At 40.1% G+C, this 72,089-nt stretch overlaps 1 protein-coding gene across 2 annotated transcripts; it reads right to left on the bottom strand.

Moving 5' to 3' along the window:
• Positions 1 to 31,443: 31,443 nt before the first annotated feature.
• Positions 31,444 to 71,114, bottom strand: cn (Kynurenine 3-monooxygenase cn). 2 transcript variants are annotated; one of them, XM_071582591.1, is made up of 11 exons: positions 70,852 to 71,114; positions 53,489 to 53,558; positions 45,392 to 45,582; positions 42,648 to 42,696; positions 41,876 to 41,963; positions 39,292 to 39,463; positions 35,306 to 35,557; positions 34,941 to 35,030; positions 34,373 to 34,513; positions 33,926 to 34,087; positions 31,444 to 32,419 (listed from the first exon to the last, which is right to left on the bottom strand). In XM_071582591.1, exons 1-11 carry the CDS (start codon positions 70,900 to 70,902, stop codon positions 32,288 to 32,290), a joined length of 1,398 nt encoding a protein of 465 aa, XP_071438692.1. In that variant the 5' UTR covers positions 70,903 to 71,114; the 3' UTR covers positions 31,444 to 32,287. The 2 variants fall into 2 exon arrangements, with proteins under 2 accessions (XP_071438692.1, XP_071438691.1); XM_071582590.1 differs by having other exon boundaries at positions 39,292 to 39,472; positions 70,852 to 71,092.
• Positions 71,115 to 72,089: the final 975 nt, after the last annotated feature.

The following is a 72,089-nucleotide window of genomic DNA, read 5'->3' as shown; positions in this document are numbered from 1 at the left end:
TTCACCAAGACGTCACAATTCAATACGACCATATATTACGGCATCTCAAAATTCGTTGACTGAGTTGACAGGCGTGCTTTCTTTGGATGAAAAAGGAAATTTATACGCACTAATCTCGGAAATGGCTCTGAGAAGAGTAGATTGTGACTAAGAAACGATTATATTAATAACATTACTCGAGTTGGCCTGATAATGTGTCAGAGTTTCCTTCGAAGGAGACGAGAGATTCAACGCTGCCGAGGTTTGAGAATTCAAGGCAAAATGATTGGTAAAATGTGATCATTTCGTTTTAATTTTAATTTATTTTTTAATGAATTTGTAATTATTATAATGGAGTATACATCTTACAATTTTTTTCTGATTTTTAATACTCAGATCTAAAAAGCAAATGCAGTTCGTTCTTCGGCATGACAGTTTAATAAAAGATGAAAGACCATGCCTTCCAACAATGGCAGATCGGGTGGGCAAAATCATGCTTAGAGATCGGAAGTTGGGTGGAATGGCGAGGAATCATTATCAAGCCAAGGATGATTCGTGCTGGCGTCCTCCACCTGGGCACCAGCACGGATATATCCTCTCAGTCATATGTGCAAGCAGATCGTCACCGTATACAGCAAATTACCTCCATAGGAAGACAAACAAAATAGCTGAATGTTATAAAAACGCTGAATGCAATTAAAAAGAAAGCTGGCTTATTAAAAAATGTCATCTGATCAGACCCACCGAAATCAAAATAAATATGGCCCACATCCCTTGGTGTGATCCTGCAACTTCCCTAGAAGTGAAGACGTTCTTTAAAAAAATACGCAAACCAAATCACCACGAAAGCAATCGGTAAAAAATGCTAAATTAGCGCCGATCTTTCCACATAAATGAAAACGCTAAAAAGTCTATTTACACAGCATGTATCCGACTGAATTTAAGGCATGTATATCTAACTTGATCGGTGCCCGCAACAAGTGACGGCCGATACACAATACAAGTATTCGAAAAGAATAGATTGCGTACAGTGCTGAGGCTTTAGTAGTAGTTTTTATGGGAGGCGACCGACAGCCGAGGTCATTTGCGCCATTAGGGATGGACAGGAAAGGATGAAGGGTGGAGAGAAACCTGGCATCGGCATTAGCCCACTTTTAAAGAAAGGCGCCGTAAGGTCTGCAGCTTAACGTCCCATCCGACGGACGGCGTACTCACTACAGTAGGGAACTCACTCAAAGCACCTCAAGTAGGGATCGGGATACCACTGAACAATATCTGCCACCTCAGGGATTCGAACCCAGGCCTTCTGCGTGGAGAGCCAGTACGTTTGCCACCGCCCCATCCCAATCCCCCAGCCGAGGCTAAAGCCTTAGCACGAAAAGACATTCTGTCAACAAATACAATGAAAGAGGCTTTGGGGATATTAATATAGGTAATCTACCGATTAAAGTAGGTTTTGAATGGAAAAAACTATCAAATAATTATATTGCCTTATCTCTCCTAAAAAACACAATCCAACATCCTGCTCTACAACATTATCCTCTTCCTCTCCGTATACCTCCTTCCTCACTTATTCGCGTCCAACATCCCTATCCTGTCGCTGCCCCTTCCTCGCTTGTCTAACATCCTCCCCTCTATCACAATCTTTTGCTTTTCATCAATTTTTCCTGCCTCCTCAGAATTTATCCCAACAATCTCCTATCCTCGCTATGAATAATACCTAGTACTTCCTCATTATTTTCCTTTCTGCCCACTTCACCTTCTCCATCGTCCACACTCATTTTTCAAAAGCCTCCTATCTACGTCTATAATCCTGCTTCAGCGATCATGTTTCCGCGTCGTACATAGCTACGCTCCATATCAAAGTTTTGAGGAGTCTTTTCATAACTTCCTTGCTCAACGTCCCCGTCATCAACTCCCTCTTCCTAGTGAAAGCCTCTTTGCCTAGTTCATTTCTTCTCCTTACGTCCCCACTACTTTGACCATTTTGGTCCAAAACACCCCCGAGATACCTCTACCCTTCCACCTGCTCTATTTTCTGCCCTCCTATTTTGATGCTAACCTTGGCCTTGCTCTTCTTGGGAAATTGTATAACCTTTGTTTCATTCATATTGGTTTTCATTCCATATATATTGCTCTGAATTTCCCATTCACTCAGCAATGCTTGCAGCCGCATGACTGACTGACAAACTAGAGCTTGGTCATCAGGTAACTTAACTGATTTTACGAATTTCCCCCTACTTTTTTTTCCTACCTCCAATTCTGCCCATGCCTCTTTAATCATTTCCTCCACATGTACGTTGAACAGCATCGGTGATAACGGACAACCCTGCCTTACACCTCTTCCTAACACTACCCATCCGGACTCTCCGTTCCCCACTCGCACCTGAGCAGTCTGAGACATGTACAGGTTGCGGATTAGCCTCATGTCTCTCCAATCTATCCCTATTTTCTGCAATATACTCATTAGTTTTTCCCAATTCACTCTATCAAACGCCTTTCCGAAATCAACGAAACAGGCAAATACGCCCCCATTGTATTCTATATTCATATCGATTAGTGATCTCATTACCTCAATGCCATCAGGCGTACCTCTCCCCTTCCTTAACCCAAACAGATCATCCCCTAAGTAATCAGTTACCCTACTCTCAATCCTTTTGTTGACGATCCTGAGAACAACTTTATCTGCGTGGGACATATTTATGTACATAAAAAAAACCATAAACACAGTAATCAAGCCGAAGGTCGGTTTAGTTGGTGATGGTAGAGTTCACCCAGTTCAGCCCGACGGCGTGTGAAATTCACACATCAGGGTAGGGGGGCCAGTTCCTTTCCCTGTGCCAGTTATGGTTTCCCAGGAAGATCTGGTACCCGAAAAATCACATAGCTTGGGTGGAGCTGCAGGTGCCCATAGTGCCTTGCCTGGGAATCGAACCCGGGACCCTCCGGTCAGCAGTCCAACGCTCTACCCACTGGACTAACGCGACCCTGTATGCAAGCTACCGCAAGGACGTGTGGCGGGGGGTGTTAGGTCACCACCCGTAAAAAGGAACAATGTCACATGCAAAATCAACACCTGCATGATTAACTACACCCACAGCGGCGTACACACTCATGCAATAAATCCTTCATCCAACACTTACGCAAAAACACATACAATAAACCCACAAAAAATTGCACCCCAGGATGCAGCATGAAATCCATTCATTAACGAACTAGTCAGAATAGAAGGTAAGGCTAACCTAAGTAATAAGGCGAAATTGCACTACCACATGGACATGCAACATAAAACGCTCTCCTCCACAAGGAGGAAGGTAGGGTATGTGACCCAACGCCGTAGGTAGCGGGAGGGTCTCCCCGCGGAGAGGGACAAGATTTGAAAGGGGAAACTTAAACACGGACAAAGAAGATCAAGCAATACTTTTAAGAGCATTGCACCATTCAATGACATTCTAATGTGGTCATGCGGAAAGAAAGGGTTGTGACACCAACGCACACGAGGTTGGTGAAAGGGCATGCAATTGAGTAGACCTAATTATTCCCTTGACGCTGAGGGTGACAAGTGGAATTTTTGCTATCTATAACCCTGCAGTTGCTATCCCGAATTGTCCGTTGGAAGAAGTCCTTGAGTCGGCTAGTTCTGGCATCTATTTCCCGAATTTTATATGCATGATCCAAGCGACCAATGTATGTTGGAGTGCGTATAATTTGCGAGACCTCGGTGCTGAAACATGCGGATCTGAATTTATTTATTAAAATCAACCTGGCATTTAATCGTTTTTCTTCTAATGATTCCCACCCTAACTCCATTAGCATTTCAGTGACGTTTTTCGTTTTAACGTAAGAGTTTTTCATAAAACGGGTTGCCCGGCTTTGAACCTTCCCAATATCCCGAATGAGGCCTTTTTCACTCGGATCCCATACGCCATATGCATATTCTAAATGAGGCCTTACAAGAGGGTAGTAACAGTGTTCCTTGACCTTGGAGTCACTTTTGCTGACATTGCGGCAAATAAATCCCAATTTTTTTAATTGGGATTTATTTGCCGCCCGCAGACTTGACGAATGTGGGTCCCCCAAGTTAAGTCTTTAATGAATGTAACATCTAGGTATTTTACCGTCTCAACTATTTCTTGGTCAACTTCAGCTAATTTGCAAACAAATCCCGTTGATATTTTAAAGATATTTACCGCCGAACATTTATTACGATTTAATGATAATCCTCACTTATAACACCACTAAGTTAAGCAATCTAGATCATGCGCTAGCGTTAAACGATCCTCATACCCACATATCTCCCGATAAAGCACCGTATCATCCGCGAACATCCTACTATTACTTTTCACTGCTCGGTTCAAATCGTTTACAAAAATCAAGAATAGCAACGGCCCGATTTCGCTTCCCTGAGGTACCCCCGAGGTGACTCGTACGATGTCGAAACAAGCCCCGTCAAGGACTAACATCTGTTCCCGCTCTGAAAGAGAGTCTTCAACCCAATTAATTGCGCTCTTGTTTATACCTGCGACCTTTAGCTTATGAATAAGTTTACCATGGGGCACCTTATCAAATTCCTTCTGAAAATCTAAAAAGATCGCATCCGCTTGCCTACCTATTTCACCTAATAAATAAATAAATAAATAAAAGATATATATATATATATATATGAGTATATATATATATATATATATATATATATATATATATATATATATATGTATATACATACATATATATGAGTTAAATAATACATTGTGACTAGTAACAAAGCAAAACAAGCATGGTTGAAGACGTAGTGCGAGGATGTGGAACGTTTGCACAGGAGGGTGAAATTTGTGCGCTAAAAAAGAAGGTTAAAATACTATTTGGAAGTTAAAAGGAAAGATCTATGTTTTTAGTTAGAGATAACTCAGGTAAAATAATAGTTGAACAGAAAAGATCCAAGTGAAATGGTGGGAATAGTATATAGAAGAACTGTATGGCTAAAAACTTAGGCCATCAAGCTTAGGCATAGAAATAGAGCATGATGTAGATGAGGATAGCTTAGACCCAGGCATCCTGGACGATGAGATATAAAGGGCTTTTAGGGAGATTGAATCAAATAAGGCCGCGGGGAAAGACAACAATCCTGCGGAACTACTAAAAGAAAGGTGGGAGGAGCAGTCAATATGGACTGATTTGTAGCATCTATGGGGAATGAATCTGGCGGGAGGACTTTGTGAGATCAGTGTCAGTTTCTATTGCGAAAAAGTTGAAGCCTACATCATGTGAGGACTACAGAACAATACGTTTGATATCCCACGCAGCCAAAGTTCTTGTCAGGTTCATCAACAACAGGATAGGGAGCAGGCCAAATGACTCCTTAGGGGATGATTAGTTTAGGTAAGGGGAGAGGTACGCGTGATGCCATTGAGGTAATGAGATCACTAATCGAGATGAATATAGAATACAATGGGGGCGTATTTGCCAGTTTCGTTGATTTCGGAAAGGCGTTTGATAGAGTGAATTGGGAAAAACTAATGAGTATATTGCAGAAAATAGGGATAGATTGGAGAGACATGAGGCTAATCCGCAACCTGTACATGTCTCAGACTGCTCAGGTGCGAGTGGGGAAAAGGCAGGGTTGTCCGTTATCACCGATGCTGTTCAACGTACATGTGGAGGAAATGATTAAAGAGGCATGGGCAGAATTGGAGGTAGGAAAAAAAGTAGGGGGAAATTCGTAAAATCAGTTAAGTTACCTGATGACCAAGCTCTAGTTACAGTCAGCCAAGGGTTACAAGAATTGCTGAGTGAATTGGAAACTCAGCGCGAAGGATATGCGATGAGAATTAATATTAGTAAAACAAAGGTTATGCTATTTTCCAGAAAGAAAAAGGCTAAGCTAAACATTGAAATATGAGGGCAAACACTAGAGCAGGTAGAACAGTTTACGTGCCTCGGAAGTGTTTTGGACCAAAATGGTAAAAGAAGTAGAGACGTAATGAGAAGAAATACACTGGGCAAAGAGGCTTTCACAAGGAGGAGGGTGTTGATGACAGGAACATTGATGAAGGATGCTAGGAAAAGACTCGTTAAAACGTTGACATGGAGCGCAATGTTGTGTGGCGCGGAAATGTGGTCACTGAAGCAGGATGAAAGAAGTAGATTGGAGGCTTTTGAAATGTGGGCGAGGAGGAGATTAGAGAAGGTGAAATGAACCGAAAGGAAAACAAACCGGGTATGGTGGGCGAGGCGAGGGGATTTTGGGAGAAATCCCAGGGAGGCAGAAAAAATGAATTAAGGGCGTATTGATGGGCAGTGGGATGTTGAAGACAGCAATACAGGGAAGAAGGATAGGCAAACGAATAAATTTCAGGAACAGAATAGGGATGTTGGACGGGATGAAGGAATTACATAGAGATGAAGAGGAACTTGTTGTAGAGTAGGATGTTGTATTGTGTTTTGTTAGGACATATTTATTTGGTAGTAGTGACCATCTAAAACTTACCTAGACCGGTAGATTACCTAATAAATATAAATATTATATTTTATGTACACATACTTATACCTGTATATGTATTGTATATATATATGTATACATCTACATCTACATCTACATAATACCCCGCAAGCCGCCGCAAAGGCGTGTGGCGAGGGGTGTTAGGTCACCAACCGTAAAAAGGAACAATACCACATGCAAAACAACAACGTGGAAAATTACACCCACAGCAGCGCACACACTCATGCAAAAATCCCTTCATCCAACACTCATGAAAACACATATACCGCAAAACAACAAAAAACTGCACCCCAGCATGCAGCACGAAAGCCATCCTACAACACGCAAGCCAGGACACAATAAGCAAGAATGTGAAACACCACTACCACATGAACATGCACCACAAAACACTCTACCCCCCGAGGAGACTGTAAAAGGCAGGCTAAATGCACTGCTTCCATTTCAGACTCCGTCATCACCTTTTTTGATACAGACATTTCACAGACACTTCACAACAACAAATTCACTACCTCATTACATATCAAAGCCACTAACCATCAGCAATACCTACATTTTACCACCTTTCACTCTACTCACACCAAACGCTGGATTCCCAATTCTCACTCTATCCGCGGATACCGGATTCACAATATCATAGCCTCCCTCAACAAATACGTGAATGATCTACACGATGTACTTCACAAACGCGGTTACCCTGAAGAGCACGTACAAGATAAAATCCGTCCGCCCTTGCACACCACAGAACAACCAACCTTTTCAACCATTTCAACCTTTGAACCACCTTTTTCTCAGAATTCCACAGACTAAAAATCTTTCTTAGAGAACTATGTACTATTTTAAACGATAATCATGCTACCTGATCTCTTCTGTCCCAACGACCCTCTCCCACATACAGATGACCCGCTAATCTCAGAACATTCTGAGAGTATATATATGTATTGTATATATATATATGTATATATATATATGTATTGTATATATATATATATATATATATATATATATAGATATATATTTATATATATATATTTATATATATATATTTATATATATATAGATGATTTCGCCGAAGTAACTCGGCGGTATGGAATAAAAACTTGGACGGCGACAAAGTAGTTTGTTGTTTGTTACTGTCCAAGTTATATAAATTTACATATATATATACTACCTTGATCAAAAAGTTCCCGGAATAACCACCGTGTGGCGCTCCCATCGTTCCGATTTGAGTTCTGTTTTTTTTGTTAAATTGGTACATCTGTTGTTGATATTCCCTTTAAATCTTAGTGTCATAACTTGACATTTGCAAAAGTTATGTAGCCAAGAGTACATCTATCTCTGTGTGTGTTGGCGATTTTTTACAATTTCAGAAATGGATTTAAATTTGCAACAACGAACTTGTATTAAATTTTGCGTAAAAAACGGATTTAGTGGCGCACGGACGTTGGAAATGTTGGAAAAGTGTTTCGGCAACGATTCTCTAAAAAAAACGGTCGTTTACCAGTGGCACGAGCGGTTCAGAAGTGGTCGTGAGTCAATCGAAGATGATGAACGCAGTGGCAGACCATCGACATCGAAAGTCGGTGAAAAAATTGATAAAGTAAAAGAAATGTTGGTCAATAACCGCAAATTAACCATCAGAGAAATAGCGGAGGACTTGAACATTGCCTATGGATCCGCCCAAGACATTGTGGTTAATGATTTGGGTTTCCGTCGTGTAGCAGCAAAGTTGGTGCCAAAAGACCTCAATTTCATGCAAAAAAGAGACCGTGTTGACGTCGCAAAAGACATGATTTGCGAGGCTGAATCCGATCCCTCATTCATCAAAAGGATCATTACTGGAGACGAGACGTGGGTTTATGAGTACGACACGCAATCCAGACATCAGGCAAGTGAATGGCGTTCACCAAATGAGCCGAGACCAAAAAAACCACGTCGTTTTCAGTCAAAAAAGAAGGCAATGCTGACGGTTTTCATGGATTACAACGGTGTAGTGCATCATGAATTTTTGCCAGAAGGCCAGACAGTAAACAAAGAGTATTATTTGGGCGTTATGAGACGTTTGCGTGAAGCAATTCGCCGAAAGAGACCAGAAATGTGGGCAGAAAACTCGTGGATTTTGCACCATGATAACGCACCGTCGCACAGTGCTATCATTATTCGTAATTTTTTGACGAAAAATGCAACAAATACCATCCAACAGCCACCGAATTCACCTGATTTGGCTCCCTGTGACTTCTTTCTGTTCAATCGAGTTAAAAAACCATTACGGGGAACGCGTTTTAGCAGCCGAGAGGAAGTAATGGAAAAATCGCAGGAAGCACTGATGGACATACCGAAAACCGAATATAAAAAATGTTTCGAGGATTGGATCAAGCGCTGGCATAAGTGTGTTGCAGTCGATGGGGATTACTTTGAAGGGGACAATATAGATTTAGATGAATAAACTTGTATTTTTAATTTTCTGAATAAATTCCGGGAAATTTTTGATCAAGGTAGTATATATATATATATATATATATATATATATATATATATATATATATATATATATATATATATATATTTTCTCATACAAATTTATGCATGATTATGCACATAAAAGTGGGTACACGAACAGGTATTCTCGTCGTATTATAATTAGGAGAGTATCAATCGAAATAGACATGGGCAATTAAGTTTAACCGCAGGATAAACTCAAAAATGAGTTTTTTTAATAGATGCGTGTGGTATATTTTATCCGGAATGGAAGTTCTTCTAGCGTATAAATGAGATATTCAGGATTATTCATGGAACAATCAATTATTAGGCGCAGAAAACGTGAAACCTGGGTTAAACACCCAAGTCATATCTTATGGGCATGCCGTCCGCCGCCAACAGTGGGGTGTCTCATTCTCTCTGTGAATTTAGGGTCAGAGGCCATGCTTGCAGTTGCATGTCCATGAATTATTAGCACTTACCCCTTCTTACTTCCTAGTTCTTCGTGATCTCTCTTGGCATGGTGGAGGTCTATCATACGTTACTTATGGTAGCGGTTCATGTTTATTCCCCCGCTTCGAATGTCAAAGGATTATTTTACGAGATGAACTTAACACTTGTTTCGAGTCAACTATTCTACCATCATGCACATGTTTGTATTTTTTAGGTTTGGAAATATGTTTCCCTTCTTCTCACTTATCCCATGCCTACCCCGCCTGGTGCTTGGACCCCTGCCACACACATTTTTGGTGGAGCGCGGGGTATTCATGTAGATGCAGGCGAGGGAGGCGTATAAATGCCGGGATGACCATTTTTACGCGAAGCCGCTCTCGAAGCTGTAGTCATTCAAAAGGCGCATCGAACGCCTCTTCCAAGGACGCTGGTCCGATCGCCAGATTGATCTTGACGCCTTCTTCCTCTGATGACTTCGGCAGCATGGATTGGCAGCGTACGATTCACGTCACTAAGAATGGATGTATTACACATTCACGGACGGAAGGTGAAATTCCAAACGATTTATCTTATCTTCACGTAAAAAGCCTTTTTATGTTACACTTTCCGCGCTTATCGTGCAGGTAACACGGCAACTGAGTCAACATGATGGAGCGCACGGCTTGCTCCCCTACCTCTTTGGTCGGGAAGAAAAGCAAAGAATGGCACCGGGAAAACCAAAGGCCGTGGTATTTGCGAAGTAGGTCTATTTTCAATGTATATACATTGAGTCACTAAAATGGGTGAGAACGGATGGTCCGAGTTTGCGGATTCCTTCCCGGAAAAGGGATTCTCGACTTGAAAGTCAACTTGAGAGTTTTCCTTAACCTCATCAAGGTTTGGAGAGCTGACCATCGGGAGAATACGGGAGCCACGAGAACTGAGGGAGGCCAGGAAGGGTTTCTCTGTTTTGTGGCTCTGCCGGTTATCCCCCTGCTACCCTCGTTCCTTTAGTTCGGCTTTGGCTTGGTCTCTAAGATTAAGAAAAGGCTTTTCTGAGCGGCAGTTTCATCTCACCCAATTGCCCCCTACGAACGGCATTTGAATTGCTTCATAACTCCCATTAGCTGCATCTTATAAACTCTTAAGTATCGGGGAAATGCGATGAGAAAGTGAAAGAGCGATGTTACTTCTCGCTTTTTAGACCTCACCTCACCTGGAGTATGTAGCCATCATCTGGGATCCTCATGAGGCAATTTTGATAAAAGAGTCGTGAAGCGTGAAGCGCAGGGTCGCGAGATTTGCCAAATGAGAACATGACGAGGACATCAGTATGATATCATTTTTGAAAGATTTGGGATGGAGCTCACTACATAGTGAAGATAAATATTTAGACTGAATCTCTTAAATAAATTTGGGACTGATCAGATTTCCGCAGACGTTCAGCCTACCTAAAAATTCCCAAGTTACTATGGAAGACATGATCATTCTTTCAATACGTATTAGAGAGGCAGACTGCGGAACGGGTAGTTTTAAAATGTCTTTTTTCCCGGAAACAATTAAAGACAGCAAACCCTGCTGCTCACATCAAATAGGAATGAAATTGAACCATCATTACATATGTATGTAGGTATGCAAGTGTGTGTATGTGTGTATATATTTTAGTGTATCCATATACATGTATGCATCTGTATATGTATTTGCGTACGCCTATGTTTACACGTGCATGTGTGAATATATTTAAAGTAGTCTTGTTGCATTTTTTCACTAAAAATTGTGATAATTTATATTTATCATGGCATGGCGATCAGCGAGGGAGGACATTCCTTGAGCAGCCCCGGTGGAATCTAGAAAGAAGTCACGGAATTTTATATGACGGTCGCGAATGATTGAGGGAAAGAACCTCATCGAGTGCTCATGTAGTTCGAGAGAAGTGGGTCCCAACACTATTCCCATTTGGGAATAGTGTTCTAGTATTTTATTTGTTTAAATGACATCTTCTCCTGCGGAGAAATTAAACCTTCATGGTCTCTTTTTCCGCTTAACTCCTCTATATTACATCACGGGCAATTACAAACTCCCAAGCCCAAGTTGGAAGAAAACCCACCTAGTCGCGAATCGAACCAACGACCTCTCCGTTGTCATGCGAGAATGTTATCCCGACGCCACCGAGGCCGGCAAGGACAGGAGGAATGTAGGCAAAGAAAAAAGTGTGGCGAGCTGGCAAGTTAAATGCTTCACCAGATCGATAAATCATGCCCACGTGGCTTTTGCGGAAATACTTCCGATAAGCTCACGAAAGAGAAGTTTGGTGCCAAAGATGACACCTAGGTCTTTTTGAGTTGCGACCGCTGGAATTAGCTGACCATAAATTTGATAATCTGCAGCTTCATAAATACCCCGCCTTCCATCAAAAGGGTGAAAGTACCAGGTGGGAAGGGTAAGGGATAAGGGGGAGGAGACTTTTAGCGTCCCTCCGCAAATAGTGCGCATATGTTTTACCCAAGTAAGATCCGATGCAATCGTGACCCCCAAGTATTTTACTTCATTCCCGACGCTCATCCAAACACCTCCGAGTGTGTAAGTTGGTAAAGCTTGATCGTTTTTTCTATCGTTTAAGAAATGCATTACGGTACATTTTTTCGTATTTAATGCCAGCCCCCATTCTTCACACAATTTTTTAATGTTGTTCAAGTCAGTTTTTAATGATTCACGATCTGCGTCTTTCTCTATTTCCCTGCGGATTTAAGTGTCGTCGGCAAGGAATCTTATGCTGATTTTTATTTTGCAGGTGATATCATGAATGTATTTAATAAATAGTAGTGGTCCTAAGACGCTACCCTGTGGGACGCCGGATGTTACTTGCACATAATTAGAGCTTGAGCCATCTATCCCTACCTTTTGTTTGCGGTCAGTAAGGAAGTCCCGGATCCAGTTTGTAGTTTATTCCATACCTTTGTAACTCGTGAATCAATTTAGCGTGTGAGACTATATCAAAGGCTTTTTTGACAACCAAGAATACCGCATCTCATTGTTTGCTTCTTTCCCCCGATTGCAGTACGTCGTGTATAAAAAGTCCCAACTGCGTTTCTGAATCTCTCCTTTCTGGATCCGTGTTGTCCGCTGGATAATAGGCCCTGATTGTCGAGGAATGTCTTGACATAACAGTAATGTGTTCCAAGACCTTACAGGAGAGGGAGGGTAACTATATTGGTCGGTAATTGCCGGGGTCGTGTTTATTTCCGCTTTTGAAAATAGGTTTGATGTTGACTATTTTTCCAGTCCAAGGGGAACAACACCTTCTGAAATCGATTGGTTGAATATGTATTTAAAAAGGCGCAATTTTGAGTGTGAGCTCTTTCGGTATTCTCTTGCTGGAGTCTACTCTAGTCCGGGTGAACTACTACTTTTAATGTGTAGGTGTTGTTTCGTTATTCCTTTGCGCGTAATTCTAATGCAATCCATATTAGCGATAGGAGTGGCGTGGCCTTCCCTGGGTATCTCTCTGTCATTAGTGTGCAAGCTTTGAAAGAAATTATTTAAAACATTCCCTTTTTTGGTGCTGTCTGTATATATAATCCTATTGCTGCCTTTGAGGGACTCTATGGTTGGAAATTTTCCCTGCAATTCCCTAACATACGACCAGAATGCCTCAGGATCATTCTCCAAGTAATCGCACATCACATTTCTGGTGAAATTTATTGGGGCTCTTTGCATTATTTTCTTCGTTTCCCTACGATATGTTAAGTTCGCGTGTTCTCTTGGTGCACTTTCAGAAGACGTTACTTGGCCGTTTTTCAAATTTATTTTTATTTCGAATGCAATTTCCTTTATTGTCTCAAAGCCCTTCATCGTGGTTCGTCACTATCGTTTTTCTTTTTGGTATCGATACATTTCTCTACATCGTGTCTAATTAACTCCAGGAAATGCTTCCATGTAGCCTCAGTCCCAAATCCATTGCGCGTTTTCGGAATTTAGGCTTTTGCTAAGATACGCGGTAAAATCCTTAAAGTTACCCTTTTCGAATAGGCACACCTTTCTACTGGGTTTTACGATTTTGTCCACCGAAGCAGATAATTCTATTACAGTTGCTTTGTATTCATTTTTTGCTTCAGTTACATATGAATATGTGGCCATTTTGGGAAGGTTTATTAAGCAAATATCTAGAATATTTTTGCCCCTAGTTTGTGTTCTTATTATTTGGCTCATTGGATTGGCGGTGAGCATACTGAAGGTAGCCGCGCATGAATCGCGGTTTCTCGCTGCGATATTATTGCAGTATTTGTCCCAGCCTATTGAAGGAAGGTTGAAATCACCCCCTGTCTGAATGTCGCTTTTTGTATCCTTGCGGATAAAATGCGATATTTGGTTATCTAAAGCCTCTATTGAATCTGAAGTAGAATCAGGTGTGCTCTGGTTATTTCTCTTTATTGTGCACCAAACGCTCTCAATCAGGTCATCTCATTTTTGCGCATAGATGATAAAGTGTTTTTAATGGCAATGAATACTCCTTATCCGTTTCTCTTACCCCTGTCTCGTCTATATATATATATATATATATATATATATATATATATATATATATATATATATATATATATATGAAAACTTGGACAGCAACAAACAATATAAGAACACTCACACGATATTTCTTGATATTTTCGACGGAATTTGGCTCCGTCTTCTTCAGAAGAAACAGTATATATATATATATATATATATATATATATATATATATATATATATATATATATATATATATATATATATTTATTTATTTATTTATTTATTTATTTATTTATATGTATATGTGTGTGTGTATGTGTGTGTGGGTCGCGGTAGTCCAGGGGGTAGAGCGTTGGACTGCTGACCGGAGGGGCCCGGGTTCGATTTCCGGGCAAGGCACTCTGGGCACCTGCAGCCCCAAGCTATGTGAGTTTTCGGGTACCAGGTTTTCCTGAGAAACCGGCATAGGGAAAAGAAGGAATCAACCTTCGGGTTGATTACTGTGTTTATGGTTTTTTATAATTATATATATTGTAACTTGAAGGGAAAACTTCACCTTCATTAACATCCTCCGAAAGTACATCCATCCAGCCCTCCGTTCCCAAAACTATATCCGCATCTAAACTTCGGAATGCTATCGGGTGATATCACCATAGCAGCCCCTAGAGCAGCGGCGGCACCACCAAAGCGGAGCCACCCATGTTCGAGAAGGGAGGGAGCAGCGATTTCTTATGTCCGACGTACAATGTCTCCCCTGCGACGTAGGGTCCAAAGGAAGGGAAATGCTGGATGGCGGTCCTCGTGGTGTGAACCGGGGGGGGGGGTTCCTCAGGTGACGCAGGTGGTGAAGACGGTCGTACGGATCGTGGGTTCCACCAATGTACTCATTGCAGCCCACGTGACGATGCATCTACTCGCGGATCCGAAGATATTCTGGATTCTTTCAAGAACCTGAGTGCGGAGGTAAAGCGAGTCGCGGCGCCGTTGGAAGTCTCAATCAAGTTATCCACATGCTCAATTTTGCCATGTGTTGGCCGGGGTATTATGGTTCGGAATCGTATTTTAAGGAGTTAATAATAGAATGGGGAAGTTTTGTCGGAGAATGGGTGTGGGCTTCATTGAACCACGGCCCATCCTTTAATCGTGCACGAAACCTTCAAATCGCCTTGGGGTGTATTATACGGTTAGGCATCGCAGAGGTAGCGCATGGGATACAGGAACATGCGAAGAGAGTCTAGCGTTGTTGGTAGATTAGAGAGAAGGTCAATTAGAGGGAATTCACTTGAAAAGCATTCCACGGGTCTTTCATTAAAACAACTGAAACAAGAATGACGGAAAGTGCAATGAATGTTTAGACTTAGTAATCGAGAATAAATAGACAAAAATAATTCCTACGGTAGTTAGCATCGTGAGGGGCCATCACAGAAAATTATATAGTATGTATAAAGATAAAACTATCTCCGTAATGGCAATCAACTGCCGAAGTTTAAAAAACAAAAAATTCGGCTGTCACCACATGATGAAAGGTACCAAAACCTATTTAATTGCGGGAACTGGGAACGGGTTACCGCAAGACATCGTAGACGAGGAGATTTTTCCAAAAGGCTTTAGAATGTACAGAAGGGACAGGGAAATTAGGATTGGAGGATCATAGCTGTTAAAGATATTCAAGAAAGCAGAAATGAGCGGTTCTCTAATAGTAATATGCTCGGTGCTCCATAAAAAGCCCTAGGCCGAGAAGAGTATATATTTGTGCCTATTACAGACCCCCCGATTCCGGAGATACATCAATATTAAAACTAGAATGAGAGGTCACTATTTGAATTCCCATTTACAAAATAGGAGACTCATAATCGAAGTGGATTTAAACCTTCCATCCATGTACTGGAAAACTATAGTTTTATAGCAGGAGATAAAGACATGGAGTCATGCGAGCCACTGCTTCGTCTTTTTGCATCAAACCCGTAAAACCCGTCAGTCTGAGAAGGATTTATCACGGGAATCAGGATGATTGGATATGCTATGCTGTACCCACGTATGGAAGGACAGTAAGGGGTGAGTTTGGCATGATTAGGATGGCAAATGTTATAATGGAGATATTGTTGTTTGTTAGTTGGTTTTATATGCATATAAGTGAGGGATTTTATCGTAAAATGTGGAATATGTTTAGGAAAGAAGGTGGAACTCTCACACTTTCATTCAATGTCTGATCTAGAAAAAAGAACTTTATGTTGACGGGAAGAAATTCATATTTTCTGTTAAACCTAGGAGTATCTTATAAGAATAAAGGTGTGATTCGGAAGCAGTATAAATAGTATGTGGCTGGAAAAATCTGGACCCAGCAGCATTGAAGGAGCAGGCATATAGAAAGGACTGAAGCTCTTTTTAAACCAGTACGTTCAATCAAATCCATTGTCTTCAAAGCCTTGATAGACAAAATAATCAACCAAGGACTGATTAGATAGGTATACAGATAACCTCAGAGTATGCCCTACACCATGAAAAAATCACACATCAGGGAAGGACCACCAGCTATTTTTCCCCTTGTCACCAGCGGTTTCCCCAGGAGGATCTGGCCATCGGAAAAACAGAGAATTAGATTGGATGCGCTCCGAATCATCCAAGTGCTCAAATTATCGTCTCCATTTTGCCTTCTCGTCAAGCCCCCTAGTCACGCGTAAATTTTAGTAATTATAGCTTCGTGGGCATTATTATTAACCTCTTTTAACTCATTATTATTATTAATTTATTTTTATTTGACGAGTAGGCATGCATTTTGATTATTTTCGACTACACTCTCACTTTTCGTTTTCAATTTCACAAACATGGGTTGATATTACATCGCCGCTATTATACCACCGCTACCTTCCCAGAAATTCAATATGAGTAGAATTATCGATTAGTTGATAAGATCGCGTATCGCGACCGTGTCATACGTAGCGAGTGATGGTCGGCGGAATCATCCTAGTTTCGGCCTTTATGGATGTACTTAGAGGAACTATCTTTTCTTTCCGACGGATGTGAATTATGAGGTGGGATTATCAGTATTTTAGCTAATGAAAGAGGGAAGAGGAAACTATTGGAAGGTAAGAGGGAGTTCGGAAACTCAGACGGAATTAATGCTTAACCAGCAATTGGGAGTTGCAGGATTCAAGCCCAACTGATGAAACTATTTGGATAATTTCTCGTGTGCTCTAAATGTGTACATTTAAGGTCATTTGGTAGTCAAAAGAGGACCGTAAAAGACTGAAAGCAAGCCGCCTCCGGCAGTTTCCTCACCCGGACAGTTTCCATGATGCATGTGACCATTGCAACGCTGTCAATACTAACGACAGTAATTTTTGTTTGAATACATGCGTCTGCGTGGGTATTTATCAGAATACTTTTCTGTTAGCATTGATTTGGTTACGCTGATCTAACGGGTGCTACCCCAGCACCCGCCTTACATCTTCGCAACATCCCGCCGTAACGCGGGTTATTGCGAAGATGTAAATCCTTTGCAAACACAAGAATTTCATGCATAAACAAGCGTATAACAGGCGTAATTGCTTCACTTTACATCTACATCTACTTCATACCCCGCAAACCGCCGCAAGAGCGCGTGGCAGGGAGTGTTAGGGCAACACCCGTAATTAAGGAAAAACCATATGCAAAAGCCACAAATTTTCACAGCCCACAAACAAATTATACTATACATTCATGAAAAAACCCTTACACCCCACACACATGCAAACACTCAAACTACCAACTAACATACACATACACCTGCAAATGTACCTGATGTCTTCGCTATGTTTAATTTTGTTCCGACTGGTAAATTAAATGTTTTTAATATTTCTAAGCAAACGTTCGTTGTTTATTATTATGATTTCTGATTGTTCTGGGAAAGAATAAGTATTTGAATCTATCTGTACCGGAATCTATCTCCCTTCTTTTATCTATGTGGTCTGACCTAAGTTAGTGTGGGGCCATTATAATTCCTTTAGTTTCATCGTTAAACTCGCTTGGTCTGAATCTTTCTAAAAGTCTAAGTTTCGCTTGTTCTCTTCGTATTTCAAGTGGCTCCCAGCCTAAATTCCCTAAAGCCTACAGTGAGTCTCAGCAAAGACAATAATGGTCTACAGTGATCATCGGCTTCCACATCTTTACCTTGTACCTTGTCGACACCTGATCCATTATCCAAGAGGATGGCATTAATGGTCCGCGGATGGCCGTGTGACGTGGTTTGACGTGGTCGCCTTGGGTAAGCAGGATCAGACCGCATTGGCGAGCCTTTGCAAGTAGTAACGAGCCGTCATTCTGCACCAAGTTTGGTTTTTGCAGGGTCAATGAAAAAAGAGGGAACCCTGGCTGCGGGGCGGGGGGTCGTAACCAGGGTCCGGCCAGGAGGAGCCGTCAGGGCGAAGCCAAAATTCAGTATTTATAGGCTCACTGCTGAGTGAACAACGCTCTCATCAAAGCAATCGTCCTTCAGATGTCTCCGCGTCTTCGTTATCAATGGATAATAACGTGTCTTTATCCCGTATCAGCATTTTCGAGATAGCATTTGAAAATAATTTCCCACTTAGAGCCAAGATATCTTAAGTAAATCAATTTCCCTTTAGATAAACTCAAGTACACGGCGCACTTTTCTCCCATTGAGTCATGAAAGGGAGTCTCAGTAATTGAACAAGATTGGGTTTATTAAAAGCTATCGCGATTAAATTCCTTCATCAGTAACACTTCTAGCGAGTCGCTTCGTGTCAAGCGAGCGATGGTGCGCAAAAGAAATGGTGCGCGTAGTAAGTCATTGCGTCCCACTTCGGACCGAGTCTCGACCTCTCAGGTTTTTATGATGATTGGCCAGTATTTCAGTCTTATTATACGATCAAACCTTTTTTCAGTCTTTGGAGACACTGAAACAGTAAATGAAAGTAGTTTTATGTTAATATGTGACAATATGAACTTTAATGGAATATTTTTGACCTGTATTATAGCCAAGAACTCAGGTTAAAATTTGTCTGATGACTCATTTCCGAAGTCATTTCCGGAGGAACCATATTATGGCAATGAGTATGATGATATTACGCTCTAGGTTTTAAGGCTTCATAATTTCCACTTTATTAGTTTCCAAATATTTTTTAAGGTCTATTATTAAAGGACAATATGAACAAAATATTTATCTCAGCCTAAAAACGGCAAAGGTTCCAAAGATAACGAGATTGTGCTTATGCTTTGTTATGTCACAACTTAAAGGAATGTCTCTGAAATATAACTGGGAGCGTTCCTTTGCTTTTACGGTTAAACAAATCTTGAACAAGGCACGCCCGCAATGCATAGAATATCAATCCCAAATGCTATTAAAATTAAATAATGAGTTATCATTATTACAAAATAGAAGCCAAAATTAAAGGCCGTTCAGAACGAATGGTACGGGATAAGGCGTGAGACAAGGAGACTCGAGCAGATGAATACGATAATATTTCCAAGGGCAACATTGATTATATCGGTCAATTTCATTATTTTCCAGCTATAAGTAGAAATAGTAATGATAGATCAGGCGATCGAAATGAGGGAAATTTATTGGTTTTAATTAACTATCATGAGATACAAGTTTGAATCATTGATTATGGCACTGTGCAAGCTGAGTTATCACATTACAACTATTGGTGGACGAATTAAAAGAACTATTGGAGCAAGGAATGGGATTGTAACTGGACATAATCAAGCGCGTAGCTTTGAAGGTTTGGAGCAAAAGGAGTGATGAGCAGAACATACATTATGAAATATGTGGCTTCGGTGTTAACTCCGACAGATCAAGTTACAAATTTGGGGGTCGTCCATATACCAAAGCCTTCTCATGGGGAGCACATATCAGGAGAGTATGCGGATCCGCTTTAAAGGAACTCGGCTTCATCGGACGGGTGGTGGGAAAATGTAATGGGAAAGTTAAAGAGTGTACTATTTTCCTTTATTTGGGCCACATTTGGAATACGCCGCAAATAATTGGGATCCTTGGAGAAATCGTCGATCAAAATTAGATAAAGTTCGGAGAAAATCCACGTCAGAAAAGTCGTCCAGTCAGAGAAAATCGTCAAAAATTGTTGCGATAAGAAGACGAATGTGACAGGCCTTTAAGAGTAATTAGGATGAGGGCCACTTGAGATGTGAAGAGAACATGCGAGACAAACTTTTAGCAAGGTTCAGAACAAAGTAGTTTAGCAATGACACTAAAGGAGTTATTATGGCCCCACACTACTTAGGTAGATCAGACCACAAAGGGAGAAAGACTCCAGTACAGATAGATACAAATACTCGTTCGTTCTCCGGGCAATCAGTAATAATATTAGTAAGAAACCAAAGTCATTATAGAAATAGTAAAGAGATTCTATTTACAAGTCAGGATAAGATTAAACACTGCGTAGACATTAGGTGTACTCGTAGGTGCATGTACATGTTAGTTACTGGTATATATATTTGCATGGGTGTAAGTTAAAATGGTTTTGCATGAACATGTACGCCTCTGGGGGGGGGGTGAATTGTCATGAATTTGTTAATTTTGCATGTGGTTTTATTCTGTAACCACGACTTTGTAACAACTATCAATGCAGTTTCACTGATATGAAATGAGAAAAATATTACCATTCAAACAATTCACATAAAAAAAAACAAATTTTCCTCATTTAACATTTATTGGGTACATTATTTCTCCCTCGACAAATTTTAATGATTCAGTCTACACCAGGAGCCCACCTCCCCATTCCTCCTCGCCCCATGGGAACAACTGCTTGAAGGCCAAATGAATTCCCGCTGGTTAAAGGGAATAGCAACCGGCTTTGCCCATTTTACATATCACTGAGGGGACAATATTCCAGTTCAACAGCTCAGAATGCCTACGCCGGAGAATGCTCTATGCTGGGCTAACAGCTTCCACCAATAATTTCACCTGCGGATCTTGATATACGTCAGCATTATGCTCAGATTGTCATGAGTCATTTCGGATCTTGATATACGTAAGCATTATGCTCAGATTGTCATGAGTCATTTTGCTGGCAGAATGACGGTACAACATACCTGTACGAGTGTACTTTAAAAAACACATGTTTTCCTCGTCTACCAGAAATCATCATTTTTGTCCTGGTAGATTGTGTCATATTTGTTCACCCCGAACTCCATTCATGCTAAAATCTAAATGAACTAACTCTAAAATCGATGCATTGTCACATGATGTCCAACATAACTAATTTTTTAATACAAAGCATTCATAGTCATGCCGTTTACGTAAAATAATGGGTGGCCTATAAATTACTGCTTGAGGGGATCTCTATCCGAATTGCAACTTTAGCGCTGACAAGAGCACGGGAGGAGGGCACTAAATCGTTCGCCTCTAAAAGGACTTGTCATGATCAGCTCGTTGAAAAATGTATGCAACTCCGACGAGTGGGCTTGGAGTTTTCTGGACATAATAATGTGTTCAAATACAGATTGCAATGTCTGCGTGGTCTTCCATGAAATTCTGTCCTTCAAAAAGAAGCTCGTGCGCAGTGACGCCGTATGCCTGGATCTACATCCGTACACAACCCCGCAGGTCGTCACAAGGATGTGTCGCAGGGGGTGTTAGGTCACCAGCTACACTGGACCCACTCCATATCTTCAAAAAACGAGTGATTCCTCGTGATCCACGAAAAGGGCTCTTGGAAGGAGGCGACGAAACACACCATGCATTCAATATCCGTTACACACATTATTATTACTGTTAGCAACTATCACATTACATTAACAAGACAAATAAGAGAACCCATTAAAAATGGGCGGGCTCACATGCGACGCAGTTACATACTACCTTGATCAAAAATTTCCCGGAATTTATTCAGAAAATTAAAAATACAAGTTTATTCATCTAAATCTATATTGTCCCCTTCAAAGTAATCCCCATCGACTGCAACACACTTATGCCAGCGCTTGATCCAATCCTCGAAACATTTTTTATATTCGGTTTTCGGTATGTCCATCAGTGCTTCCTGCGATTTTTCCATTACTTCCTCTCGGCTGCTAAAACGCGTTCCCCGTAATGGTTTTTTAACTCGATTGAACAGAAAGAAGTCACAGGGAGCCAAATCAGGTGAATTCGGTGGCTGTTGGATGGTATTTGTTGCATTTTTCGTCAAAAAATTACGAATAATGATAGCACTGTGCGACGGTGCGTTATCATGGTGCAAAATCCACGAGTTTTCTGCCCACATTTCTGGTCTCTTTCGGCGAATTGCTTCACGCAAACGTCTCATAACGCCCAAATAATACTCTTTGTTTACTGTCTGGCCTTCTGGCAAAAATTCATGATGCACTACACCGTTGTAATCCATGAAAACCGTCAGCATTGCCTTCTTTTTTGACTGAAAACGACGTGGTTTTTTTGGTCTCGGCTCATTTGGTGAACGCCATTCACTTGCCTGATGTCTGGATTGCGTGTCGTACTCATAAACCCACGTCTCGTCTCCAGTAATGATCCTTTTGATGAATGTGGGATCGGATTCAGCCTCGCAAATCATGTCTTTTGCGACGTCAACACGGTCTCTTTTTTGCATGAAATTGAGGTCTTTTGGCACCAACTTTGCTGCTACACGACGGAAACCCAAATCATTAACCAGAATGTCTTGGGCGGATCCATAGGCAATGTTCAAGTCCTCCGCTATTTCTCTGATGGTTAATTTGCGGTTATTGACCAACATTTCTTTTACTTTATCAATTTTTTCACCGACTTTCGATGTCGATGGTCTGCCACTGCGTTCATCATCTTCGATTGACTCACGACCACTTCTGAACCGCTCGTGCCACTGGTAAACGACCGTTTTTTTTAGAGAATCGTTGCCGAAACACTTTTCCAACATTTCCAACGTCCGTGCGCCACTAAATCCGTTTTTTACGCAAAATTTAATACAAGTTCGTTGTTGCAAATTTAAATCCATTTCTGAAATTGTAAAAAATCGCCAACACACACAGAGATAGATGTACTCTTGGCTACATAACTTTTGCAAATGTCAAGTTATGACACTAAGATTTAAAGGGAATATCAACAACAGATGTACCAATTTAACAAAAAAAACAGAACTCAAATCGGAACGATGGGAGCGCCACACGGTGGTTATTCCGGGAACTTTTTGATCAATGTAGTATTACCAGTAAGCATTCTACTCATTCGGGACGGGAAATTCGCAAATGCATCGTATATACAAATTTATTGACACGGCAGCCGAGGCGTTAGGGTGTCGTTAGGCGTCACGCGGGGCGTTAGGGCGCCGGCCATTAAGGGCGCCATACAGGGTTGAGGGCAACTTCCATGATCCCAACTATTTTCGCCGGTGCGCGGGAAATGCTTGAATCCATCCGCTCGACAGCCTATTTCTCTTATTTCGTTACGACAGTCCGTCCCGCCTATGTAATTTGGGGGGTTGAATTATTTCCTTCATGTCAAAGGAAAACCACACTACTGGTACCTTTGAAATAGGTTTAACCTTGCTCTAAGTCCACGTATATCTAAAGGTTCCCATCCAAGATCTTGCAGTAAATGTGTGACGCTTTGCGTCCTTTCGCACGAATTTTCACGAATCTGGCGTGCCTTGCTCTATTCTGTAGGTAGTGTTATTTGAGATGGATCCCATGTGCTTACCGCTTACTCTGGAAGGGAAGGGGTTTCACCAAAGAAAAATAGCATTTCGTCGAAACCTTTTCATCGATACATTTTCCAAATATACGCTTGACAAATGCCAGCTTCTATAGGGCCTTTCCACAGAGAGTGCGAGTACTATTGTGCTTTCCCATTTAAGGTTCGTTGCGATGGTGACACCCAAGTATTTTACGTGATCCGTAGCGCTCATCCGAAGACCTCCGAGTATATACATCTACGTAGTAGATGCACCGCAAAAGCAAGGGTGTGTGGTGGGGGGTGTGAGGACACCAGCCATGAATGCAAAATGATTACACTAGTGTCCGATCATGCATTCCAACAAAGTTATTCACGCGACAGGGGCCAATTATGGGCAAAAATATTCAATAACAGGATTATTCAATAAAAGCGTAAATTCAAATCATACGGGAAAAATGTTATGAGAATGGGTCCATTTAAAATACATGCAGGATATCGACATAATATCGGCACTACCAATCCTTATTATCCACTCCCCTCCAGTGATGATATCTATTCTGATCTCTAATTGTACGGGGGAAAACGACATTTTAGACCTATCCGTTCTACTGTCTAACTTCCTAATTTTACGTACATGATTTTATCTACCAGAGTAAGTCGGGGCCGGTAATATCATCAACATCCTCGGGTAAATGACCGGCCTCAAATGTACGCAGTAATATTAACCTTTATTTCAAACCTACTGTCAACTAGTGGTTCCCATCCTTCTCCCTCCAATAGTGTCGTGACATGTGTTATATTATCCTCCGTTGAGTTTCCACGGGATTGTAGCTAGGATCTATCTGAAGAGACGCTCAAATATTTGTATTTCGGTCATCTGACGGTTATCTTCAGTGAGATGATAGTGCGGTGTGAACTAAATTGCAGTCGAGTCCTGAAAGCGGTCAATGCTACGCTGTTCACCACTTTTCACAAACCTAGCTGCCCCAAGTTGCACTCCATCTCGTCCCCGAGTGGTGACCAAACACGTCCTTCTGGCGGCTTGTGGGGTATTATGTAGATGTACGTATGTAGTTCCAAAACTAGGTCTACCTCGTGAGGATCCTATACACCCGCAGCGTACTCTAGGTGGAGCCAAACGAACGTAAAATAACTGAGCCCCTCTACCTTTTCATGACATTCCTAGCTTTTATCCATCCTAGCTTTTTATTTATTTCACTAATTTCCGGAATGCACTTTCCCCTGGACGTGTCCTTAGTTATCTTAACGTACCGATACGTCTAACAACCGATTTTGGTCACGTCTGCTCGTGTTTTGTTTATAATTTTAGGTAGTGCGTAACCATGCATTTTTTAGGATTTAAATCCAAACGCCATTTTCAATGATAATTTGGAATGTCGTTTAAGTTAATATTTAGTGACGATCTGTTTCGTTCGCTATTGCCGTCGATAGGAGTGTCTTCGGCAAACAGTCTCATGATGAGTTTCACTTCTGAGTGAAACTATGTATGTAAATAATAAAAAGTAAAGGGCTGATGATGCACCCCATTGGACATCGGATGTTACTTACACATAATTAGACCTTGAACCACCCATCACTGCCTATTGCTTGCGGTTATCAAGGAAGTCCACCATAACCACCAGTCATACCAGCCACCTGTCATAACATTATCATTTATTCTGTACACACGCAACTTTTTTATCAGTTTGGCTTGTGGGACTTAGTCAACGGTCTTTTTAAAGCCCAAGTAAATCGAAACTATTTGTCGGTCCCTTTATCCCGATTGCAGGATATCGCGCTTAAAATGTCCCAGCTGTTTTTCCCATGATCTCTCCTTTCTGAATCCCTGTTGTTTACTGAATATAAGGTTTTGCGTGTCGAGAAATGCCATGACGTTGCTAACGAAGATATTTTCTAGGATTTAGCCGGAGAGCGAGGCTAAAGAAACTAATCGGTAATCACTGGGTTCCTGTTTATTTCCAATATTGAAAAGAGATGTGACGGTAGTAACTTTCAGTCAAAAGGAACTACGCCTTCCAAAATCGAGGTGAATGTGTTCTAGGCCTGTTTAAGTGCATTAAACTTTCATGCTTCACTTTGTGAAATTGTTAGATGTCCATATCAGATGGGTTGAGATAGACTTAATTGTGTGGAAAATTACAAACTTATTTAATGTGGACATGTATTCAAAGGACAAAATTTCGTGTGCGGGATTTTGCTGTATTCTAGCGGGAATGACCTCTGGTCCGGGGTATTTGTTTGTTTCTATGTGGAGGGATCCCCATATTATATTTGTGTGCGTAATTGCAATGTCTTCCTTAATACTCATTCACGGGTGCGAAAACATTGAAGCATTGTAACGCCACATGATGAGGGATAAAAATTTTCCTGGTTGGTACTGTATGTCTTTTTTAGGATAAAGAGTAGATCAAAGTGTAGGCCATCGTCGCGCAATAGGTTCGTGCAAAAGACTGCTATGAGTGTCATAGTAAGTTATTTAATAGTTTTATTACAAGTCATGTGAGTGAATAAAAAAGTAGTGTCAATCTTACCGATGTATCTTCGCGAAATGGCTTTGTGAACATTTGTGAACATTAGATCACATTGTGAACATTTGTGAACATGTGAACATTAGGTCACATTCGAGCAAAAGGTAATTGATCCAATTAAAATTATGGCTCTAAATTTCCGTAGTATAAAAAACAAAAGATTGGCTATTGAGCATGTTTTGGTAAAAGCAAAGGGTGACAGTTTGAAGGAAGACAAAACGAACACCTTGATCGCGGGAGAAGGAGCAAGCAGTGGGGTTTCCCCAAAAGGTTTATCGGTCAATGGAAAGGACAGGCCTTGATGTAGAATTGTACAACACTGTATCCAACGTAATGAATGGGATGAAAGAGGACTAAACAACGGAAAGGACTGCAACGATGGAAGCCTATTCGCGTGCTCATTTTACAAGCCCCCAAAATTCCAAGATTGATGTTTTACATAACCTCAACGACCAAATATCCACTCTCAGGTACAAATATAGCAACAGTATAATTATAATCGCTAGCGATATTAATCTACCGTTAATTAATTGGAACTGGGATTGCGTAGGAAAACCTCCGTAAAACCGAGATTCATGCGAAGAAATTCTCCATATATTCATAAACCACTCTTTAGAACAAGTAGTTAAATCCCCAGCAAGGAGTCACAGCACTCATGTTCTTTATATCTTTAAGACGTTTACGCCCAAAGTGATCACAAACATGAAACAATGGGCGGCATAAATCCATTGTTCTTGAGATAAAAGCTAATTTCGTGACTGTAATCAAGGAAAGCGCAAGGTGGTACTTAGTCAATAGAGAACATTTCAACGGACTTCGAAAGCATTTAAAAAACGAATTTCAAGAATTCATAGTAAAACCCAGACAATCGATACAAAGAACTCTTGGAAGTCTTTCCTTACTATTGTTCGCGAAGGAAGGAAGGACTCGCAGGTTCGTTTTAAGTTTAAAGGCGACAGTAGAAAACCGGTATGGTACAGCGGAGAAGTTAATAAAGCAAAGAAGGTTCAAGTCAGATTTTAAGATTAGTTTCAATTTAATGACTTTAAGAATTAATGACGTAGTTCTTAAGAATACGTTCACAGAGAAATTTAAAAATGTCATGGCAAAAACATCATGCACAAAGCCGTACACATTTTCAAATCTAAAATGCTATGCAAATATCTGGAGGAAAATTTAAATTTATTCTGCTCTTACGTAGTAGCAGTAGTTTTAGGGGAAGCGACCGAGAGCTAAGGTCATTTGTGCCATTAGGGGTGGGCAAGCAAGGATGAAGGGTGGAGAGAAACCCAGTATCGGCATTAGCCTACTCTTGTCCAAAGTCGCCAAGGGGTCTGCAGTTTATCGTCCCTTTCGACGGACGTCGTACCAACTCACAGTGCTCTCAACAAAGCACCTCAAATAGGGATCGGGATGCTAATGAAAAAATCTGCCTCCTCCGAGATTCGAACGCGGGCCCTGAGTGTGGGAAGCCTGTACGTCAGCCACCACACAATGCCGATCTCCAAGATTAATTGTGAGTGAGGGTATTGCCCAAGTATTTAATCGAGTCCACATTTTCTCTTTTGGTATTTCTGATACAGTAGGCGTTCTGCAGGGAATTGATCTTTTTCCACAAAATTCATCGCAGTGCACTTTTTAAGATGTAATCCTAAATCCTGGGTGTCGCAATGGCATTGTAGAGCCTTTAGATAATCTTCTCAAGCTGCTTTACCCTCAGGTTCAATAATATCTTTGTGGGCTACTGCATCGTCAGCAAATAAACGTATCTTACTATTAACTACTGAGGTAATGAAGTTAACATAAAGTAGGAATAAAAGAGGTCCGATATCATTTCTTTGTGGAATACCTGAAGTGTCTTCCACTGCATTAGAGCTAACACCATCTACAATTACTCTTTGTACCCGACCATTCAAAAAGTCTTCATTAAATCTGTTAATTTAATCTAATTATGATCCTCAGTAAACTACTTTTGCTCAATGTGCCAAATCAGTTTCTCTTTTCGCCTTCCAACTGTCCTCCATAAGCTTCTCTCTTTATTCACTTCTCAAAGTGCATCCTCATTTGTTTCTGTCTTTCCTCTTTACGAGGTCTGTTCAAAAAGTATCACGACTTTTGTGTTTTTTCAAAAGTTATTTATTTATTCATGAATATCTATTTTTTCCCCTTCAAAGTAATCCCCCATAGATATTATACACTTGTGCCAACGTTTTTTCCAATCCTCGAAGCACTTCAAAAATTCATTTTTGTGATCTTTTCCAGTTTCGATGCAGTTTTTATCTCGTCTACTGTAGCGTAGCGTCGTCCTTTCATGGGCCTCTTCAGTTTCGGGAACAAGAAAAAGTCACTGGGGATCAGATCTGGGGAATACGGTGGCTTCAGCATCATAAGTGCGTTATTTTTGGCCAAATATTTGCGCACAATTAACGATGTGTGTGCTGGGGTGTTTTCATGTTGCAAAAGTCAAGTTTTGTTCTTCAAATCCGGGCGTTTGTGGCGGATTGCTTCACGCAAATTGCGCATTACTTGCGGGTAATATTTATACTTATTTACCGTTTACCCTGTGGCAATAACTCATGATGCAACACGCCCCTGCAATCGAAGAAAACTGTAAGCAAAACTTTCACATTCGACCAAACTTGGCGCGCTTTTTTCGATCTTGACTCGTGTTGCAGCTTCCATTGGGATGATTGAGATTTAGTTTACACGTCATAACCATAAACCTATGATTCCTCACCAGTTATGACCCTCTGGAGCAAATGTTGGTCGTCGCGGACAGAGTCGAACACCACCTTAGCAATGTTAATGCTTTGCTGTTTTCGGTCGAAATTGAGCAATTTTGGTACGAATTTCGCGGCGACCCGTGTCATGGCCAAATCATCGGTAAAAATCGAATGGCACGAGCCAATCGATAAGTTTAGGTCTTCAGCAACTTCTCTGACGATTGGCCAATACTATTTTCTTCACTTCATCAATGTTTTTGTCTGTTGTTGACGTACTCGGGCGTCCGGCAGGCTCTTCGTTGTTCACATCTCCTCGGCCCTCAGAGAACATTTTATACCACCGATAAACATTGCTTTGGTCCAAGGTAGCTTCTCCATATGCCACAGTCAACATTCGGAATGCGTCCGCTCACTTAATTTCCTTTTCACACAAAATTTGATAAAGACTCTTTGATTTATTTTTTGGAACAGGCAAAAATCGAAGATAAGCCAAAACACATCCTTGCAAAACAGCTGTCAACAATTAACTGAACATTCAAAATGGCCGACCTTTTCGACATAAGTGAGAGAAATAAATACCAACATAACGCCACAAAATAATCGAAAATCAAATAAACGTAACTCGCGGGAATTCAAAATTCACGATACTTTTTGAACAGACCTCGTATTTTGCTCCTACGCAATAAAAATTCAAGAATAAACGTCCAACTGTATATACTTTTGAAGGAGAATACGGCGAAATTGTTACAGACATCGTGAAAAAGGCAAATATTTTAAATCATTTTTCCTAGAGAGTCTACAATAAAGATATCCGCGCACAAAACCTCCTCAACCTCTCGGAGAACATGAGTGGCATCACACTGTCCACGTAATGAACAGAGCGACAGATCAGTAGTGACAAAGCTCCAGGTCCACAAGAAATGCCTATTAGAATATTGAAGAAATTAGCCGAAGACATTTCCTCGTATTTAGCAAGTATTTACTAGTCGACAAAAGAAGGTTCAGTGCCTCGCGACTGAAAGCCACCAGCTCACATAACTCCCGTCTATAAACACGGCGATAGTGAGAATCCCACCAATCCCATTACATACCCATATCTTTAACATAGATTTCAGGCAAAATATTGGAACGCATTATTACCAGTATCGTCCTGGGCTTTCTCGGAAGTAAGAAGACACAACCAGCACGGTTTTGGGAAGAGCATTTCGTAAGAAACCCAATTTGGTATTTTATTTTCACGATACCTTTAAATCGAGGGAAAAAAATACACCCGTGGATGCGGTATTTTTTAATTTGACAAAGACCTCCAATAAAGCTCCTTACAATGAACTCATACAAAGACTTCAACACTATGGTACCGATAAGAAAGGGATATATTGGATTTAGAGACGTGTTCTCACATCGCAAATAAAAAGTCATCGATGGGTTGTGCCCAACAGAGGTAAATGTAATTTCTGGCGTCCCTCTGGGAAATGAAATAGGGCTGCTACTATTCTCTATATGAGGCCTGTTCAAAACGTTCCCGAACTTTATTTATTACAAAAAAATTCCTCGCTAACAAATTCTTGGTCAGGGTCCCCTTCAAAGTAGTCTCCTCCCCAACGTATACACTTACCCAACAGTTTATACGTTAACAACTTCAGCTCACATGATAGTAGCAATCTTGGGTTATTTACATAGGACCCAGGGGATGCAGGGAAATAAGGACCACAGCTGATTGCTGGCCACTTTCATTGGTGCAAGGAATGGGGGTTAGAACTGAGCCAGCTGATTGCCAGATTTTCTACCTGTGACATTGGGGTTGTGGGCCAGAAGTTGGCTGTGGGTCAAAAGAATTTTCCTCTTTTTGCTTCCCAGTAATGGGCAAGGGTAAATTTATTCTATCAGACATAATACGTGTTAGAATATATTTCCTGAGCAGAGAAATTCATTGAGCAGCAACAGCATTTTTATCACACCAGTTCATGAGATGAAGGGGCTTCATACATTTAACTTACTTGGAATTCACAATTTTTCTTGAAGAATTATCATTTTCTTGAAAAAGGATCATAAAGGTCTCACTTGATCTGCATACTATCTCACAAATGATCGAAGACAATCTTTGCCCATCAAGTCATCTAGCAGGGGCTTGGCAACAGATGGAAGCATTGCAAAGAAATAAGACAGCCAAAGAAGGGCAATGTAAATTCCTCAGAGCCCTTGTTTCAGTTTTTAGGGTAGTTTTAACAAGAAGCATACCGTGCACATCATTTATATTAGAAATGAAATATTTTAAAATATTCTATGATATCCAATTGTCTTCAACAACTTTTTCACATGCTCATCTACCTGTATCACCTAAGTGACCTAATTCATTGCAAGAATTAGGCCTCAACAACACCAGTGAGAATGATATTTTATCTCTCTTTCTCTTGATGAAGCCATGGAATATAGCATGAAATGCAGCATCGAATAATGAACCCCAAAAGTAGCCTTCCACAAGGGTGAAGTCATTGTTTAAAATTTGCCTGATTAAGGTAAAACAGCAGTCCAGGGTTAAATTTAACTGGTATTACCAAGATATTGAGGAAGTGAATGAAGGTATCCTTTTCCATTGACCAAGATGTCATAAATCTCTGAGGCAAAGGGAAGTAATGAAAAATATAGCCCAAAAACTTTAAAAGACACTTTTATTGCAAAATATCCAACTAAGTAGAAATTCAATTGCTCTTTTATTGTCAACACAGTTTAATAGCTACTATAACTTACATATTTTGGAACCTGTAATAGCACACGTTTTAATAGGTACATACCTATCTATCTGCCTAATTAGCAGGTCATTTTCAGGGAAAGTAAAGTTGATCTTTCACAGAGCATAACTTTTTTGATACTTATTGTAGAAATACAAACTAATCACATCAAGACAAATAGATAGTCTTTGGTTTCAATATTTGAGGACTAGGCACTCTTTTGTCTTCTGTATTCAAGAACAAACCTCAGATGAAAATTCCTCCCAGTTCCTCAAATAGATACACTCAAAATTAGTGAATGCAGGCCTTTTTTAAATTTTAAACCAATAGATGGTTGTCATTCACCTTAAGTTCATTGAGACCAATGGCACATACTACCAATTTATTTGCAGGGCCAATGATCACTCATTTTGTCCATAGATGTAATTCTCTCATTCATTAATTTTAATTACTCACTCATCGAGCCATCTTCCATGCATGACAAGAATCTACATTGACTCAAAGGCACAAGAGGATAATTGAATATATTCCACATAATTCAACACACCATTCAGATTGAACACACTTCAGTAACAGCACAATGATATGCATATACTCTAATCAAAAACTTAGCTAAACATAGAAACACAATCAAAAATACGTTTTGGCAGGCAGGCCATCATTTTCAGAATCTGAAGTTCTGATGGTGACAAGTTTCAAATCTCATAGAAAACTTTGAAATAAATTGTCACACTGTAAAAATATCTGCATAGGTTTTATGAAGAGAAGTTTTTTTAGAAGTACTGGTGAGCACTCCTTATCATGGAAGTATAGATGTTTAATATAGTGTCTTGGCATTTGTAAGCAACTGCAGATATACCTAGGATTGTGGCAAAACTAAGGAAATACATAGATCTATGAAGGACCTGAAAAAAGTAAAGAATAATTAATTGTGATTACATGATTAGAAAACTGCATACTTACAGAATTAGATCAATGATAAAAAATTATCCCATATATCTTTGAGCTTTAGCCAAGCACTTTCTGATGCAGTTTTTTCACATTTGTCTACGAATCAATGCTTGGCATAGGAACCTGAATTGAACACTTGGTAGAAAATAGATCTTTCTTTTACAGACAACATAATTTCATATGAATATGACTAAAAATGAATTTGTGGGTATATTTTCATTCTCCTTCCAACTAATAACATCTTAATTTATAAACCATCATTCTATTGCTATAATCTAATAGTTTCTTGCATTTACAGTTAACATTTCATTCAAAAAGTACCAAGTTTTTATTTTAGTCATGCTTGTATAATATGTTTTCAAACTAATGATATGAATTTATTTCCTAACTTTTAGTGTTTTTTAGATGAGACCATATTTTTTAAGTTTTTTGGCCCTCAAAAACATGTACCAATAGGGGTGAACTTTCATCTCAGTCATAATTAAATGAGCCAGATAGCACTGATCAACACAGCCTTCATCTTCAACTAATTTTCCTAATTTGGCAGGGCAGACTCAGTCTTGGCATTATTGTGATATTGACTAGACTGTCTCGGCCTGTGAGCCGCTAACTCCTGTGAAATTCCGCCATATATGCATCACACTATCATAAGTAATCAGTAGTAGTACATATTGGATGTGTTTTTGTGCTAATAATACTTCATTTTAATTGTGTATTATTTTGATGGCTTGCCAAATATCTAAAATAGATATTGACAATTTTCTCTTTGAAGAGGATGCTTTATATGAAGCACAGAAACACAATGAGGTAGTAATGAAATATTTCATTAGCCCATGAAAAACTTTCCACTAGAACTTCTCCTCTTCCATTTAATTCTTTGAGTCCACTTTTGTACCTTTGATCAGCAGAAAAAGTTCTCTCTCTCAGTTACAGACTTGCGTAGGGAGACTTCTACAGAGGAAAACGTTTTCTCATTTCTCCTGGAGAGAAAAGTTAGACTTGGGCTCAAGGAAGCAGAAAGGCTCTCACATGTACCCCGAGTCATTTCATGATTCATACCATTTTTTACACTTGAAGGATAACTAAATATTGGGCTAATGTTTACGTTTTACCAAAGCAGATCACTCAAATTAATGCCAGAATAATTAACCTTATTTTTCTAGCATGATATACTCAAGGAAAAAGATTATTTGATGACATCTTTGCCAACTTTGGCTTCACAGTCCAGATGTGATGAAAGCAACACCACCTGCTGTGAAAAGCCATCTGGAAACAGTTTCATATCTGCCATATCATGATTGAACAATGCTCTGAATTGCAAATGTTCATTTGTTTTCATAATACCCCTCTCTTGTGTGTAAATTGTTCATTTTTGAAAACGTTCAGAAGTGTTTACCAACAGAACTAATGCAATTAACTTCTCATTGGAATAGAACAGAAAAGAAGTCTCAAATAGTTACCTTATCCTGCCATTCACGGTTTTTAATGCATAAACTGTATCTCATATGAGAAAATGTGACTGATGAGTAGAGGGGAATCCAAAAATTTGGCATAAGCCAATGAGCAAACATATCAAACTTCTTTCTCAGGAGAAAAGACGGATGATTCACTAAGTCTCGCATCTAAAACATAAGGTAAAAGGTCATTATTATTGGTCATTCTAAACTAAAACTAATCCATTGTTAGATTATCACCAAATGCCTGCCCCTTTTTGTTTGTCTTACTGTATGCAAGGATGCATGATTAGTATTCGTTAATTTAAGTAAGCCAATCAATTGACATCAAATAATATTTCACACATATTTTTTCCAGATTCAAAGTGGAAATAATTATTAGGAGCATAAATTTGACTGAATTTATCACTATAAATTGAAGAACCCCAGTGAGTATCGTTAACTCATTCTTACCTCTATGTAATTGTACATAGCCAGGTTGCAAATGGCCTCAGCATCAGGGTTTCTATAATCAGAAAATTCTTCCAAAGCTTTTTTCAAATTATTTTTGTGCTTTGTCATCAAATTATCAAATATGTGACAATCTTCAAACCCCTATAAAGTAGCAACAGAAAAGAAATTAATTTTCTTCTATTACAATGCACTCCTTCAAAACATGCAATTACATTCTACCAGTTCAGACAAGGTCAATTTAGTCATCAATGCAGCATTCATTCATTAACATATATGTACTCGCTTATGCAATAGATAGATAATAATATGCAATGATTATGTTATGGTTGAAGATAACATGTTTATCAGAGCATTTCATTATAATTTGAGAAGGTAGCTTGGGTAGGTTTGTAACTAACTTCAATGCATTGGATAAAAAAATTAAATAAATAGATACATGATATATGTTGGTAGATTTGATGTAGGTATTGCTAGTACCTTCATTTTACTCAAAAGCTTTACTTCTGTAAAATTATAACTAGGCAGCGATATTTCTTGATTCAATACTTAAACGAGGTCAAGTACTTACTGCATTCATTCCTTGGCCATAAAATGGAACCATTGCATGAGCTGCATCACCTATTATGATTGCAGAACTTCCAACATGATAGGGTTTACACTGAGAGATGCAGTAAATGAAAGGAAAAGAACTCGTGAATTATCATGGAAATGAAGACAAGACCTAAAAAGATGAATAATCAGACTGACTTAACATTAGCTGCAGTGACAATTCTCATATCAGACTATATAAATGAATATTTTACATCTTTCCTGTCTACATCCCTAAAAATGCAAATATCATCCATCGCTCAAGTACTGTCAGCTCTAAGAAAATCATAATACATGAAATAATCACCAGTTATCCACAGGAAAACCTATATTTTAATCATTCACCTTTACTGACACAAGTGGAGAAGGCTTTGATTCGAAAAAATCTTTCACCAGCCTGTCCTCTCCAATCAATGGAACAGCATCAGGATAGAAATGGTTAAAGAAGTCAAGCAGTTTTTGTGGAGTATCAAGGCTTTTAAATTGCTCAAATGGCATGAAAAGTGTCACTGTCCATGAACAATCCTGATTGGGCAGGGCAATCATCATAAAGTTGCCCCTTGGCCATATGTGAAGGTAGTTGGCCTCCATTGCAAACTGAAAGAATAACAATTATAGTAGTTAGAATAAAAACAGTATTTATGGAATTTTATTTTACACAAAGCACTTGTTGGACCCTAAGCCTGTTGGTTATTGCTAGTCCAAACATCATACTTCAATTACATCTTAACAGCCATCACTCCCAAATTTTCCCAACACATCAATCCACCTTTCTCTTGACTGACCTCTGTTCCTTCACCTCTCTGGTTCATCTTTTTACCCCTTCTGTACTTCACATCCCTTGCTTTAGTTCTCATTGAACTCAGTGCAATAGATTTCATTTCTATAAAAATGTCTCTACTACAGCCCTTTTCCTAATTTTTCCCTGCCTTTCAGGAAAATTCCTGGTTTTTAAGATTAATTTTAAGCATTTCATGTGCAAATATATTACTTACATGCACTATGCACTTTTTCTGCTAAGAAATTTGGTTGGTTTTACATAATACATTAAGTACTTAATACATGTCAGCCTATTATTGGTTTTCTTAAAATGTCATATGAATAATCAAATACTATAATTATTCACATATTTTTCTCCACATTCTTGTTAAGTGGTTTTATTTATGAGACCCCAAATAGCCATATGCATTACATATTTCTTAATTTACTCAATTCAGAATCTCTGACTTATTGTCAGAAACCATGTCAGCTGTTTATCAAATATGCTGCTAATGTAAAACCATTACCCCTCACTCACACTCATCTGAGTAGTAGAAAGTCATGCTTGGATAGCATCATCAGAAATATTCTATTTGATTCAGCCAAATTCAAATTGGAAATTGAACTTATTATGGCCTTTTTAACAATGATTTTATTTATTATTGATTTTATTTTATATAGACACTTCCAAATTAACCAAGACAACAAGGACATCGGTAGGTTGGGTTTTTAGCCAAGTAAACAGAGTTTATTTCACCAAAAGGTCAGCATTCCACAAACATAAATCTTTTTGCATTGTAAAATTAATCAAATTATATGGCATTATTGGCAGATTACAAAAATCTAAAATATCAGTTAACTGCTGGATATAAAACACAGAAAAGTATTCAATAAAACCAGAATCCTCAATTTTGCCAATAAAATAAAGGAACTCCAATAATTATCATAGAACCTTGAGGGTGAAAAAATTTCAATTTGTGGTTCTTCAAGATGAGTCTCTCTTCAATAACAATATTCTAACATCATCCTACTTTCATACAATCTCATCAAAAATCCACTATCACATATAATTAATTTATCTCTTAGGCTATGAGTAAGTATTTCCATCTCATCTTACTAGTTCCAAAGTTTTGCCAAATTATAAAATAAAAGGCGAGACAGATGAGGCAAACAACTAGATATCAAATCAGCCTAATTAACCAATTAGCAAATATTTTTGAAAGCATTTTCTACTATCATTTCCTTAACTTTCTCGAAGGTAAGAATACTCGAACTACAGGCCAACATGATTTTCAAGCTAAAAGGACTAATAAATTTTCCATGCAAGGATAATGTTATGAATTACTTATTAGCATCACTTGATCAAGGAGTGAAGACAGTAGGACCATTCCTGGATTTCTCAAAATCTTTTTATTTTGTTGATCAGAAAATCTTATTCAGGAATATTAAGAGATATCACATTAGAGGACCAGAACTTGACCAGATTAAATAATACTTATATAAATGTCTAAAAGTTACAATCAAACAAAATGCTTTGCAATGTTTGTTTAGCAGTAATAATTTGAATATACGGTATGATAGAGGTTCATTTTGGGACCAGTGTGCACATGAATATCTTGACAGATAATCTCAACTCTGTCAATAGTCTGTAATTAATTCTTTATGCTGATGATACTGAAATACTGTTATCCAGTGAATCCTTAGCAAAAGTTTCCCAAGAAGTTACACTTTTGTTTGCAACTAACTGTTTGTTCAGCAGACAAAATTCTTGGGTTTATTTTAAGATGTCAATTTTCACTGGGGTGCACTCGTTCATCATCCATTCAATAAATTGTGCATACTCTCCTTTATGTTCAGATGCTTGAAGTGAAATATTATTCAAGATACTATCTATCTTAGTGAATTTTATCCACATCTCACTTATGTTATCCCTTACTAGGGACCCTCTGTGAATGCTCCAAGAATTTTCATAGCCCAAAAAACTTGTTATAATTCTTGCCAAAATGCTCACCATGCTGGCCTTTATTTAAATCCATTAAGCTTCTCTACCAAGGATGCCTAAATTTTCAATTGTTCCCGGCTCCACCTTGTGGAAATTCATTTTAATAAAATCAAGAATGCAAAGTAACTTTCCACTGTCCTTTATTAGCGTACAACTGGTTTCAACGCTCAAGCGTCATCATCAGGTGCAAATTCTTTGCACAATAGTACTGATTTTGGAAAAGACTATCTCACTCACTAAATATTTACTATCCAAAAGTAAAAAGCACCAAGGAAAAATGACTTGGACCTTTCCAATATATCAGTGAGAGATTGTCAATGGGTATGAGACTTTGAAATGAACTTCCAAAGTCTGTAAATGATCCTAATAATATCACATCCCTGAAATGAAACTTGAAAAAATTTCTACTGAGAAAATTTGTACTACTGATTGTACTAAATGATATCATATTATGGTAATGAGAGTATATTTTTATGCATTGTATATATATAAAATCATATTGGATCCATTTTTTTAACCATAAACTCAGTAATCAACCCGAAGGTCGGTTTGGTAGGTGATGGTAGAGTTCACCCAGAACTATCAGGGTAGGGGGGCTGGTTATGGTTTCACAGGAAGATCTGGTACCCGAAAAATCACATAGCCTAGGTGGAGCTTCAGGTGCCCAGAGACTTGCCTGGGAATCGAACCCGGGCCCCTCTGGTCAGCAGTCCAATGCTTTATCCCCTGGACTACCACGACCCATATATATATATAAGTCATGGTAGTCCAGGGGGTAGAGCATTGGACTGCTGACCAGAGGGGCCATATATATATATATATATATATATATAATGTCCACTTAGCACTAGTGGACACAGACAAAAACACAGAAACACACAAAAAAGAGACTCACTATTTTTCGAATTTTCGGTGGTCGTGACCACCTTTATATATATATATATATATATATATATATATATATATATATATATATATATATATATATATATATATATATATATATATATATATATATATATATATATATATATATATATATATATATATATATATATATATATTAATATATATATATATATATATAACCATAAACACAGTAAGCAACCCGAAGGTCGGTTTAGTAGGTGATGGTGGAGATCACCCAGTACTAAGCCCTATACAGAGCGTGTGAAAATTCACACATCAGGGAAGGGGGGCCAGTTCCTTTCCCTGTGCCGGTTAAGGTTTCCCAGGAAAACCTGGTACCCGAAAAAAAATTACATTAGCTTGGGTTGAGCTGCAGGTGCCCAGAGTACCTGTACCTTGCCCAGGAATCTAACCTGGGACCCTCCGGTATGCAGTCCAACGCTCTACCCACTGGACTACCACAACCTATATATATATATATATATATATATATATATATATATATATATATCTTTTGATTTATTTTATTCTTCATGTAAATGTTGACATGGAATAAATAAATATTATTATTTAATACACCTTGACTATATGTATTAATTGAGAGTAGGGAAAGGCCCAATTCATCTATGATCTAAGTTCATGTAGCTAAAAACTATCTCACATCTCCTGATTTTTTTGGAGGAATGCAGAGTTCCATGTATCCATGCTCAATATAAGTCTGGCTGTAGTTGAAAAGAGGCTGCTTCATCAGCTGTTTCCGTACAGATGAAAATGCACCATCAGCTCCAATTACTAAGTCTGCTTTCACCATCATTTGCTTCTTTGATCCTTCACTGTTAATCCTTAAAATATGCACAAGGAAATATACATTGTAGGTAAGCGACCTCAACTCATTGGACCTTCTCTCTTTATTAAGTTTCCTTATACTTCAAGTAAATAAGATAACATAAGGATAGTTTACCGCTAAAAAATTCTACCACTGCTGCCAATGCCAATATCCTGTATGAAATTTGTCTGAAGATACAGGAATGAAGGAGTCAATACTCATTAACATAAATCTTAAAGAAATCATTTTCCTCAGAATGAGAGGAAAATTTTTGAATAGGTCCATTGATGAAAACTAAATGAATTGGCTCATATGACAAAAATCATCATGGTATTAATCATCTTCAACTTTAATTGACAAGCAAATTGAACTATTCAAATATTGTTGTCACAACTCAACATAATTCCCTCCTTCCTGCCTCATACCATACATTGTCATGTCTACTGACCCCATTCCCAATTGACATCATGCTTTTAGAATACTCTTCCAAATTTCATGCAATTCCTTTTTCATTATATTGTCAAAAAATTTAATGAGTTAAAAATTAGTAAAATTCCAATATATATATTATCATTGAAAAAATGTACCTCAATGGAAATATGATACAGGTGACTGGCATTAAAAAGACAATCTACTTTTACCTTGTGCCCCTGCCCACTCAGCTATCTGTAAGTGATGTAAAAGATGGCTCAACTTCCATTTTATCATGCTTAATCAAATCCCTCTTCCCCCAAATTCATGATGTACTTTGTACAAAAAAACTTGGAGGCATTGGCTTAGAGCATTATTGACTTTCATCACATGGATTACAGTTTAAACCGAATTAATTTAATAGGCTCTATATATTACGGTGATGATATTTTAGTTTAACTGCTATAAACAGCTTGTTTTTTAAAGTAAATGACTAAAAATTAATGTTCTTCAAAGAAAATTTGATAATTTTGGGCAAATAAATGTCAATGAAAATACATGAGCCCCTAAGGCATCACATTTTATTGTAATGTGAGGGCAGTTCAATAAAGACTGAATGGCATAAAATTAAATAGAAGTTGTAATGTTGAAGGAGGGAGACTTGTTGAGCTTGAAACAACCCTGCTGCTCTTCTCTTGAAATTCAAGTGTTGTCTTTGACAGAGATCAATTTCGTATGTGATTACATTTGGTAATCAATATTCTTTCACAGAAATTTAATTCTAAACAACTATTATAGAGAAAAGGAGATTTTTTCAAAACTAATGATTGAATGATGTGTTTCTTGTGGGCACTTTATACTACGAGGGTCATCCGGAAAGTAGTACCCGTTCGTGCCGCATGAAGTGCTGACGACGCGAGTAGCCGCTGGACGAGGTCAGATAGCTTCAGTGGCTTGTCTGCCTTCTCTGAGCCAAGTTGCGTGACGCTAGCATTGCCTATGTTGTTTCTGTGATTGTTTACAATGTTTAAAAAAATTGAGAACGCCGCCAGTTGTGAAGTGAGGGCAGTGATTAAATTCCTCAATGCAAGAAACGTTCGCCCATGTGATATTCATCGCCAATTAAAGGAGGTGTATGGAGACAATGTAATGGACGAGTCGTCTGTTCGGCGGTGGTGTCGCAACTTCAACATGGGGAGGGGGAACACACACGACGATGAGCGTTCGGGGAGACCGTCTGTCATTACAGACCAACTGGTGAGCTCAGTTGACGAATTCGTGAGGAACGATCGGCGCGTCACAATTGATGACATCTGTGAGCATTTTCCCAATGTTTCTCGAACAATTGTTCATGAAATTGTTAAACACCATCTGCATTATGCAAAAATTTGTGCAAGATGGGTCCCTCGCGTATCTCAATGAGCTGGCGGCGAAGGACTATGCAGCAGGAATACAGAAACTTGTCACACGTTATGACAAATGCCTTAATTTGCTTGGAGATTATGTTGAGAAGTAGTTTAAAGTATCCTCTTTCAAATAAAATTTTTTATGTTTGTTAATATTTACTTTTGTGTCTTTATTTCACGAACGGGTACTACTTTCCGGATGACCCTCGTATATCAGTAATTTTTTACCAAATATTTAGCCTAATTATTGATGTTCATGAGCATGACAGTATTTTCTTTTAATAGAGGGGCCACCTTGGCAACTCAGCACAAATGGAATCTTCAAAGGGAATTGATTCCATGCAGCATGGGTAAAGCATTGTGCTGCATTACATAGTTAGAGCATATATCTTCTGCCATTGATCCATCCACTGCCATTGATGCCATCTCACATGGCATTAAATAGAGTGAGCTTAGTTCTGTGAGTTATAATACAATATGCCTTGAATTACTGAAGCAACAGCATAGCATATGCATTTAGATAGATAGGGCATGCTTGATGGTTATAAAGATTTTTATAGGGCATGTGCTCGAATAAACATGAAGAATTCTTATGCACTCACACTTCCACATTGATCTCTCCCTTGCTCAAATCACCTCCAACCATTTTGTGCTGGAAATAGAGTTCCACATTTGGATTTTTCTCAGCCGCTGAAAGAGACCAATAAAGTTGTACATTATACTTATTTTATTACATGACTCAAATGTGGCCCCAATATGAGTATTCAAATAGAAGACATTTTCTAATAAGCAAATACATTGCTCTCATTTGGTGAAAAACTGGGTGAGCAAAAAGGACCAAACTTTGATATGAGTTAGGTATGTAGGGTACCATATTTAATTAATTATTGTTAAGAAATAGCCATGATATCTGGATACCATTTATTTTGCATACTAAATGATCTTAATGTATATAATGTTGTAAATTACAGTTATTAATGTTGATATTTTTTATTTCAGGAAGCCTTATTTGAATTAACTCACAGTATGGAGAAAATAGAGGCTCGCAGTGAGATTAGATTCATTCATTTGAAAGGTTACAGAGCCCGGAAAATCCACAATGAAATAATGACTGTTTGTGGAAATGATAGCCCATCATACACCATAGTTGTGTGGTGGAAGAGGAATTTTCAAACTGACCACATTTCCTTTAAGGACAATCCAAGAAGTGGAAGACCACCACTCACGGATGATGCTGACACAGTGACGAGAGTGGAGGACTTTATCCTATCAGGCCAAAGGGCAAGCATCCAAGGGATCAGGAATGAGACTGATCTTGAATGAGATTCATGAGCAAGTTCTTTGTGTGAGCCAACACCTTCGACTTCTGCTTACCTGTGAGCAACACCTCATTCAGGTACTTTCTTCCTACTGAGTAGATACACTGGAAGAGAGACAAAAAGCCATTAGTCAGGGATTAAATTCTATCTAATCAAGTTACAATGACAAAGAATCAATTTTATTAAATTCAATGATTCTACGCTGATCATTTCTTTTGAGTCACCATAATTCATATTCTATGGATGAAAATCAACAGCTAACCGTGATCTAATTGTCCATTTGCCAATAAGCAGTTTGTCTATTATACCAAAAAATGTTCAATGTGGATGCTGTGATAAATTAAAATTAATAATAATAGAAGATGGCAATAAGGAATGGCAGTAGATTCACCACAGTTTACAGCCCAAAAGTCGATTTTTTATAGTTGAGGGCTGAGCTCACCTAATACTAATAAGGAAGAGGCCCTATACAATGTCTGAAATTCACACATCAGGGTAGGAGGGCCAGTTCCTTCCCCTCTGACACCCATGGCTTCTCCCATGAAGATCTGGTACCAGAATAACAGCTTGGGTGAAGCTGAGGGCAACACCCAGGAATCCAACCTGGGCCCTCTAGTCAGTAGTCCAACACTTTAATCCCTAACTACTTCATCCTTAACCACCTCTGTGTAACTTTTGGATCATATTTCCCCACAACCCATCCAATGAGGTGGTGTTTATATCAGGCAGATCCATACATTCTCCTGATATATGCTCTCCATTAAAAGGGTGGTGTTAGGACTTATCTTGATATTTGGTGGATAACACTGAGCCCTCTATTGTATAATTTACGCCCTGCTCATAACTTCATTCACTCAAAAATTTCCAAAATGTGTATTTGCCTATTTTAAGAGCTAATCCCATTCCTTGCACCGATCTGATATTGTGTCTTAGTCTCAAGAGAGTAATCTGCAATCTGCTAGTGCCCTTATTTTCCCATACACCACCACGTTGATTCCAAACCAAAAGGTGTTTTTCTCCACTCTAGGGCTTGGGTTTTTAAAAAAAAGATATTTATTTCATTTAATTTATAAATGATATTCCTTGGTCCTTAGGCTATACTGATTATTTCATCCAGCATTCATTATTGTTACCATTCAATACTGTTCTTATTCTTAAAATGGGAATAGCACCATTGAAATACAATTACAATCAAAGAGTTTGAAATCGCACACCAATTAGCTTAAAAATGTAGCAGTGATCTGAAATCTGATGTCTTTAAAGAAAATAAAATTATTATCTCATTGTCAATCTTGAAAGTTAAAGTTAATTTCAAGTTTACATTATTATTAATGCTCCTAATTTTACCCTCCTTAAAGCTGAATATGTCTGCTTTATCGATTATGTGATTGCATGGCAATTCAGAAGGAGGGGGGGCAAAGCATCCTCACTGTCAAAACCAACACTTACTAAGAGAGATTGACACAACATATTGCTTTTTGCAAATGAAATGTTTTCTTGATTCGGAGTATGACCAAAATTAACTGCACTTGTCCCCTACGTAAGTTGAAAAACTAATAAAAGGATAAAAAAATTTGATCCTAATTTCGTATGGACCGAAAATTATCAAAATGAATGGTGATGTTCCAGGTGAGGTGATAGCCGACTCAATTATTAGGTCATATATGGAGTATAATGTGGATATGAAGGAAGAATGCTGAATTGAAAAGGGGTTAATGTAATGCTGGCTGTCAGGTTGCATTTTGGGGGAGAGGCAAGGGAATATTGTTGTACCATTTATACAGTGTCCATCGAAAACCTACCTTAATTTGTAGAAAGCTTAATAATAATAATTTATACGATTCAGAAACAAATAGATGCCTATATGTGAGGATCATCCAATTCATTAAAAGAAGACAAATAAAAGCTTGTAAATCATTGAGTATCTTAAACAGTGTGGGGCAAAAATTTCACAGAAACATATGGTAATTGGAATGAAGATATCTAAATGTGCAATGCAGCCCTTCAATTCGTCATTGCATACACATATACCCTAAATCATAATTTTAATACTGAGTCATTAGGCTCCATTATAAAGAAAGCCAGGAAACTGCAATTTATTACAAGTACCAGGTCACTTTTTAACTTGTACACAACTAAAATGTAAACAAAGACTCCTTTTTACCAAGAAACTAATTCTAATGGATGCTAATGAAACATCAGCCAATTCCTTCTACCAATGAAACAAGATTTAAATTCAATATCATGATTCAATGCAATATTTTTCAAATTTTGATCACCAAAAATCAAACTTTCACCACAATCTGTTTATGTTTCATGGCTTTATGTGATTGTGTGATGGTGGAACTTCAGTGAAGGGCAATTGAGTAAAAGTTTGAAGTAGTTTCGGTACTGGAAATGATATAATACTGATTACTAAATATCTTTTTCAAATTTTCTGCACCTGCGACGTAAGTAATGCTAGGACTACTAGCTCAATGACACTTAAGGGACTTGATTTACTACACTAAAAGATGATAGTACAATTTTTGGGCCTTACTTTGGAGTGTAGAAGAGCAGCTCGAAGCTGATAAGATACTATTGTAGAGGAAATACGAGTATGAATGTTGCTTAGAATCAGAGTTATGAAAACGACAATCCAAATCAGCATCATTCGTATTTTTATTTAATGATTGGAGCAGTTTTTAGCAGCAATGCGCCAAAATTGTGCACTCATTATGTCTCAATTGCAAGTGATTCCCTATGGTATTGAGCAATCATGAAAGCGATGCCCTACGGCAATAGGATCGGCGGTCTCACCTGCTCCGACGTCCCGTACGGGATTGCCCTTCGCTCCCCGTTCCGCGAATGGATCATGCGGGCTCTCATGGGGATGCCGTGCTCGCGGACGAGCGCCCCTTCCAGGCCCACGACTGCCAGGGCCGCACGGGCCCGCACCGACATGGCCAGGTTGATGGAGCGGCCCCGCGCATACTCAGCCGTCCGGATGTCTGTAATAACCAAGAAATCAACCGATGAGCTATTATAGGTAGTATTCAGGTGGTGTATTCAGGTGGTGGGCAATGGAAAAATTCCTCATTAAGGGTCGTCCTTTAGCAATGTGTAAGGCCATTTTAGGCTTTTCATATCGACCCGCCATTTGCTAAGGAATCGTTAAATATGATCTTCCCCTCACACATTTCAAATGTTTATTGGCGCTGTAAACTATGAGGAAATATAAATGTCATTTTATCGGCCGATTTCTAAGCCAACATTTCATACTTATTTCTACGAAATATCTATCCTTTCAGAGAACTGAAATACTTCTCTTCGGAACTCATTTACTCGATTTGCCAAATGTTTTCTGGGTGCCAATATGAACAAAACCATAAACACAGTAATCTGAAGGTCGGCTTGATGGGTGTCGTTGGAGTTCACCAATTCTAAACCCAAAGGCATGTAAAATTCACACATCCGGGGAGAGGGGCCAGATCCTTTCCCTGTGCCGCCTAAAAGTTCTGGTGCCCGAAAAAATCACAGAGCTCCAGTGAAGTTGAACGTGCCCTGAGAGACGTATCCAGGAATCGAACCCGGGCCATCCGGTCAGTAGCCCAACGCTCTACCCCTGGACTACACGTCCCCATGATGCTAATATAAAAAAAACCACAAACACAGTAATAAACCTGAAGGTCGGGTTGGTAGGTGATGGTAGAGTTAACCCAGTACTAAGCACCCAATACTATCAGGGTAGGGGGGCCGGTTATGGTTTCCCAGCAAGATCTGGTACCCGAAAAATCACAGCTTGGGTGGAGCTTCAGGTGCCCAGAGAATTTCCCGGGAATCGAACCCGGGACCCTCCAGTCAGTAGCCCAACGATCTACCCCCTGGACTACCGCGACCCACGATGCTTACCTATCGTCGCTCAAATAACATTATCCCCCGTGAAGAACATTGAATATTACTTTAGCTCTTACTGAAGGTTGTGGCAGTCTTAACCTATCTAACTTCCTATTTAACCTAACCTAACCTATTTAACTCCCGACTACATAATTTTTCCATTATTTTGTTCCAAGTTTCATATTTTCCTCCACTTAAATATATTTAAATTTCTGTTTTCATTTCAATACTTTTAGAGCAAAAAATGAGCCCAGGGAACTATTCCTTTCTGTGTAAGTGAGCATTCTCTTTTTTAAAATCACATCTATAAATAGACAATGCATAACACCAAGCTGCAACAGCGCTGTGTGTCAAGCGTGCCTTTAATTGTAGTACACTCTGTTAGTTGTTTTCACCGCAGAGAAAGAAGGACAGCGGCAGATTGCATGCTACTTCGAACAGTTTCGACCAGATTTAGAAGTTGTGAAGGAACTGGGTTGATACCAGTTACAGCACTTAATTTGTGATAAAAGAAATAAAAAACAAGACGTAAATTGTATAAAAGATGGGATCACATTGTGCATTTCAGCAGCAGGTCAAATATCTATTGTTACACCTAAATCAAATCTTTCGAGGAGAGCAAACATTAGAAGAATTCTAATGTTTGTCAGCCTTCAAGAAGCCGGGTTTAGACGATTCGTAGGAAAATTAAATGAATAAGCAAGAGAGAAGAATCCCTTCGTACTAGTTAAGTCACTAGTGTTGGGGATCCATGGGAGAAAATGTCAGTTAAGGAATTGGAAAAGTTTGAGAGAAAATGCGATAGGTTTGTTGCAAAATTACTGTGGGAATAGTGTAAGCATGACTGATATTTTGGAAGCATTAGTTTTCTTGGATTTCGAGGTCAGCAGGTAAGAATTTTAGAAAGGCACCGGACACCTGAGTTGCCTTGCAACACCGGGGAAATCCTTATGGCACCTGATTGCATCGGTAGATTCAACCATGGGGATAAATTAAGAGATGAGCACCGTCACTAAGAGACTCAATTATGTGTTCTACCCCCGCACAATACTCATCATCATCATTATCATTGGTCGCTCAATTCAAAGATTGGTTGACTACAGCCCTCCATCCTACCCTATCTGATGCTAATTGGCTTACTTCCTGGTATTTTTTTTTCAATGTGCTTTCATATTTATTTGTCCCTTATATTTGTCTCTCGGCCTTCCTCTTGGGACTTTTCACTTTATTTTTCCTTCTTTTATATTCTTCACGAATCCATTGCGCCTCAGGGTGTGACCAATCCATCTGTTTCTTCTTTTCTCTATAGTGTTCCATAAGGTTCGTTCTTCGTCTATTCTTGTGTATACTTCATTTATTGTTTTATCCGTCCATTTGATCTTAAGCATCATCCGCCAGCACTAGGTTTGGAAGGCTTCTAGTCTTTTCTGGTCTACTTTTCCGATGGTCCATGCTTCTGATCCATAGAGTGCCACGCTCCATACGAATGTTTTCACGCATTGTTTCCTCATCTGCAGTTCTATCTCCTTTGAACACAGCAATTTTCTTTTCATTGTGAATGCTCTCTTAGCTTGAGCTATTCTTCGCTTGATGTCTGTAGTAGTTCTTCAGTCCCATGTCATGGTACTTCCGAGATAGGTGAAGGAATCCACTTGCTCTAATTTTTGTCCTTTCAGTGTGACTCTTGTGTTCTGCTTCTCTCTTCCACATACTAGGATTTTAGTCTTCGTATTGTTTTTGTTCATGTTGTATCTCCGTAGAACTTGATCGAATACGTTCAGTGGCCTTTGAAGATCCTCCAGGTTTTCTGCTATCATTGCAATATCGTCGGCCAGGCGAAGCATTATGCTCTTCTCCATTGATCCTAATTCTGTTTATTCCGATGTCTTGTGCTTCTCTTATTGCCTCCTCTAGGTACATGTTGAACCATGCAGGTGAGAGGGTGCGTCCTTGTCTAACTCCTTTGTTAATTTGAGCATCTATATGGTCACTTGCTTCTTGTTTAACTGATAGATTATTCTCCTGTCATTGCAATCTATTCCAAGTTTTTCCAGCAGTCCAAACATCTTATTCCATTCCACATTGTCGAAGGCTTTCTCCAAGTCGAGGGATGCCACGTACAGATGCTTGTTCACATGTATTGTTTTATCTATCATGATTCTCAGATTGATATGGCTTCCCTGGTTCCTCTGTTCTTCCTAAAGCCAAATTGGTTTTCCGATAGGTTATCTTCAACATTCCTTTCCATTCTTCGACTTGTAATTTGCGCAAATATTTTTGATGCATGAGACACAAGGCTCAAGGCTCGGTGTTCCTCACATTTCTCTGTTCTCCTCTACTTTGATATCGCAGTAATCACACTCCTTTGAAAGTCTACAGGAATAAGTCTTTGTAGCTATCTTTGATTATTCCATACGGACTGTCCTTGGTCTTGTTTCCGAGTGCCTTAAAGATGTCTCCGTCGATTTTGTCTTCTACAGGAGCTTTGTTTTTCTTAAGATCTTTTACTGCTCTATCGAATTCGCTCCTCAGTATGTTTGGGCCCTGGTTTTGGTCATCCGTTTCACTCTCGTCCTTCATCAGGTTTCCTTCCAGCGGCCTCAAACGTTGGTAGAGCTCTTCCACGCATTTCTTCCATCAATTGAAAATATCTTCACCTTCTATAAGTACATTTCAATTTATATCCCTGACGTCGTTGCTTTTCATTTTCCTTTCTCCGAAATGTTTCTTTACCAGTTTTTATGCTGCGTAAGTATTCCCCTTCATATTTTCGTTGATTTCCTTACAGCAGCCTTCTATCCAATTCTCCCTAGTCTTTTTGCATTCTCGGTTGTCTTGGTTCTTAAGCTTCTTGTAGAGCCTTTCCACATCATCATTCCTGGCGTTCTTGTATTTTCTTCTTTCTTCTCTTAGTGCCCATATCTCCGTCACGATCCATGGTTTCTTCCTGTCGACTCCCTTTCTCACCAGATGCTCTTCTGCAACTAATGCGATTGCCCTCTTCAGTTCATCCCATCTCTGCTCGGTGCTCCTTTCTCCTTCATCAACTAGTTTACTGTCAATGACCGTGGAAAATCTTTTTCTGTTGTCTTTTTCCGCCAACAATGTTGAGCCCCACCTTGGCTCTTGTTTGCCTTCTTTATTTTCTAGCAGCGAAGTTGGCTCGCCATGATTACTGGGTTGTGATCGCTACTCACGTCTGCACCGAGGTAACTCTTGCACTGCTTCACCTGGTTCTTGTATCTCCTTCTTACTGGTATGTAGTCTATTTGGTATCTTGCGATATCCCCTGTCATCTATCATGTGTACCTCCTTCGTCGATGTTGTTCAAAGAGGGTGTTAGCTAATACCATATTCTTCTCATTACAGAACTCAACTAGACTTTTCCCTTTGGCGCTCCGTTTTCCCATCCCGAAATTTCCGACGCTTCGTCCTTTTTTACCTTCTCCTACGACTGCGTTTCATTCTCCAATATGATGCGATTTTCTTTCCCCTTCACCTGCCTGAGGACCTCTTCCATTTGCTCGTACACTTCTCCTATTTCTTCTTCCGTATGGCTAGATGTCGGCATGTATACTTACATGATCGCGGTGTACGTGGGCTCTCCTTCCAGCTTCTCTCGTTGACTTCTCTCAGACTTCATCAGACTTCTCTCGTTGTACGGCAATATTGCCTTTACTTCTCTGCCCCATTCTTTCTTTAGTATGATGCCAACGCCTGCGATCCTCCGGTCGACTCCCGAGTATGTATATAACTCGACATCCGTAGTTCCAGTAGTCATCTGCTCCTGTCCATTTGATCTCGCTAACTCCCAGGATGTCTACATATACCCAGCCTCTCCATTGCACAATACTCATTAATAACAAAATCAAGCCCAAGTTCCCGAATATTTTTAATTTAAGACTTAAATTTTAAGGCTTTTATTTCCATTTTTTATTTAAAATTTATAACGTTGCAATTAGGCAATTGTAACGGTGGCAACGGTAAATTCTGGTCCAAGGTCCCTCTTACAATACACATACTACATACATACACATGAAGAACAGATATGAGACAAAATGATCTAAAATACAATGACACTTAAAGATTACCAACCGCACCTTTACCGTCACCCATGCGCTAGGTTCACATCATACATACGAGGGTCATCCGGAAAGTAGTACCCGTTCGTGAATTAAAGACACAAAAGTAAATATTAACAAACATAAAAAATTTTATTTGAAAGAGGATACTTTAAACTACTTCTCAACATAATCTCCAAGCAAATTAAGGCATTTGTCATAACGTGTGACAAGTTTCTGTATTCCTGCTGCATAGTCCTTCGCCGCCAGCTCATTGAGATACGCGAGGGACCCATCTTGCACAAATTTTTGCATAATGCAGATGGTGTTTAACAATTTCATGAACAATTGTTCGAGAAACATTGGGAAAATGCTCACAGATGTCATCAATTGTGACGCGCCGATCGTTCCTCACGAATTCGTCAACTGAGCTCACCAGTTGGTCTGTAATGACAGACGGTCTCCCCGAACGCTCATCGTCGTGTGTGTTCCCCCTCCCCATGTTGAAGTTGCGACACCACCGCCGAACAGACGACTCGTCCATTACATTGTCTCCATACACCTCCTTTAATTGGCGATGAATATCACATGGGCGAACGTTTCTTGCATTGAGGAATTTAATCACTGCCCTCACTTCACAACTGGCGGCGTTCTCAATTTTTTTAAACATTGTAAACAATCACAGAAACAACACAGGCAATGCTAGCGTCACGCAACTTGGCTCAGAGAAGGCAGACAAGCCACTGAAGCTATCTGACCTCGTCCAGCGGCTACTCGCGTCGTCAGCACTTCATGCGGCACGAACGGGTACTACTTTCCGGATGACCCTCGTACACCGCACCGTCCATCGCCACACTCCGTCAATAATCACGCACTCTTCAATTTCATATGCAGTTCATAATCACGCACAGTTAACACACCATTCACTTTTGCAATACAACTTCTCACGCCGTCCAAATTACGTACAAAACAATATTTTAATTAATACAATAGTATAATAATCACTGATCGATGAAGTTTATCGCCCAGTGGCTGCTTTACACTTATTCTTAAAACTCCTAAAATTGGATGGAATGGGCCTCCAGTCAGCTGGTTCCAATCAACAATAGTTCTGTATAAAAAAGAGTATTTTTTATAATTTGTTTTTTTAATTTGGTCGTTTTTTCCCTTAAAGTTTGGTTTTTCTATCTCTTTCCATAAATCTTCCCACGCCTTTTCATTTTTAACAATTCTATACATCGCCCCTAACCTTTTTCTTCTATTTTTCAAACTCTCTCATTTCAGTATATCCAGCATTTCCGTGACACTCTCTGTTCTGTTGCACCTTCCGCGTATATATCTTGCTGTCTTTCTTTGAACTTTTTCTATCTTTTTAATATGTCCCACCTCATACGGATCCCATTCTTTGGACGAGAATTCTAGGATAGGGCTAACCTTATGTGCTTTTTCTTTTGCGGCTAAGCTACTTCCTTTTACATTTCTTATTACCCAATGAAGTAATTCAAATGCCTTCCGTGTCATATTATCTACTTGGGCTCCCCACGCGAGATCATTAGTTAAATAAAGCTTAAATATTTGCTATGACGGCTACATGGTATTCTTTCTCCAAAGGGGGTGTAAATATCCTTTTGCGCATTCTTTCTATTTGAAAAATTTATATGCTTACCCTTACTAACATTCATGCCCATATTATTATTTGTAACTCGGTCACTCAGGCGATCAATGTTATTTGGTAGTATTACGCGGTCATTTACATGTTCTACCCGTCTGTATGTAGTAGTAGTAGTATTAGGGGAGGCGACCGACAGCTGAGGTCATTTGCGCCATTAGGGATGGACAGGAAAGGATGAAGGGTGGAGAGAAACCCGGCGTCGACATTAGCCTACTCTTTACGAAAGACGCCAAGGGGTCCACAGCTTAACGTCCCATCCGACGGACGGCGTACTCACTCAAAGTGCCCTCCACAAAGCACCTCAAGTAGGGATTGAGATACCACTGAAAAATATTCAACACCGCCGGGATTTGAACCCGGGCCTTCTGGGGGAAGCCAGTACGTTAGCCCCCGCACCATCTCGATCCCCCCGTCTGTATATAAAGCAATCATCAGCAAAGAGTCTTATTAGGGAATATAAATTGTTTGGTAGATCATTTATGTGAATTAGAAAATGTAATGGCCGTAGAACACTACTTTGTGGAACTCCTGCTATAACGTTCACCTCTTTTGAAAATGCATCCCCTATTTTTACTTTTTAAATTATGCCTATAAGAAAAATGTTTATCTATTGCTTTACCTTCAAATCCAATGGTAACGAGTACAACTTTAACAATTATCTATTGTGAGGCACTCGGTTGAAAGCAGCCGAAAAATCAACGATTACTGCATCAACGTCCTTTGCTTCATCTATTGCGTCGCCGATATACGAGTATAGGCTTAATCTCAAAAGCTGCGTCTCACAGGAGTATTCCGTTCTAAACCCATGTTGGTGTTTGAATAGCCATCTATCTCTTGGCCGCCATTCCCGAATTTAGTCAAATACACCAAAATTATGCCTAACATTTAGAGGCATTATACATACTAGTATAGTATAGTATAGCATACTAGTATACGGAAATTTGCGGATACGAGTGTTTTTGTATATTAGCTAGCAATTATTCAAATGTATGTATGAGCTAATATTCCTGCATGTACGGCTGGTGACCAAATAACCCCAAAACTCGCCCCTGCGGCGGCTTGCAAGCTGTTGCGTAGAGGTTGACGAATTAATTTCCAACTCTGCTACAATTTGTGGTTCCATATCTTACATTCCCCTATTTCGATGGAGTCTGAGTTACCGATAGCAGGTAATCTACTAAATTATTTGCAATTTTACCAGCAGAGTGGGTATATCAGGACAAACCTCATGCTGCCAGGACAGTTGTCATCATCAACGTCCATAACCATTCGTGGTGGGTTACTAACCTTCTCTGTATTCGTAAAGCCGAACTTTGTGACCTCTTTTGGCAAAGAAGCATGCACTCAAGGCCCCCACCTGAAACAAGCAAAACACAACATAAGCACATTTGATAGTATCGTTAATTTTCCACATTTTAAACCATACTGAAATACGAAGAATTCAAAATTATGCAAACACAAAGTTAGTCGAGTAGAGGAAAAGTGTATTAGGGAAATAGGATTGGAAAATACAAATAGACGTCCGAATAAAACGATCATAATGGACTGAATATTTAATGAGGTCAATGTGGTGTCATTAGACGCACCGGGGAGGGATCGACCGAACTGATACGGTAACATATTTCCATGTTCCTGTAGGGATGAGATAACCTGTCCATGATCCTGTTTGAAAGAGAGTCTTCGAGAGGCATTTGAGTTCTCATCTCCAGAAATGAAATATAAGTTGCCCTCGGCGCACCAGTGGATGTCTTGAATGCCATAGTGGTCTGATGTTCCAAAAAACAAAGCATTTACGTGCGAGCGAATACAAGCATATACAAGGCTAATACCGTCAGCGCAAAGAGAAAAATCTACGCTGCTCCTTTACAAATAGTCCTCGTCGTCAATTTTCTGATCATGCCTATCGCAGCAATCTACCTGAAGGTTGGTTTGAGAGAAGAGGGCAATATCGTACGAGCACTAAGATGATGTGACCATGAACGTACCAAAATGTAAATTTAAGCTTCAAATTCGGTGTTTCTTCTATGGGATAAAGCTTACGAAATAGACAGCTTCAATGACAATTAGGGAATTGAAGATTAGCCTGCTGATTTTCATCAGAGATACATAGAACCAAATCCAAGCTATTTTATGGGTGATCTTACGTCCTCGAAAGAAAAGTTAATTATTATAATGAAAATATATCTTTCATTTATTCATATAATAATCAGTGGCGAAGGGGTAACATCCTCGCCTAACAACCTAGAGATAAGGAGTATGATTACCGCATAGGTGATTGTCCACCCAGGGTTTGGAGGGGATCGGGATGGTGCGGTGGCTCTCGACTTACCACCGTGAGGGTCCGGGTTTGGATCCCGGAGAAGGCAGATTTTTTTCAGTGTTCTCCCGATTCCTAGTTGAGGTGCTATGTGGAGGGCACTTTGAGTGAGTATGACGTCAGTCGGATGGGACGTTAAACTGCGGACCCCTTGGCGCCTTTCGACAAGAATAGGCTAATGCCGACACCGCGTTTTTTTCCACCACTCCTTTCCCATCCATCCATCCCTAATGGCACAAACGACCTTAGCTTTCGGCCGCCTACCATAAACATTACTACTACCAAGGGTTTGGATGTTTGTGGTTGTCCTTCTTGTTATCTCATGTTTAAAGTCTAATGTACACGGCCGGAATTTAGCTGTTTTCGGATTAGCACTTGGTAAACAAATGACTCTATAGCCTAAAGACAAAAATTATTTACAACATAATCGACGCCAGCTTCTTTCTCAGTACCCCGTACGGTTTCCTCAAAATATCGCATGAAATTGCCGGTATATCCCGCGTTAGACCATTACCGACCTTTTTAATAGACCATGTTATTTTGAGTGAATGGAGTCAATTAATTACCTCCCAGGTAAGAAAAGTCCACTATTTGACAATAAAAGTTATATATATTCTATTGTTTCAGGCTTCACTTCGTGGAAGTAATTGATATCCATTATTGAAATAGAAAGAAAGACTCGTACTTTTCCACAGATTTTATTATACGGCACGACGCGTTTCACCGACTTGCGGCATCATCAGGTACAAATTTGCAAAACAGACAGAGCAAGCATATATACCCTCAGGACAGAGTGGGGGCGGGGAGGGTTGGAAGGATTTGAGGGGGGTGGGGGCTCGCAGGTGCGTTGATGGATTGTTTTGACCATTTCCAGGCTAATTTCTCGGAGAGGAGTGGGGAGGGGTATGGGAATAATTGCTCATTACAAAGTGTCGTGTTGGGGTTCACCAAGTGCCTTCTAATCTCTAATTGCTCGAGAGCGTCCATTTTTAATCCTTTTGGGAGTGTGTGTAATATCTCTGGGACAAAGTCACTGCTGTGGTTGAATTCTAGTAAATGCTTGGCGAAGAGAGAGTTGTTATTCTGATTTTTGTGACACCTAGCGTGTTCCTTGACTCGTAACTTGATATTCCTGCCGGTCTGACCGCAATAAACGCTGTTGCAATCCTCGCATTTCAGTTTATAAATGCCTGATTTGAGAAGGCTATCCTGGGTGTCTCTTCCATTGGCTAGAAGTTTGGAGAGGGTTATGGGTGAGTAGAAGGCTGCTTTGAGTGAGGTGGGTAGGCAGTTGGAAATCCTATATGAAAGATCTCCCAGAAACGGGATCGAGCACCACTTAAAATCTTTAGATACTGCGGGCTGAGATACGAAAATGCTTTTTATGGCCATTGCTTTTTGTTTTTTCCGTAGTAATGTGTCAACTAGTTTGGGGTTGAAACCATTGTTGGTAGCTATATTAGTGATATTCACGAGTTCAATTTTGAAGTTTTTGGGGGAAAGGGGGATGTGTAGGAGGCGGTGGATCATGGAGTGGAGGGCTGCGTGTTTGTGAGAAAAGTGGTGTGCGGAATCATTAGAAATTATATGGTCTGTATATGTGGGTTTCCTATAAATTGCAAATTCGTGTCTATTATCCCTAATTGTGATCATTTGGTTCGATTCCCAAGCGGCGAACTTCTTTGCTGAGGGATTTGAAGAAACTGGAGCAGCGCTATGAAAATGCTTAGACGTGAACGGCGATAATGTAGAAATGTGAAATAGGTTTGTAGAAAACTACTAAAATAGGGTTTGCAGGTGTAGGACATGCAGGGTATTGCATGTGAGAAAACATTGTTTAAAATAACGGTAAGAAATGAGTCAAATGAAAAAACAGGAGCGACAAACACGAAAATAATTACTATGTCACGTGCGATAACGTTGAGGGAGGAGGAGAATAGGCAATGGTAGGAAACGCAAAATGGCGCTCGGAAGAAGATTATTCGCAATGGTGCAAGCCCAAGAGTCACGCGGCATCATGCGAGAATGATAGAATCACAAGCAGCCATAGGGAGGAAGAAATAGATAGCATAGAAGATCAGTTTAACGAATGACTGCGAATGTGCGTGGAAGAAAACACTTGAGGGGGCGATGTGGGATTGGAAGGCGGTGGCAGGCGAAGGGAGGGGCGGGAGAGAGTGCGGACGGCTTAAGAGCGGAAAACAGGGAGATATGCTAGAGAAATATCTTAATTATGGTTCAAACAAATGGCTAAAACAGCACCCTAGATGTAGGTACAAATGGAAAATCCAGAATATAAGTACCAATTTGATACGATGCATATTATGGTGAGCATACATTTAAGAATGGTGTGATATACTCACATTTCCTGTGAGGAGATGCGGATTCGGATATAATACTCGTATTTGCGCTCATGAAATTTAATATTAGCCTTAAGAGAATGAGCATGAGAGAATGGACTCTAGAAGACTTAACTAGGGGAAAGAGGTAGGAGTCCTGAGGGATGATGAAGGGCACGGAAGAGAAGAGATGGAAATATCTCAAACAGCGAATAAAGATAGCGGCACGCAAAATAATTAAAATCTTGGATCACGGAATATATGATCATTAAAATGGCTGAAAGAAGAAGATGGAAGAACGCGGAAACAGAATTAGGGAGAAGAATGTACAGAGAGTTAAACAATAAGCTGAGGCGAGCAACTCACAGGGCAAAGGGAACGTGGTGGAGAGAACATTGCAAGGATAGGGGAAGGTTACGGAGATATTGTGAAATGGCAGTGCTAACTAGTATGAAGGAAGGCTGATCTCCCGGGTCCCATTTGTAGACAGGAAATGACTCTTTTTGGGGAGCGAGGTGAGGGTTAATCCTTTCCCAGAGGAGAGGAAGATGGAAAATGGTTGCATCACGAAGAGCAGGGCATCTTAAGTTTGGCAAATCACAGTTTCTCCCAAGTCGTCGTCCTCGAATATTTTGCTCGGCGTATCTCGGGCCCCAACCTCCTCCCCACACTCCTCCTTCCCGCTCCCCCTCCCTTGCTCCTTCCCTATCCCAACAGTCCGCTTTCCCCTGCACCCACCAACTCCCAAACATTCCCCCCCCCCACACACCACACACCATGCCCCTCGCCCCGACCGCAACGCGGGACACTTCAACCCCCCTCAAATCACACCTGAATGCAAAGTTCCCCAAAGCTGGCTTATCAAGGTGAAACCGGTAGCCGCGTTTCAATAAAACTATGATAAAACATGAAGGCCTTCCCTTCGACGGATGATATTTTTTCACGCAGGTAGGCCCAAACCGGTTGGCTCCGACGCTGCTTGCCCAAGCTACGAAAGTTCTTGCCCCGCCGCCCCTGTGTTTCACACAAGAAAGCGTTTGTGCCTGTGAAAGTGGTTTAAGGGCACTGCTCTACGAAACAAATGACATACTTACAAATGAAGGCTATGAACAGTAGCGCTGTACGCATTATATGTGCTTAAATAAAGCAAGGTCATTTTTGGATTTGTTTGGGTCATTTTCCAAATGTAATGATCCGAAAGGAAAATTATAAAAGACCTGTGAGATCAAAAAAATTCGCATGCATATTTCTAGTCACTATCATTAATATGTAAGTATCAAACAGACATATTTTACTCCAGAGAGGGCGCATTTAAGTTTTACGCTAGAAAGGCGTTTATTTCAGTTTGACGAAAGCATTATTCACTACGATTACTGATCAGTTCATATCCGTGCATTCGACGTAAACGCACATCACCTTTAAATACTTATTTGTTATTTTATTGGTATCAGAATACATACAGCTAAGTGGAACAAACTTTTATCAACTCTTATAGGTTAACAAACGCTTGAATGATTCTAAAACAACAGATTCATTAACGACAAATTCAAAGAAACTGCGGGAGATCCCACCGCAGTCACTTTTAGCGGAGTCATCTGCTAATGCGCAAAACAATGCTACCATTTCCAACCGTGAAAATAAATCACCTTGACCTGTATTCGACCCTGGATCCCTCGATGTCCCAAAGGTTAAAATATCAGAGTGTATGAGAACACGTCGGTAGCTCAACTGGCTAAAACACTCGGTCGGACATCCGAGGGATCCGGGTTCGAATCACGGTCGGGGCAAATTAATTTTACGCTTTGAAATTGTTGCAGTGTTCGTTAGTACGTGTTTACATAATGTTTTGTCGGTGATCTAGAATAAATAAGCTACTTTCCATGCATAATTATTCAATAATGAACCTTAAATAAGATAAGATTCCTCCTGAAACCCCCAACCGACACACGGTAAGGAAACTTAAAGAAATGGCACACCCCACATGTCCCAAAAAACTTTCGTTTTTGAAGGACGGCCCTCAGATAGTCGGATAGGGAGGGAAGAGGGTGGATATATATTGAGAATAATCCTCCCTTCATGAGTGCGATTGAATGTAATATTGTGCAAGTAAAAGTCTTGACCACCCTCATACACCTAACCTAACTTATGGTTCACGGAAACTGACGGCAATAAACAGATCGTTGAAGTTTCAGCTCCCCAAAAGGAGCCAACTATGAGCTCGCCACGCCACCGCGTAGCTTTGGTCACGTCGGCCGGCCTCATGCCCTTGATCCTTAAATGGAGCTTCTTGACATCGTCCGAAGAGTTCTCCGAGCGCTCGGATTCTCATCTGAACTCAAATTAGTACACTGCATCTCAGAGTCGCAATTAGGAGGATATTTCCAATTTTCCCATTCCGTAAGTTGAGTCCGACACCCCCGACTCGTGAGCTCTTATGTAGTCGATGAGAATTTCTGAGCCCTTTCTTTGTCCCACAACGACTATCTAAACCGCATCCTTTCACCAGTGAGGAAAGAGCTCGCATCGCGAGAAGTCTTAAGACGATTGAAGTTCAGGGTCAATGGCTTAATTTTTCTTCCCACCTTGACCGTCACAATTCTCGAAAAGTGGCCACAAAATCAATCAGCCAGGGCTTAGTGGGGGATACTCATTAGGCGGATTTGCCCAGGTTCCTCCCGATGGGTAAGTAGCCTAACGCTCTGCTCACTACTCCGCACGCAGAGTATTGGTCATGATGGCGCGGAATCCAGCCATGCTCTTGAGCAAGTGATAAGGAAATGCGATAAGTCCTTCTGCCTTCTTGTGCCCTCAGGGCTGCTCGACTCAAAACGCATGTGCGCGTATCTATGAAGGCGGCAGCACTTGCGGGGGTGAGGCAGCGCTTGCGGGGGTGCGGCAGCGCTTGCGGGGGGGGGTGTCAAGCGCGCTGACCTGCTCGTGGCAATCACTCTCTCCCCCGCTATCAACACCACCACAGGACCTTCAACCGCCTTCACACTCATCTCATTTTTTCTCTCAACTTTTCGTATCGTAATCAGAGTGAGAACCATAAATAATAATTAATGTAAATTTCCATGATAAGTTTGAAATCTGGCTAACTATACCACTACCACTCGAGGACAGGGCATGCGTTTGTTTGGTTTCTGCTGGCGGCCGTACGTCAAGTCTCTCATCAAACTAGGGACCGGGCCATCCGGAAGAAATCAATTAATCTATCCTTGCCTACCTCGCCATTAGAAAATGTATGCGCGTGCTGCTAATGAAAGCACATCCAAATACTCGCCTCTTACTATTCTTGACTAAACGTACATATTTCGAGCAGGTAATCATTTTTCCTACGAATGGATGCGCACATACTGAGGCGGGCAGACGTCAGTTCATCTTAGGTGCTGGAAAAGGTTCCATCGCAAAGTATTTTAAATCAATTACATTTATTAAACGCCAAAAAATAATGAAAACACTACAAAAACGGAATCGCCTTCCTTCTTTTGGGTAGCTGCCATCTTTCGTCGGTTTAACGAAGCCTCGGCATCGAGCAATGTCGTGTCCTTCAGCAAACGTCTCTGGATTACTTTCAGTGAAAATTAGTACGTATTGAGTGGGTTTAAGGTAACAAAATCACATGCGCCATATCTACATGTTAAATAAAGCATCTTAAATTACTAATAATCACTACGTGTATTTCAGATCTCAGCAGCTATCTTAAATTATTACTGATAATCCGCTTGACACCAAAAATGTAATACACGTTCTCTTTTCAGACGGCTTCAATCTACGAGGGTCATCCGGAAAGTAGTACCCGTTCGTGCCGCATGAAGTGCTGACGACGCGAGTAGCCGCTGGACGAGGTCAGATAGCTTCAGTGGCTTGTCTGCCTTCTCTGAGCCAAGTTGCGTGACGCTAGCATTGCCTGTGTTGTTTCTGTGATTGTTTACAATGTTTAAAAAAATTGAGAACGCCGCCAGTTGTGAAGTGAGGGCAGTGATTAAATTCCTCAATGCAAGAAACGTTCGCCCATGTGATATTCATCGCCAATTAAAGGAGGTGTATGGAGACAATGTAATGGACGAGTCGTCTGTTCGGCGGTGGTGTCGCAACTTCAACATGGGGAGGGGGAACACACTCGACGATGAGCGTTCGGAGAGACCGTCTGTCATTACAGACCAACTGGTGAGCTCAGTTGACGAATTCGTGAGGAACGATCGGCGCGTCACAATTGATGACATCTGTGAGCATTTTCCCAATGTTTCTCGAACAATTGTTCATGAAATTGTTAAACACCATCTGCATTATGCAAAAATTTGTGCAAGATGGGTCCCTCGCGTATCTCAATGAGCTGGCGGCGAAGGACTATGCAGCAGGAATACAGAAACTTGTCACACGTTATGACAAATGCCTTAATTTGCTTGGAGATTATGTTGAGAAGTAGTTTAAAGTATCCTCTTTCAAATAAAATTTTTTATGTTTGTTAATATTTACTTTTGTGTCTTTATTTCACGAACGGGTACTACTTTCCGGATGACCCTCGTATATAACCGAATACCGTTGACATACGTACATGTCAGCACACACAAGCTATTCAAAAAACTATTACGGAAGTTCTGCCGCATTTATATCAGCAAATACGTACTTATCGAATCTGTGCCTGAATACACGTTTCACACTGTGATGGCATTTAAAACGTCGGTCACTGGATTGTTTAATTCGTATCCTTCAACTAAATCTGATAATTAACGATTATGGGTTTAATATTCTGTATTTTGATAGGATGAGGATTGTTGAAATGAGGCAACTTGAGGATAAATGAAGTCATAATAAATGTCCCTCATGTTATTGGAAATTTTTAAATAGATTTACGAAAAAAATACTGAATAATGTGAGGAATTCTAATTTGCCACGGAAAATATAATATCTAAATAATATAGCTATGAAAATGGACAAAACATCTTTGCGAGTTTCACTGAAATTCATTAAAACGACTGTCGACATCTTCAGATTCAAAATACAGGATTTTGGCCGTATACATAAATATACGTACGCATGGATGTTTTGGGAGGAGATTTGGGATATGAGAGAGTTGGGAGTGGGGAAGGGGGCTTCACCCTTCACCCATTCCCTCTCCCCCCCTTCCCTTGGATCAGTCACTAATCTCCTCTCCATCCCCTGACACTTCTCAAATGAAATACTCCTCTGAAGCCCTCGACCCTTCCATTCCCATCCAACCCATTCCCGCCCAATTCTCCAAAATCTCCTCCCACCACATCACTGTGTATATGTATAGTATATGCGGCAAAAATCCTACATTTTGTACCTGATGATACTGCTCGACAAAACCTTTCGTTTTAATACATTTCAGAGGAAATTACTAAGATTTATTTTCCAATTTCTCCGAGAATCCCTAAAAGTTGAGCCTAGTACCACAGGATTCAATATTTTAATTATTTTTTCGCAAACAGAAAGCGTCACATTATTAACAGTATTTTATAAAAAAATGGAAAACTGATGACAGAAAATGGATAACTCACTGTAGGTATTTTACATGTGCTTATGTTTCGATTAATGTTCCAATAATGCCAAGTACTGTGACAATAATATGCATATGAATCGCAGTAGAAGAAGTTTATACATTTTACTTTTGATTGCAAAATGTTCCTAACATTCCAAATTGTTCGTGGACGGCAATATTTACTCGGAAACGAGGTCCTGCACTCAATAATTAGGATGAATGGCAACCCTAACTATTAATTTACATACGTAGGTATTCCCTAAAGTTTTCGTAGTCGTTTGAGAATCATTGCCGGACCCTCAAGTGGTGATACAGGCCATTCAGAAGGCCCGAATTATTCTTTTCCGAGTGGGGAACGTGAGACGGCGTGATATAAGGGACGAGGAAGAAATGGGAGTAGGCAGCGGCGGGTGACTACAGCAAGAGATTTCGGTCACACGCCACACGTTCCGTTGTCACCATCTTACGTAACATAATGACATCGGATGTGGCCAGGACAACTCCAAGCTCCTTCCCCGAGACGTCTGCGTATTACGTAATGGCTCGACGTCACAGAGTCGCCGTAATACACTGACTACGCCGCTCGGCCTGCGAAGAAGTGCTCGAAACCTAGCTAAGTAATGTACATAGCGTATTCACGTGTATCCTGGCCGATGGCGCGTGCCATAAATATGCTGGGCCGGCATATCACGTGACATGCCGCATTACCCACAGACTAGAATACATTATCTCACATTATGGAGGAATCTCCCCGTTTAATGTTTGCCTCAACATATTCACACTACGTTTTCAATTTCAGTTCTGTTTGAATAACTTCCTTTATTCATAATTAATTGTAACCAATTCATGAACAAGCAATTCTGACCACTTGTATTATAATATGTTTTTCAAGGGAATTGACATTTTTTCTTCTGGTTTCAAGCGTGAGTGTGTTTTCCGTTTCTTTTTCCGGAAAACACTTAAGGTAATTATTTCCATTACAATATTTAGCAGAGAAAATAATTCTTTATTAATTGGTTATTCTCATTAAAACAAGGCTTTCGGTGCCGTAGCCGGAGTAAGTTTAAACTTTCACCCCGCCCCCATGGTACAAGTCGCTTCAAGGCTTTTCCTTCATATAAGTTGGCAGCAATAAAGCCTTCGCATAAAAAGATAATGGTATTTTAGGGCGCCGTTTTATGACGAAAGGTTTTTTAATTACTCAATTCACTGCGTCGAGAGGCTAATTCAACTGTTGGTCATAATGACCTACCGGGTTATCCCCAAATTGTGTTGCCACGCATGGACCTATGACTCATGAAATGGCGATGTCAGCTCGTCAGATCTCCGCTCCCGCCGCCCTTCCCGTTGACCCTGCCCGACTGCGGCGCGAATGATATCCTCAATCGATCCTCTGAGATGAAGATAGGCTCACATTCATAGTGCGCGCTCATGTACTCTTAATGCCCTTTTTAATGCCTTGCCTTCGAATCTCTCTCCAAACAATTGATAAACTGCTTGGAATTGTTATATTTATATCGCGGGAGATGGAGAGAGGAAATAAACATGTTTTAGGGCTAAGTGGGGTGAGATGGAAAGATTGCGGGGGTTACTGGAGCGACAGTTATAGAGTAATACACAGGGGAGGGAAAAAAATCGCACGACGGCGGCCATGGTTTTGAACATTAGGTTAGGAAAAAAAGTCTCAAACAGAGCAAGCGAGTGATAGAGTAGACTTAGTAGACTTTAAGTAAACCCATTGAAAATGGTCATTATGTAGGTCTACGACCCAACAGGCAATCATATGGAGAAAGAAATAGGCATGGTATGAGGGGATATAATTGCAGGTTTTCCTGGAGGGAAACATTTGATAGTGATGGGGGATTAAAACGGTGGGCGAAGGGAGAGATGGTAGTGAGGACCACGGCTTAGGAGAGCTTAGCGGGGTGGCAGCGGTAAGTTTCGGCACATTAAATGAAACAATCATGATGGACTTTTGGTTTAAACGCCGCGAAAGGCGTCGGAATATTTGAATGATTTTCGATTAGTCACCAAGACATATTTGCTAGAATATATTGTAGTCAGGCACAGATTTAGGAACAGCGTGATTAATTGGCGCAGTATTCCGGGAAATTATGCGGATTCAAATTAAAATTTAGTAATAAGGAAGTGTACCGTCAGATTCAAAGGGATAAAAAAGGGAAAATGGAGGAGGATGAGGAATGTAGAAGCAATAGCCGGGACGAAAAGGACAGAATACCAGGAGCCAGGGGAAAAATGTATGGGAGAGAACAGAGAGACGGGTACAGCAGAAGAAAGACGAAAGCGTGTCAAAAAAGGGACATCGAAAGCCGCTAACGAAACTATAGAAATAGTCATTCGAAAAAGGGCAAGAAAATTTATGATTAGACACGAAATAATTAGGAAGAAAGATGAGAAAAGAAATGAAAAAAATGTAAACACAGAACTAGGTAGATCGCAGTATAAAGAAATAACTTAAAACAAAGGTTAGGGAAAATAATAAGGCGAGAGAAACGTGGTGGAGGATGCAATGCGAGTCTTAGGAGAACGATGACAAGGAAAGGGAGATATGAGTGGGCGGAGCAGATAGATGAAAACATTTAAGGAAGTGCTTGACGTAGGGAAAATCCATGAACATTGATAATGATACGGCAGCGAAATTATTACTTGAATCAAGAAATATTTAAGAAAGATGGAAATAGTACATAGAATATCTGTAAGGCAAATATATTGGGTCAGCAAGTCAAGGCATAGAGAGAGAACATGACGTGGATGGGGATGGAATAGGTCAAGGCATGATTGATTGCGAGATAGAAGGGGAAATGAAATGACACAAAGAAGCGGGGATGTATAAAACCCCCACGGAACTACTTACGAGTTTCGGAAATCGTGGGCGGAAGAATTTTGACCGTTGCATTTATGAGGGAAGAAATTAGCTGGAAGATTTCAACAGATCAGTATTAGTTCCCGATCTTAAAATGGAAAGGCGACCGTATGTGAGGACTACATATAGAACAACTAGTTTGATTTCACACGCAATTCAATAGGCAATTGGGTTCATCCATGAGAAGATAATTGAGCATGCAGTAGTAAGGGATGATCAGCTTGAGTACAGGAGGATGAGAGGACAGATGATATCATAGCAGTAATGAGATCACAAATACAAAGGTACAACCAGGACGTATTTTTTTGTTTCGCAGATTTCGAGGAAGCGTTCAATAGAATACATTGGGATCAATTAATGAATGCATTTCAGCAGATACGAGTCCAGTGGAGGAACATGAGACTGATCCGCAACCTGTGCATGTCACGGACTATTCAGGTGCGTTTGACGGATAGAGGGTCGGAAAGGTCAGTGTTTGAAAGACAGAGTTGACCCTAATCATTTGGGCTGTCCAATGTATAAGAGGAGGACATGGCAAAAGAAGCATAGGAAGAACTGGAGGCAGGAATGAAATTAGGAGGGCAATTTATTAAATCAGATTTACGGGCAATCAAGATTTAGCCAGCCTGTCAGCCAAGGATTAAAAACCATTGCTGAGCGCATTAGAAAACCAGTGTCAGAGGTATGGGTTTTATAGATAGATAGATAGATAGTGGTCTTTATTTGGGCGAAATTTTTTTATTTATCAGTATAAACAAAGCAAAGGTTATAAGATTTTCCTGAAATAGGAAAGCTTAGTTGATTATTAAAATGGGAGTTCTTGCACTAGAGCAAGAGGAAAAGTTTACCTATGGTTTTGGGCAAATGTGATGAAATTAGGGATATTTGAAGAAGAATTGTGTTGAGCAAAGAAGCCTTCACCAGGAGGGAATGGATGACAATAACGTTGAGTAAGGGTGCTAAGAAAAAAATAATGAAAACTTTGATATAAAACGGAAAAATAGTATTTGAAGCAAAATGATAGGCGTGGATCGGAGGTTTTGAAATGAGGGTGTGGGGAGGAATGGAGAAGGTGAAGTGGACAGAAAGGGAGGCAGACAAAAAGTTAGGCATGTGGTGAGAGGGGATAGGACTGTGAGATGGAATTCAAAGTAAGCTGCAAAGGTGGAAGTGTGATCGACGAAAGAACGTCAAGGAAGTGATGTAGGAGGAAGAAAAGAATAAGCATGTTGGATGGAGCGAAGGAAGAATGCGGAATTGAATAAGGGCTTATTGAGTTTGCCTTTTGTTCGGAGAGGCCCAAGAAATACATCGTTGTTCAGCCTATCCAAAATCTTCATCAAACGACATCGCACGTGATAATAACAACAATTATCACAACAATTAAAATAATAAACTGGCCGATGCGCAAATTGGAGTCTCGGGCAATTACTACAAACGTTTAACGCCAACGAATTCACTAGATTCTGTAAACTCTCCAGCCCCTCCCTACCTAGCCATTTCTCATGGCCACATTTGGCGACATTTACGCTGTGCTGGGACTGCTCTTTAAATTGGCATGGTTTTGGTAGGAAGCGAAGGCATTCGATGTCATTACACTTTACTGCAAGGGTGCGGTGTTCTGGAGGCATCTTATGTAAAGCGTTATAACTAAATTGATTCAGTCAATGTCCATGAAAAGGATTTCAACTATCCTTTTCGCGAATCCTTCGATAAGCCCTTAGAAAATCAACGAGATAGTGCTCGTATTATTGAAAAAGGTTTGCTTTTAGTAAGACACATCCCTCAATAGAATGCTGCCAACGTTTCAGCTGTATATGTACATCGCGTGGTTTCATTTCCATAATCGATAGAAAAAACAATTTTTTGTTCATTTAGAAAACTAAAAAAGTGATTTCAATTGGGGATTTAGCACTTCCATTCAAAAGGTTGAACAACGACAGAGTTCAAAGCCGAGTTGGTTGAAGTCCATGGATCTTTGTTTGTTACTGTTCACCATTGGGTAAATGAGTTTAAACGTGGCCATACATCCACAAATGATGAACATCGTTTAGGACGTCCAGTGGAAGTAACTTCCTATTAATTGATTAAAAAAATCCGCAATATGGTTTTGAGTGGTCGAAGAATCAAAGTTCGCGAAATAGTTGAGATCACAGCCATGTCACTCGGTGCGTGCAGTGTTTGAATTTTGCACGACAAATTGGGTGTGAAAAAAAAACCCGGCAATATGGGTGCCGCGTTTGCCATCAGTGAGAGAATTAACGCAATCGTAGGGTCAATACGGAGGCTGATTTGGTGCTCTTCCGTCACAATCTTGAGGTATGGTAGCGTCAATACATTACTTTGGAGGTAACACGCAAAAAAGTATATACCTTCGTGGACAAGGGCATAGCCGAGACTGGATTTCTAACGGCGATCCGTCTCCAAAGAATGCGAATACGGAGACATCGGCCGACAAGGTGATGGCCGCGGTTGTCATGCACTCACGATCATTTCCATCGATTACTTGTAGAAACGACACACGATAAACGGAGAGCGTTATGTATTGTTAGTGCACTGGTTGAGCGAAGAAATCCAAGGAAAACATCCTCTTTTGGCAAAGAAAAAAATATCTCTTTCATCAGGACATGAGCTCACACCTGCGCTGTTTCGATGGCGAAAATTAGAGAATTAAAGTTCTAATTATTACAAAATCCATCTTATTCGCCAGATTTGGTACCAGTGATTTTTTTTATTTCCAAACTTCATCTACATCTACATAATACCCCGCAAGCCGCCGCAAGGGCGTGTGGCGGGGGGAACAACTTGCAACAATTGCTCGGCGGTAAACGATTCACGTCGAACGAGGAGGTCCTACAGGCCAGCACAGACACCTATTTTGAGGTTCTTCCGAAATCTTAATTTTTGGTAGACTTACAATGTTGGAGAAACCCTGGGAAAAATATATAAAGCTAAAAGGAATACTATATTGAAAGGTACAAAAATTATCCAAAATACCTTGTTTTTCTATTTTTCCTAAGAACTTATTGAACGACCCACGTTACGCCAGAGAACAGATGGTGCAAATGCTCACTAAACAAGTATTTTTTTTAAGTAAAGTTCATTTTCAGGGGATGTAATTGAACTGATCAGTAACCATAGTGAAAACCGCTTTCGTCAAACCAAAATCAGATTTTTTCTTTATATTTTCGATTAAAGGTTTCAAATTTAATATAATTCATCGCGCTGATAATGACGTATGGGGAAGGAGGGGGCGGATTTTGCGGATTTTTTTCCTGAAAGTTAAAAGGGTTTTTTTCCCTTCCTGTGGAAATTAAATTCAATGAATAGTGCAAATAGCTTTCAAGAAAATAAGCCATACAAGTCATTTAAATGTTTCCAAAGAGAGATATCGGAACAGTAGAAAAATATTTTTTAATTAATTTCATTCGCCAGAGATCAATTCAGCAGCGTCAGCTAAATATGTCGAGCAGTAACTCTCTCTCGTCCAAATGAGAATTGAAACCGCCTGCCGAAAACTCGGCGACTTATACATAACAACTGCCGTTGCCGCGACCACGCGCTCTCTGCACCTAAGGCCCAAAACTCCGGTTATAGCATTCTGCCTAATGCCTATTTAAGGTTTAGAGTCTCTAAATAAACTAAATTTACGTCTTACCCTGACATTAACAATGGAAGCTTGTTCCGAGCTTGTAAGAGAACAACTGATTACAGTAATCGGGAAATGTGTGTTGCGGTATCATTTTACTCTCGATTAGTTCCAAGAGCTGTATTTCATGTTCTCCACTGTTTTACTGAGGACTGGTGCGAGGAAAAATATATTCTCACCTCAGCCGGAAATCAACTTCACTCTACTCTATTGACTATCAGTGTAATGCGGAGATGGAACTCGCGACATTTGCAGAATAGCATTTAAAAAGTTAGGATTCATGAGAATGATACTTGGGATATGTGAGGACCTCGGTTACTTTCCGTTAGGTAGGGCCCACCTACAGATTACGCTGCGAGATCCTCACGAGGTAGGCTTAGTTTTAGAACTAGATATAGGTTAACGTAGAACAGCTACGTTTGTGAAAAGTTGTTATGGACAAGGTAGCAGTGCCACGACACTATTGGAAGAATTAGGATGGGAGAGACTAGTTGACCGTAGGTTGAAATAAAGGTGAAATTTACGGCGAAAATTTCAGGCCGGTCACTTATGTGAGGATGTTAAAGACAATAGAGACCCCGGACTTACTACGGTAGGTCAGATCACGTGTTCTTGCTAGATTAGAAAGAGTGGACTTGTTCATTCAGAAACTGTGTTATTCACCCCCACAGTTTAATCAGATATCCGTGGGCGGACAAATGTTTTCCGACCACGGACCACGGGAGTCAAAATAGTGTCAACTCTAGGAAAAAACAATGCAATTCAGTCCTCGGTTCCCCTACAAATCATGAGCGCAGACAGCAGCTTCAAAGTGCCCCACAGCCAATCCAATTTCTTTCTCGCATCTATTTCTCCAGGTTTCTACTCCCTACACCATATCCCGTCGGTTGGCATGGAGTACGAAGGAAGAGGCAGACAGCAATGCAAAATGAATTTCAATGACTCCGACGACTGGCACTCGCGAGTTGCGCGGGACGATAATACGGAAGAATGCTCGTAAGATGGTCGAGGGCTCACGAATCAATTTGCTAAAGGCAAATGGTTAAGGTTAGGGCTTGACAAGGAAAAAATTTCCACCCACGCACATTTCGTAAATTAGATGCATTCCTTCTAATTCCAAATGAAGTTTAAAAACGATTTATTCCAGTATTCAGTGTCTGCGCGGGGACTTTTTAGTACCACCACCCTCGGGACAGCGCCGTAGAGTAACTTCCCATTTTGGGGAACGGGATTGTGAGGTGGCTAATGCACTGCATTCCCACTCCGAGGGCCCTGGTTTGATTCCCAGATGTGGCAGGTTTTAAACAAGGTTACAATGAGCCCTGCTGGGGTGCCATGTGGAGAGTACTTTAAGTGGAGTGCACAGTCCGTCAGATGGATTCCAAATCCAAAGACTACTTGACGGCTTTTGTTAAGGATAGCCGACGCTTATCTTCGCCCTTCCTCCTTTCCCTGAAGATGCTCACCAAATTACCCCCCTATCAAGAAGAGCGAAAGTAACCTCAACAGTAAGTTGCCTCCCCTTAAAACTACTCCAAACTTCCCATTTCACCACTTAAATATTTGGATTAAAATCCCATTAAACGCGTGACGCTTGAACGAATATTTAGACCACAACCACCGGGGACATCTTACAAATTACCTGTCTCTCTAGTCAGATAAATTTCGATTAACGTGATGATTTTAAACGATAATTTGAACCGATATTAATGAAAAATAACACCCTTTGAGTTAAAAAAAGTTTTATATAGCACATATATACATATATTACCAGTCCACCATTGCAAATATTTTACGGATTCGGCCAATCGATGGTTATTTTGGTATGATTTCCACGCTCATTATTGACAATAATACTCAGCATTGAGGTAAGTTAGCGGGTCAAAGTCCTTGTAATACTGCCCAATAGCTCTGATGAAACACGAAGAGGAACACGGGATTCTTTTCATGCTTACCAGCCCTCCTCCAACAATGGTTACGGTGATTTTTCCGCCGTCCTGCTCCATCCTCGGAGATGCGTGCCGCCTCCGCCTACGTGTCCGCTCGCTGGTGAAACTAACCAGCGTCTGACACAGCGTCCTTCCTGTGGCAAGGCAAAGGCGACCCGCGCATGCGCAATGCCGACGTACGACCTCAGGGTCTCCGGATCGGAAGGTGAGAGTTACGTAAGAGGCGACGATATTCTACGGCGAGTGTGCGATAGTTGCTGTTTTGATCGCACTATTGGAAAATTCATCATTAATTGGGAGGGAAGTAGATTTAAATATTGGAAGTACTCATGGGAGTACTCTTGAGGGAGCCCCTGAATTGATGGAGGGAAAACTTAAGTGATGTAAGAGAAGGCCGATGTGACGGTGTCCGGTGAAGGGTTGGTGCGATCAAGTTCCCTGCCTTGAGACTCGAGGGAGCCGGCAGACAGACTTACGAGGGACCAAATGAATCATTAAAAAAATATATGTTTACGTAATGCCTCGTTATATAATGTTTTCCATGGGTAATTCCATTGGCATTTGAATTACATCCTTATTCGTAAAGCCAACAATCAATTTAATAGACACAATAAGATTCAAAGAAACTGCGGGGCATGCCTGGACAGCAACTTTTGACGGAGTCGTCCACTAATGGTCATTACAATGCAACAATCTCAATGTGTGAAAGGGAAAGCAAACGATTTTTGCCCTTTGATATTGCCGCATTGTAACCCCCGAAACAGTTTTAAAAGTAGTATGAAATAATGATGATGATTAAATCACATGATGTGAATATTAGACCATTTTAAGCCATTTAATCCAATTACTATTAGGACGTTTAGCCTTCTTCGAGAAAGACTAATTAAACTTTCTTAAATGTGAGTGTCCTTTTACGTGTTTTCTCTTCATATATTTGTGTTTTATTGTGCAGCCCAAGTGTTATCATTCTCGTGAGTGCTTCAAAATTATCGATATAATATGCATTTATGCATGTATATATATATATATATATATATATATATATATATATATATATATATATATACACACACACACACAAATGTATACGCAGGTGCCCAGAGTGCCTTGCCCAGTAATCGAAACCGGGCCCTCCGGTCAGTAGTCCAACGCTCTGCCCCTGTCGCGACCCACACCCACACACATATATCTATATATATTAAAGAAAGTCGTAAATCGTGTTAGTTACACTATTTATAACTCGA

This window comes from Hetaerina americana, unplaced genomic scaffold (genome assembly GCF_022747635.1).
Source record: "Hetaerina americana unplaced genomic scaffold, ioHetAmer1.1.p SCAF_12, whole genome shotgun sequence".
Taxonomy (NCBI): Eukaryota; Metazoa; Arthropoda; class Insecta; order Odonata; family Calopterygidae; genus Hetaerina; species Hetaerina americana.
The sequence above is the reverse complement of the archived record's forward strand: the minus strand, read 5'-3'. Positions and strand labels throughout refer to the sequence as shown.

What these genes read in the sequence shown, in the direction of transcription:
- cn (XM_071582590.1), bottom strand. Translation starts at nt 70,902, where the DNA reads ATGGAGCAGGACGGCGGAAAAATCACCGTAACCATTGTTGGAGGAGGG. An exon ending in CCATTGTTGGAGGAGGGCTG is followed by an intron (nt 53,559 to 70,851) that starts GTAAGCATGAAA and finishes TGCTTGTTTCAG; the next exon opens with GTGGGGGCCTTGAGTGCATG. An exon ending in CGTACGGGACGTCGGAGCAG is followed by an intron (nt 42,697 to 45,391) that starts GTGAGACCGCCG and finishes TCTCTCTTCCAG; the next exon opens with TGTATCTACTCAGTAGGAAG.